The 60,948-nt window shown below is 29.8% G+C and overlaps 6 protein-coding genes across 8 annotated transcripts; 4 read left to right on the top strand and 2 right to left on the bottom strand.

The window, feature by feature from the left end:
• The first annotated feature begins 5,750 nt into the window (after window positions 1-5,750).
• Window positions 5,751-9,017, top strand: LOC114393407 (3-ketoacyl-CoA synthase 11). Its single transcript, XM_028354749.1, has 2 exons — window positions 5,751-6,075; window positions 6,706-9,017. Exon 2 carries the CDS (start codon window positions 6,714-6,716, stop codon window positions 8,244-8,246), a length of 1,533 nt encoding a protein of 510 aa, XP_028210550.1. The 5' UTR covers window positions 5,751-6,075; window positions 6,706-6,713; the 3' UTR covers window positions 8,247-9,017.
• A 2,909-nt stretch (window positions 9,018-11,926) lies between these two features.
• On the bottom strand, window positions 11,927-16,651 carry LOC114393445 (serine-threonine kinase receptor-associated protein-like). Its single transcript, XM_028354805.1, has 7 exons — window positions 15,989-16,651; window positions 15,596-15,731; window positions 14,958-15,039; window positions 13,066-13,241; window positions 12,791-12,928; window positions 12,568-12,707; window positions 11,927-12,492 (listed from the first exon to the last, which is right to left on the bottom strand). Exons 1-7 carry the CDS (start codon window positions 16,104-16,106, stop codon window positions 12,224-12,226), a joined length of 1,059 nt encoding a protein of 352 aa, XP_028210606.1. The 5' UTR covers window positions 16,107-16,651; the 3' UTR covers window positions 11,927-12,223.
• A 6,177-nt stretch (window positions 16,652-22,828) lies between these two features.
• On the top strand, window positions 22,829-23,821 carry LOC114392647 (EG45-like domain containing protein). The gene is made up of 3 exons (XM_028353858.1): window positions 22,829-22,990; window positions 23,112-23,412; window positions 23,501-23,821. Exons 1-3 carry the CDS (start codon window positions 22,864-22,866, stop codon window positions 23,505-23,507), a joined length of 435 nt encoding a protein of 144 aa, XP_028209659.1. The 5' UTR covers window positions 22,829-22,863; the 3' UTR covers window positions 23,508-23,821.
• A 2,249-nt stretch (window positions 23,822-26,070) lies between these two features.
• Window positions 26,071-30,703, top strand: LOC114393143. Of its 3 annotated transcripts, none has more exons than XM_028354406.1 (7): window positions 26,071-26,256; window positions 26,416-26,623; window positions 27,438-27,523; window positions 27,622-27,768; window positions 29,020-29,143; window positions 29,815-30,101; window positions 30,288-30,703. In XM_028354406.1, the coding sequence occupies exons 2-7, from the start codon at window positions 26,425-26,427 to the stop codon at window positions 30,378-30,380; spliced, it is 936 nt and encodes a 311-aa protein (XP_028210207.1). In that variant the 5' UTR covers window positions 26,071-26,256; window positions 26,416-26,424; the 3' UTR covers window positions 30,381-30,703. The 3 variants fall into 3 exon arrangements, with proteins under 3 accessions (XP_028210207.1, XP_028210208.1, XP_028210210.1); XM_028354407.1 differs by having other exon boundaries at window positions 26,355-26,623; XM_028354409.1 differs by having other exon boundaries at window positions 26,333-26,623.
• Window positions 30,704-31,409: 706 nt separating this feature from the next.
• LOC114393142 (potassium channel AKT1-like) lies at window positions 31,410-38,256 on the bottom strand. Its single transcript, XM_028354405.1, has 11 exons — window positions 37,989-38,256; window positions 36,541-36,906; window positions 36,381-36,438; window positions 35,970-36,287; window positions 35,641-35,886; window positions 35,437-35,535; window positions 35,262-35,294; window positions 34,984-35,169; window positions 34,300-34,494; window positions 34,124-34,199; window positions 31,410-32,498 (listed from the first exon to the last, which is right to left on the bottom strand). The coding sequence occupies exons 1-11, from the start codon at window positions 38,138-38,140 to the stop codon at window positions 31,600-31,602; spliced, it is 2,628 nt and encodes an 875-aa protein (XP_028210206.1). The 5' UTR covers window positions 38,141-38,256; the 3' UTR covers window positions 31,410-31,599.
• A 20,749-nt stretch (window positions 38,257-59,005) lies between these two features.
• LOC114392280 lies at window positions 59,006-59,693 on the top strand. The gene has a single exon (XM_028353347.1). The coding sequence runs from the start codon at window positions 59,128-59,130 to the stop codon at window positions 59,497-59,499; it is 372 nt and encodes a 123-aa protein (XP_028209148.1). The 5' UTR covers window positions 59,006-59,127; the 3' UTR covers window positions 59,500-59,693.
• Window positions 59,694-60,948: the final 1,255 nt, after the last annotated feature.

Here is a 60,948-nt window from a genome sequence, read left to right as displayed (position 1 = left end):
TACGACATTTTTTTAGTCAATTTTTCTCCTCCTTCATCTAGGTGAATACTCTCTAGACCGATTGGTAAATCGAGCTCATTGTTAGGGGATACATATAATGTTGGGGATTTTAAAAATTGTCACTCATAGGGGACTTCCCATTGGATGAAGGAGGCTTATAACACATGTTTGGATTTGATTGGAAACGGTGGATACATATAATGTTTGGGATTTTGAGAATTGTCACCGGTAGGGAGTAGTTGATTTTGCAAAAGATTATAGTAATATTGAATATTGAAATCCATTTCAAATATAATAAAGAAAATTGAGACTTAATATGAACAAGAAATAGAAGTATAAGTTGAACAAATTGTGTGTAAAATGATATCAATTGAACCCATATTTATACTGATTTTAAGGTAATGGTAAAAAAATGATGTAATGTTAAAAAATAATAATTAACCGTCATAATACTAATTGTGCAGTTTGCAATGGCTCTTTTTGGTTTCCAATGAAATTATTGTTATAATTAACTTGTATTAATTAACTTATTACAAAGTTTTTTTTTCATTTTTCAATATTTTTTTTGTTTCCCGTGAACCCATATTTCTTTTTCATTTTCCAAAATTTTCGTAGTCATCTTCTTTTGTAGCATCTTCTTCTATAACATCTTCCTTGAGCGTCTCTCCTGCCTCCTCATCTCTTCGTCTTCCTCTGTACCTCTCTTGACTCCCTTCCCTGCCTTTGGGTTTCCTCCTCCGACGCCCACAGTGGTCAAGTTTTGCGAATCCGAGTGGAAATTGTGGTGGCACAAGCAAAGGGAGTTTCGCCTTGACTCAGATTTACAACCCACCCACCACGGCAAGACAGAGTGGTGGTGGCATCATGATGGTTTTAGTGGCTACGACGATGACATAGAGGTGTTGCGATGGAATGAAGGTGGCGTAGGCTTCAGCATGACCGAGATTTGTAGTCACGACCATGACGGGAAGGCGAAGTGGTGGTGGCACCATGGTGGTTTCAGCGTTACGATGGCGACATGGAGGTGTTGTGGTTGTGAATTTTTTTTATCTTCCTATTCATCTTGTAATGTTGTTGTTCATCTTTTTCCCCAATGTTCATTTTGGTTTTTTTCCTTCTTTTTGTTGCGGTTTGGTGCTTATTTCTATTAGATAAATATTATTTTTTATTCATAAGAAATAGTTTCTTTGAAAAAAATATAATTCTTATTTGTAAGATATAGTTTTTTCAATTAAGAAATTCCTGTTGGAGATGCTCTAATTGAATATGGTTATTATAAATATTTAATATTTATGTTTAATTTCTATAAATAAAAAGAAGTATGAGAACTAGGCAGAGAAATTAAAAGGAGGGAAGGATGAATTTTTTACTATTATTTAATAGGAAAGAGAAAAAGAAGAAATAATTTTTAAAATAATCGAATTCACTGTATTGTTTTTTTTACATATTTTACTCTGTTTTTTTATTCATATCTTCAACTAGACATCTTTAATTATTTCCTTAATTTTATGTTTATCTATCCTATATTTTCCTCTCTGCCAAAACAATTTAATATGATTAGGACTAATGGAGAAGCCAATAGCTATAAATGCCCCCTCTTCAAAAGCCGGTGTCACATGTAGACGTCAAGTCAGAATCATAAGGGGACCTAATGGCCTTTGCCACTCTAACACGTGGACCGAAATCTTTAATGAGCTGTATGGTTTTTACTTTTAGAGTAGATGACCTGTGTGTTTTTAAAAATAAATCAAATAATGATAAGCTTAAGACTTAAGACACAAAGAGAAAAACATTAAAACTTGAGATATGTGATACTTATATATACACACAAAAAATATTGTTTTTTTAGGGAACGAAAATATTGTTAGTTACTACAAATAAATATTTTTCATTGAGAAAGCTGAGGAAAAATTTTTGTCGACAAAATCGGCCTATTTAGATGATTTTGGGAGTAGGGAGAGCAATAAATATCCTGCAAAAACCGAAGTGAAAAGTAGTGTCACTGACGACGTCGTATAGTGACGTGTGCTTTTGTTTTATCCGGAAAAAAATGACCGAAACGCAGCCTAACGAAATCAAACGGTGGTGGTGCCAGAAGAGAGGCAACGCAACGGTGCCCGTCACGCAAATGGTCAAAACCCCAACCATATCGGTCCAATAGAATGAAATATGGTTAAAAAGTTTGAAAATTAAATAAAAAAAAAGTATGCACAAAGAATTAATTTTATAGTATTTTTAAAATAAAAAAATTGAGAGAAAGTTTCCAACTGATTTAAAAAATTTATTTTCAAAAGTTATAAAATTAAAAAATGTTTGCTTAAAATAGTATTTTCCTTTTTCGCAAATATCTTGGTGAAAACGGACAAAATGGCCTAATAATTCTAACATCCTACGGCAACTGGGATACTACGTTGAAATTTCCTTTTTGGCATAGATAAGGTCGTAGTATATGTAAAATATAGTTAATACAATGAAATTATTCTTCTGGAAAAAAGGTATTTAATAAAAATAAAATAGTTTTTGTTATTATTTTTTTATGCTATGATATAAATTTAAGCATGCCATGACATTTATCGTTTTAAAGTGACATGTCTAAATACATATTAAGTTCGTAAAAAAATATATTAATTCATTATTTTTTTGAAATAATCAAGTTATTAGTACTTGTAGTTGTGCCACTATAAGGTTACAACTTATCACAATCCCCAAAAAGTTCAGCAAAAAAAATAAAATTACAAGTCCACAAATAAATGAAGAGTACTTGGAGTTGTAGGCTAGGACTAATTTATTAATGAAATATCATCAATTTAATACAATTTTTAAATGTATTTTTTGAAAATTAACTGTTTAATAAATTAAAAATAAGATAAAGATCATTTTCAGAATAAACTTGACTAAAAAAAATACTTAAATCGTAACTTTTTATCTACATAGTTCATCTGTACCATACAAATAATAATATACAGGATAAATATTTACTTTTATAGAATTGTAATTGTAATTCAAAACAAATAAAATTTAGAAATTATAATATAATTAAGATTATAAATAAATAAAAATATTCTAAATATATAAATTGTATTTTAAATTTATAATAAATAATTAAATTGCATTATAATGCTAATGTTAATTTGGGATAGGTAAGAAATTAAGAAAATCGAGTATATAAATTAAATAAAGTAGTTTAAGATAGTTGAGTTGAGAGAAATATTTTTTTAACTAGTTATGTAAAAGATATGTAACATACCTCTTAAAGAAATAATAGAAAGACTAGTGAAAATTTTCTAATTAAAACTGTGAAGAGAGTGCTTCACTCTCTAGATATTTTAATTTTTTTATCAGAAAAATAAATAATATATTATAATCAATAATATGTAACAGATAAAAATCGAATTTAAAGATTAAGAAAGACGAAAACAAATATTGGAAACATAAGTAACTTATTTTCCTCAATAAATCAAGCATTTTGACTTTTGAGAATATATATTTTAAATCACTTTCTATTTGTTTTTAAAATTATAAATTTATAATTGACTGCACGTCCGCACCACACTTGGAATTGGAATTATTTTATATTTTAAAAATCCTTTTGGTGTCTCTCAAAAAAATAAAATCCATTTTGTGTGTGCGTAAGACTGCAAATATAAATATATTTTATGGAATGTGATCTTATTCGAGCCAACATGTATAAACTATAATCTAATAAAGTTAACTCTTTTAGTTTTAGTTGAGATGTTTTTTATATGTATTACTTGAATTCGATAACTAACCACATGTCAGTTTAAATTTTTAAAGTTATAGATGTTTCGAATAAAACAAGATATTTCTTATATAGTTTTTTTTTTATAAATATTTCTTATATAGTTAATTAGCGAATATAAAATATAACTTTAGCTATTTAAAGTAAGAGTAATAATTAAGAAACAAAAGAAATTTATGTAGAATCAGCATCATCATCGTTAATATTAGTAATAGTAAATTTTAATGAATAAATAATACATGTACCGAGAAATTAAATATCTCATTCAATCGCATACTGTTATTTATAATAATTTTTTTACTTTTATAATAATGAATAATAATTACTTCATAAAAGCATAGTTTCTAATTAGATAGCAATTTTTAATTTTTAAACTTAAATTAAAAATACTTGTTTTAAATAAAAGAAAAGTTAAATGAAATTTAGCACAATTTTAAGGCGCTTAAAAAAAGACTTTAATTATAAAGTCTTGAAGTTTTTTCATTCCTATTAACAGTTCCTTCTTTCTTTCTTCATTTTCCATAAATCTTTTTCTTTTCTTACTTTTTTTCTTACTCTCTTGTTTAGTCTTCACTAAAGGTGATAAAAGGAGTTAAGTTGACGGATTTGAAATCTAAATATTTTTAGTTTGATTCATGTTCTATTTTAACTTAATTAGTATAAATTAGGTTTTCATTAAGCTTAAGCATCATTTTAAAAGCTCTAATTGAATTTGTATTGTTTATATTGAGTTGTTATAGCTGGTGACTCACATTAAAGCTTATTCACACCTCAATGTGATTGTTAAATAAAATGAAGGTCTTGTTGTTGGACTTTAAATTTTAACCCTCAACATAAGCTATACAAATTAAGTTTTGAATTGATTTTAGAAGTTTAAATTGAATTTGAGCTTCTAGGTTCGATCCATATTGAGTTTGTGATTGCTCTAGCATAAATCTCGCTTGATGAAATTTTAGACTCATACTTTAAATTTTAAACACAAGTTAAATGTATTTTTTTTAACTTGATTCGGACTTAACATGCAAAAACTTCAACAATTGAGATTTTACTAAATTTGGGTCTCATTTAAAAATTTGGATTATTTTTTTTTCTCAACTAGCAATAGCCTAATATATGCATTGAGCATGCAATTAGTCTTACCTGAACTTTCTTGATGATTGAAAGATAAGACTTGAACTTTAGTTTTGTTGCATGAATTAAATCTTGATTTTTTTAAGCTTAAATTCATCATGATCGATTTGAACTTAGTCCACACAAAGTTTGTAAAGAACAAATTTTATTGGACTTAAATTTGAGTCCCATTTCATGTCTAAATTGATTGTTTTTCTTGACTTGCTATAACTCATGATTCACAACAAACATACAATTAACCCAATTGAAGATTTAAATTTTTAATCATGAACTAAATATAAACTATTTTTTGTCTAATTTGATCATGACCCAATTTAAATTTAGAGAAAAATTATGTACTTATAAAATAAAATAATTTTATATTATTATTTAATTAAAAATTATTATATATTATAAACTTGTAAATTTTCAATACACACTCTTTAAACTCTTAAATTTAACCCAAAAAGTTTGTAAAAACCTGAATCTTTTTGCTTTTATTCTGCGAATGCATTCTTTTTTAAAAAATCATATAAAGTATTTCACATCTTTAGTGAACTTTTAAAAAATTTATAACAATGACAAAAAAAATTAAAATCAGAAAAAAAAACTGCAAACTGATTGCGATTTAAAAGCTTAAAACCAAAAAAACTATAACTGAGGACATGTTTGAAGCAAGAGTAATATTATGGATAGATCAGACTTTTATGTTTATTTGTTAAAGTTATATTAAAATATGTCCTGGAATATTTTTAACTGGAAATCAAAGAAGCGGCGAAATTAATCTCAGCGTTCGTTGATTCGCTAGAGCCAGTGCAAGTGAGTTCTACGGTCAGCCTCTGGCTTGGGTTTTGATTTTTGTTCCTCGTCTCTTGTTGTTCTCGTGCTACTGTTACTGTGGACAGTGAACATGCTATGTCCATGCTTTTGCCGATTCCCTCTCTCGCCCCACCATTATCACTCACATTTATTTATTTCACTTTAAACCCTCAGAATCTCATTCATTCAAAAATTAAATCCCATTAAATCCTAATCCCTCCCTCTATTATCTGTCATCATCTCTCTCTCTCTCTCTCTCTCTACATATTCATACATTTATAATACAATTATTCCTCCTCTCTTTCTTTCGTCTCTCTGGTCTACAATCAACGTCTCTCTCTCTCTTCGGGCTACATTCCTGGGATCTGCTGGCTTTGCTTTTCAAGGTGTGATTTTGGGAACTGGGCATCCTTGCAAATTCTCTTCCGTCACTTATAGTTTTCATGTTTCACTTTCTGTGTGTTTTTTTGGTTTGCTTTGTTTTATGGTTTTTTTTTTTTTTTGCATACTGTTAGAGAAATCGAAATCTTGCTTTTAGTCAATGCCTTTTTATTTTCTTCCGTGTTTAGCATAATCGCATCTGATTATAATTTGCATGAACGTGGATGAATAGATATATGATGTCAAATTCTTAGCAAGGAGTGTCTGGGTTTCTTGTGTAGAAGGAATAAACATAAGGGGTTGTATTTGTACACATGGATCATGGATGTGTTTAAATGAACAATCAAATTGAGGTTTGTCTTCAGTTCATTTTGTGCGGGTTGGCCTTTTCAATTTCTCTAACTTTGTTCTCTACGCACAGACTATTTTCATTTCCAGCTGATTTGTTCTTGAATATTAAAGAAAGCAAGCTTTATATTCGCGATTATTCCCTGTATATTAGTAGAAATTCTTACTAAAAAGGATCTTGTGGTGCCAATTTGTTGCCATTGTACGATGTTCTATGCTGAAAAAAGCCTTTTGGTTAAAGCTAGACAGCTAGTTATCTAACCAAAGTAGATTTAACTTTTGAACAGGGCAAAAAATGACAGATGCAAAGCCAGATAAACCCTTGATGGCATCTTCATCGCGAAACCTTCCTGATTTCAAGAAGTCTGTTAAGTTGAAGTATGTCAAGCTTGGTTATCATTACCTCATCACCCATGGAATGTACCTCTGCCTTTCCCCCCTTGTGGTGCTGATTGCAGCCCAGCTTTCTACCTTCTCCCTCCGAGACTTGTATGATCTTTGGGAGCATCTACAATACAACTTGATATCTGTTATTCTTTGCTTAACTCTCCTTGTTTTCCTGTCCACCCTCTACTTTCTAACTCGTCCTCGACCTGTGTACCTTGTCAATTTCTCCTGTTACAAGCCTGAAGAATCTCGGAAGTGCACGAAAAAAATATTTATAGAGCAGTCCCGGTTGACCAGTTCTTTCACGGAGGAAAATCTTGAATTCCAGCGGAAGATTCTTGAGAGATCTGGCCTTGGGGAGAACACTTACCTTCCTGAGGCCGTCCTCAACATTCCTCCCAACCCTTCAATGAAAGAAGCTAGAAAAGAAGCCGAGACCGTGATGTTTGGTGCCATTGATGAGCTTTTAGCTAAAACCGCTGTAAAGCCTAAATACATTGGAATTCTGATTGTAAATTGTAGTCTGTTCAACCCTACTCCATCACTTTCGGCAATGATTGTCAATCATTACAAGCTTCGGGGAAATATAAAGAGCTACAATCTTGGTGGGATGGGTTGCAGTGCCGGGCTTATCTCAATTGATCTTGCTAAAGATCTTCTCCAAGCCAATCCCAACTCCTATGCATTGGTCATTAGCATGGAGAATATCACGTTGAATTGGTATTTTGGAAACGATCGGTCAAAGCTTGTCTCTAATTGTTTATTTCGTATGGGAGGAGCTGCAGTTCTGCTCTCCAATAAAAGCTCGGATAGAAGAAGATCCAAATACCGATTGGTCACCACGGTTCGCACTCATAAGGGTGCTGATGAAAAGTGCTTTAGCTGTGTAACCCAAGAAGAAGATGCTAATGGCAAGGTTGGTGTTACTTTGTCAAAAGATTTGATGGCGGTTGCTGGTGATGCTTTAAAAACCAATATCACTACACTGGGGCCTCTTGTACTTCCAACATCTGAACAGCTGCTATTCTTTGCCACATTAGTAGGGAAGAAAATTTTCAAGATGAAGATCAAACCTTATATTCCAGATTTCAAACTAGCTTTTGAACACTTTTGCATCCATGCTGGTGGTAGAGCTGTTTTGGATGAACTGGAGAAAAACTTGCAGCTATCTCCTTGGCATATGGAGCCTTCAAGAATGACACTCTATCGATTCGGAAACACCTCCAGCAGTTCACTTTGGTATGAGCTGGCTTACACTGAGGCCAAAGGGAGGATCAAAAAGGGAGACAGAACATGGCAAATTGCATTCGGTTCTGGATTCAAGTGTAACAGTGCAGTGTGGAAGGCTCTCAGGACCATCAACCCTGCTAAAGAGAAAAGTCCTTGGATTGATGAGATCGACCAGTTTCCAGTCGATGTTCCTAGGGTATCTACCATTTAAACAATTATTTTTTAAAAATATTTGTGTATCACTATCAGCATTAGGTGGTAGCTGTTGGACTGGTGAAATTCTCCTGCAAAGTTGTTGTAATACATTGCTAATTTCGGATTACTCTAGGATTTTATTTTAGGACAAAACTTAGATGTGATGCAATTCTTTAGATGTTTTTGATATATTCTAATAAGAATTGAAAGTTTTACCTCGGTAACTTGTGTTGATATTTAATGCAAATCTTTATTATGCAGATTACCGAGATTAAACTTCAATTTTAATTAGAAAGCAATACCAAAAACACTTCAGAAAGTGCATCTCTAAGTTTTATCCTTTTTATTATGGTATCCCGTGTATTAGTGTGTTTAGTTTGTTGGCAGCACGTACTCTGAGACCATTGAACAGAGAAGTATGTGAGAGGCAGCTTTGAAATGAACAGATGTTTGGGGTGGTTGGACGGAGAACCAAACACACACTTAGCAGGTCTAACTTGTGGGTAGTTTTTGTTAAATCCAATCTAGTCAATGGCGGCTGCTTGATCTTTGGTTGCCGTGAGGTGTGTTTCTCATTGGTCTGTGGACTGTGGTAGTAAAATGTGTAGGGCATCTGAAATGAATTTCCAAATTTCTCTAATGAAATTGGAATTGAACAATTCCATTTCAATTCTTTAGTGTGTTGATGCTGAAAATTAAATTCCAAGGTATATTATTGCATTGTAATTTGTATCAGCATCTGTAACAATTCATGATCTATATGAGGTAATTTTTAGCTTCATGGCTATACCAGGTATCTGAAATATATTGCTCTTGCATTAGTGTATTGCATATCTCTCCCTTTCCTCTAGTAATAAGCTTTTATGCGTGAAAAAAAATGATATAAAAGTCCTTCTTGTCTTTCTTTCTCCAACCACTTTTTTTTCTTTCTCAAGCAAAGGAACAATTCCAGTTTTTGTCTCTGTTCCAGGTTGCGTGTTTGTTTAGACACCACGTTGAAAAACGGGTACTCCTGGTTCAGACAATGCCAGTGTTCTAACATCATGTTTAGACCATAAGCACTCTCGTAGGAGAAAAAAATAGGAAACTAAAAGTGAATTGGTTTTTTTCTCATGTTAAAATTAATTTTATCTATTTTAGCTTTTGGAAAAGTTAGATGTAAGCATTTCCACGACTTAAATGTATAGATTTTAGTTTGAGAGAAATTCAATTCATTTTATCTTGTTTTGTTTTTTCTTATAAGAATTTATGAAAGAATTATTCAAAAAGAATCTAAGTAGATGTGATGGAAACCCTTGAAAACTTAGGTTCACAGTTTTTTTAGAAGATCATCACCTCGTTAAAATCAGAAAACCTGAATTAAAGAAAAATGACTAACACTGATTTTTTTAAGTGATATATATATATTGTAAAAAAAAAAGTGATATATTATTAAGCCTAAAGAAAAATCCTCACAAATTTGATTTATTCTTACTTTTACAATTATTTTGAATGGGAGAGTATTTTACATCCCAGTTATATATGAACATATAGGTTAGTCCATATACTAAGAAATCTCATGCGATGAAAATCAAACATAATGGCACTTTCAGATGAGTCATTAGTATCCCCTGTCAATGGTCCATGACTCATGACGGTAAGTCGGTAACATTAAGCAACATATCTGCTGCAGCAATGCAGCTAGTACTACCAGCAACTGCATATCTTGCTTATCAATAAATTAATTAATTAATAAATAACAATATCAATAAAATTAAACTACGGTTGAATTCACTGTCGTTGATCACTTAAATCATCATAACATCAGAATCAATACTGCTGCAGCCATAAAAAAGACAACATGGGTAGTTTTTTTACGTGGTCTTGAATATTATCCATTAATTAAAATTAAAGTTTACTGTAGGAATTAATATCAACATTTAATGTTAATTTTTTATATAAATAATTTAAGTGAAATTTTAAGTTTAACTAAAAAAAACATAACATAAACATCAAAATACATCGTAAAATGAACACCTGCGTTAATCGCCCATCATAACAATCAAAGCAATGTGCCCACAGTAATAAAAATAATGCGATCATGATTATCTTTTTCATTACATTATATTGCCATACGACAACATGTCCTCGGAAGTTAGAATAATACAATCTGAGTCATGACTATCTTTTTCGTTATCATTATGTTGTCATACGACCACTACCAACACCATTGATATACACAATTGCTACACATCTGTACTGTACGGCAAAAGTAGGTTGTAGGTTAATTTTTCATTTTGAAATTTCTAGCACGTTTGCATCAGCATTTCTAATTCACCGTAAACTTCAAATCCATGTCAAAAATAAGAAAATAACATCTAAAAGAGTGTGAATCAGCTAATGTGCGATTGTTTTACTTTAAGTGATAATTTTGAATTTAAGTTCTAAATATGTTGTTTGTTAAATATTAAGATGAAAAAAAATTGTCGTCTACAATCATCATCCCCAATTTAATAATCTCTTGGTAAAGGATATTTCTAGTTTCTAATAAAAAAATAGTAGAAACTTGAAAAACTTATTATATATTTCATTTTTGAATCTTTGACAAGTGTCTCTGCAAAGTAAAAACACTAATTGACATTTGTTTAAAAGCATGCATTTATAGAGTTGATAAACAATACTACCTTTGGGTATTTTTATAAGCACTGAAACTTGTTTCTTATAAAACGAATTGGAGGAAGTACATAATTGATAATTTACACTTGTTGAATGAAAAGGATAGTGAGGAGAAGGAGAAATTTCGATGTTAGACCCCTAAATAAGAATATCCTGGCTGCCCATTGGAGGAAGTGTTTTTTCTTCCTGCAACCATTTGCTCTCAATGAGACAGTGGATCCCACTAAATTTAAAGATGGTCTGACATGTGTGTGAAGAAAAAGCTTATCCCAGATGCAGAAATGTAATAGTCTCAACTACTTCCCACTTTTGAGAAGCACCAAACACGAGCCAACTAGCTTGCCAGGAAAGGAATTCAAGTACAAACAAGATGAGATATGCCAGGAAACGAATCCAATTTTCCAACACATGAAATAGCAATCCCAATATTGAAAAGGAAAATAAAATTATTCTCAATTAAGATTAGTACCTTATTAAGTTGAGTAACATAAGCCACAAGCAACAGAAGCATAACCAGGAATAGCAGGTCCTTGTCCTAGTGTTATAACCTAGCAAATCCACAATTAGTAGAGACAGAAAATTTCCATGAATAAGCTAAAATCCGGTAGTAACGAATCTACTAATCCTTGGAAGTCTCGTTGATGAGAGATTTTAGCTAAAATCCATTAGTAACGAATCCATTAATATATTCACAAATCTCTCATCCATTAGGCAGGGGAAGTTTGTAATAAAAGCGGAATTGAAAATGTTAAACGTTTTACCACTAATGTCTTGGAGGGTAAAATGCTTTAACCTATATGACAGATTTCTATATAATTATTAAGTTTGTAATAAAAGAGGAATTGAAAATGTTTACGTTTAACTACTAATGTCTTGGAGGGTAAAATGCTTTAATCTATATTATAGATTTCTACATAATTATTAAGTTTGTAATAAAAGCGGAATTGAAAATGTTAACGTTTTACCCTTCCTGCCTAAGTCTATTCTCTATTTTTTACTTCAAATACTAGATAGCATTAGAATGTAACCAAGAAAAAGATATACTAGAGCGCAAGTCCCGGCCAAAATTAAACTGGCCAGAATCTATAGATTAAAGCCGTTTTAGTGGCCATGATTCTTGAACAAGTATACCAAGTCATTACCTATATTCCATAAACTCCCATGTCAGAATTGAAATAAAAGCAAACAGAACTTATTTCAGCCAGCTGCAACAAGCTCGTTCAATTCAGTAAAATCTCAAACACAAACTAAAATTTACAAAATTTAGTTTACTAATCACGTACATAAGGCACTTGATCTAGTTAATTCTAACACTCTGCCAGACAAAATGCACGACTATTAGCTTGATTCCTCCACAGCCTCGTCTTTTTCTTTAGATTTCCCTTCATCTGCAATTTGAAAACCCTCAATCTTATGCGAAACCTCATCTGCAGTAACCTTCACCTTATCAACTGAACCATTTGCAGACACAGTCTCCGAGCCATCCAGGGTCAAGGGGCCAGTCTGCCATATTCTGATGGTTCCATCCTCAGATCCTGAGGCATAGGATTCTCCACCAGGAGAAAAACGAACACAGTGGACAGGACCATGGTGCCCCTTGTTGCATGCTGCCACACAGATAGATCATCAAAACATATACAAGCACAGTACAACATCAAAAACTAATGGGCCCAATAGCTTACCAATCTCATTCCCTGTATGGAAATCAAACACGTGAACCCACATATCTTCTCCCCCGGCAACAAACTTGTTCCCATACTTAGGTTCCAGAGAAACTGATTCGATAGTGCAGGGCATATCATAGCTCTTCACCAATCCATAGCTGGAAAACAAAGGTAACGAAGATTGATAAATCATACAAACAAATTTGGGTAAAGAGATAGACCAACACGGCTTGGTACTTACTAATTTGCATCCCAAAACTTTACAGTAGAACCATCAGCAGTTGTTATATAACGGCCATCCTGACTCACTTCAGCACTTGTCACAGATGACTTGGTTTCCAGTGTCTGGACTATTTTACCACTTCTTACATCCCATAACCTGTGAAACATCAACTAGATTCAGTGCAATATATAGTATCCAATGCTATATATATATATATTAAAAACAAGAAAGCTAGCACACGATTTACAACACAGACAAGCTTTCAGTATCAAATGGCTTAATGGAGGATATACCTGACACCTCCCATATCAGTACAAGAACTCAATATTGTCTGGTCACTATGAAGCCAGGCAACAGTTCTGACAGAACCAGGAGATTTATCCACTTCTCTGGGTGGTGCATCAGGCCGATTCATATCATAGATTCGGAGAATTTTCTCAACTCCCCCAGTAAGTAAAAGGTGAGTATCCTGCTCCCAGGTATAAAATATCAGTGAATTTCAAAATGCAAGTATTTGTAGGCAAAACCCAGATAAAGAACAAATATCCATTACTCCCAAAAGAGATGTATAAACAATTTCTATAGCAATGGCTTGGTATGGTAAAGTAAAAATTACATTTAAACAAACAAATGAGATATAAGATAGTGTTTGGATAATGGATTTCAAATTTCAAGAAATTTAAAGTGCATGAGAATTTGATTACTTCGATTATATTCTTTTTATTATAAAAAATACTGTGTTTGAATAAAGCAATTGAAATTTTTTGTAGTTCAATTTTTTTTTTAGATTAAGTAATTTATGTAAATTTAATTTTGTGTTATTTAAAATTCCTTAAATTGCTTCATTTTGCCTGGGGAAAAAATTCCTGTAAAATTCCCATCATTTTATTCTTTGGATTTGATATCCAAACAAGTCATTTTGAATGTATGATAATTTAAATACACTTAAAAATTAAATTCCTTTATCAGTTCCCCATCCAAACACACCAAGTCAATGGAAGAAGAAAATTCGTAGTAAAGGAAAAAATCTAAAATAAAGAGACATGCAAAAACTTTGCTAAAAAAATTAGACATTTTTCAAAGTAAAACCTTAGTATATTAAAAGCGTAAAATTTAAAAACAAAACAGATAGAACCTTACAGCTGGGATAAAAGTCATGAAACCAAGACAGCTATTTGTAATATTAACATTAGGATTTAATAAATTATAGGCAAATGACAGTGTTAATATATCTATAACTCTTATTCCCCTACCCCATTAGTATTTAGCCCACTCATTCCATGCTATCAAATCAGGAATTGAATAGAAAGACCTACTTAATTGTGAATCATTAGATTCATGATCAATTATTAAAATGTACAATATACTTTTAATATTATAAAACTGCAAGACTTTGTATACAAATAGAATAATTTCTTTATTTCCTTATGTACATTTATTATTTGGGATTGTCATATTTTCTCCCTCCCAACATCAATAATTATAACCTTCAAACAGAAACCCTGAAACAAGTGTTGTGTGGAATTAGTGTAGTGTTGTGCCTCCCCTCACTAGCTTAGCAAGATTTGATTAGCACTGAATGTTTGATTAACTACTTGATTGAACACTTAAAAGCTTGATTAAGCTTAATTGTTTGCAAATGTTTTTATCTTATGAACTTTTGATTTGGTCATTTATGTATTATTTTTAATTGCAATATCATACTCTGTAATTAAGGTTTGCTGTACTATGAAGTTGGAATGTTGGATATCTATTATTCTATAGTACTACTGCAGTTAGAAATTTTAATATTGTTTTTGTGTTTAGTAAACTCTTACAAGTTTACAGGTGCAGTTATGGACCCTTCACGAGTTTGCATAAACTCTCGAGTTTGACAACCTTGTGACCAAGGTTTGTGTAGTTGGAACTTGGAAATGCAACAGAATCAAAATTTCTAAAGTTCCAGCATGCATTTCTGGCAACAAAACAAATCTCCATGTCTTCTGTATGGATGGAGCGAGTATTTGCACCAAATCACATGAATTGAATCATGATTCATGAGATTCCAACTACCAGTCTTCCATGGCCCATTTATTTTATGCTTTTATAACTCATATATTGATATATTGATTTTCCTTCTCCAGAAATGGATATCAACAGAAATCATAGTACTCAATCAGTATGAAGTTAACATTGCCAAATCTACCTCAGAAAAAGCACATGCTCGAGCAATGTGCTTATGCTCAAAAGAGTGCAATTCATCTCCAGTCAAAGCATCCCAAACTTTCCTGCACATTAAACCAAAGATAACTAGTAAGCTTGTAATCAATGAATTATAACATTGACAATACAATGCACTACATTAATTGCAGGAGGATCTAAATAGATCACGCTACTTGTATGTTGTAACAAGCAATGCTGAAACAAAGGCAAAGAAAAGAGTGACTCTCATGTACTACTGAAAAAAAAGCTAATGCAAACGTCAAATACGTTGCCAGGAAAATCTATCTGCCAACACTACTGAAAACTGATCAACACAAGAATACTTCAGCAAAACTGCCATAAATTATGGTCATGAGCCAAATGTAAATACTAAGCTACCATGACCGAGGCCAACAAAAAAAGTGTGCGAGAGAGCACAGACAAGCAAGGAAACAAGTTTACAAGTAAAGCCAGTAGTATGAACTCAAATAAATGGGATGAATCCCATTGCCCATTGAATCAACTTCACAGTCTCTTTCAGCAAAGGCAGGCGATAGGTCAGTGTGAGCTAAATTGCCAAGTAGCAAGACCAATTACACATAGGACAGTGAGTAAGCTTAGCATTGAAAAAAAATGACATACGTTGAGAAATCAGCAGAAGCAGTTGCAGCACGTAAGGCACTGGTATCCAAGCAGCAACTCCACACAGCACCTTTGTGCCCTTCAAATGTTCCAATCCAATCTCCAGTCTCTCCATTTCTGAGCATAGGACTAGAATCTGAACACCAAGCAAAAACTCAACATCAAATCTTCCACTACACGCATACATAAAAAAATCAGTGCATAAACACATGATTTAACTGCGTCTCACAGTAGCGGTAATACCCTAAATGTTTATTTTTTTTTTCATTTTTCGATATACATTTAGGAATCGAAATCTGAGGAGCAGGCACCAAAACAAATCCAGAATAATTTCAGATCCATAAAAAGACAATGATTGTTCCGAATTTAAAGCTGAAAAAAAGTAAAAGTTACCCTTGCTGGCACTGATGAGGAAAAACCCATCGGGCGTAACGGGACTGTAGAAGAGATCAACCACGGGGCGAGAGTGTCCGTGGCACACGAGGGGAACTGCTACCTTTTTCTTTTCCATTCTCCGAAACTATTATTATTATTATTCGGATAGCTCAAGCCTAGTTAATTAATCCAAAGAAAAAACGAAATAGTAATAAATATAAAGGAAGATTTATGTGATTTTTTTTTGTGTTACGAAAAGATTATATAAGAGAAACCCTAAAACAAAAATCTACGATTTTCAGAACGAAGGAGAGGATGACTATAGGTATATTGAATGGTAAAATGGGTGTATTGTTATTGGTATGGGAATTGCACACCAGACCAGACAAGGGAGCAAGACCTAACCCTGTGAACTGAAAATGGTAAAAAGGAAAGAAAAGAAGAGAAAATAATGTGATGTATATAATATTATAAAATAAAATGGGTAAAGATGGAGAGGAGGAAAGGGTGAGGGTGAGGGTGGAGGATAGGCACGAAGCGAGGTTACGTTGGGTTTGGATCTGGCCTTTTCTACTGTGTCTATGGTTTCTCGGATGGAATGGATGGAGATGGTGGATTGTGGACCCCACTCCAAACACCTACACGTAGCCAATCTCAGTTTTCTTCTTACGCAGTCATTTGGATCTGGCTGGGTGGCTTTAAGGCCCAACCATTGTCATAGGAAGGCTATACTTTATTTCATAATTCTTTATTGTTCTGCTTATATATTTTTTATTTTTAAATATTCGTTTTAAATTAAAATATCTATCACCTTTTTATTTTTATTTTACATAATTTTCTTAATACAAATTAAGATCATTTTTGGCATAAAAAAATTGTCTTCTAAATACATTAGTAAAGTTCGTTTGTATTATCATTTAATTTAATTTCATGTGATGTTTTTTCCTGTTTTACAAAATGTATTAAACATAAAATCAAATCGTATGCTATGCCTCACTCTAACATTTTTATCACAATACTTGACATTGCATTTGATGTGTAAATAAACTTTAATATGGAAATTGTTTAATTTTATTTAGAAACTTTTTTATCCTTAATTTCACTTTAATATAAACTTTTTCAGATAATGATAGTCTACTTATAACATCATTTGTGAAAAATCAACCATTAATACTCATATAACAATACCTTTCACTATTTCCTTAATAATGAGGGTTTACAATTATTTGGAAAAGTGATCACCATCAAGGAAGATCGGTGGACTACACGAAACATTTCTAGTGATCACTTGTAAAAACTCTAGTAAAAAAACTCAAGACATTCAAAAGAATAAAAGTTTAAAGTGAAGCAATACACATGACATTGTTGGATATACCTAAACTAAACTATGACTTTGAGTTTACTTTCTTTGTTTCATTATTTTTTGCCCCAATATGCCCACAACTTTGACAATCAAAAGAGCTTAAACCTAAAAAAGATTGAATATTTTTTATCTCTCAAATATGAGTAAGTTTGTTTTTGCCCCCAAGTGTTTTTCATGAAATTAAATAAATCTCCCTTTAGACCATGTTTGATTCTAAGCAGAGAAATTGAGAAAATAAAAGTAAAAGAGATAATTTGAGAAGAGAAAAATGTAGAAAAAAAAAGTTGAAAGTTTAGTTGTTGTTTTTTTTAAAGAAATAGATGAAAAATAAGATAAAAAAGTAAAATAATCAGACAAAAATACAACTATGTCCTCGCAATTATTCTTTTTAGTTTTCTTTCCACAAATTTACGAGGATAAAAATGTAAATATATCATTTTCACAACGGTAGCAGGAAAATGATTATGTGTTGTGGGATAACTTAACTTATTTCTCTCCTCAGTGTCATGCTCTAAACGAAGAATCCTGATTTTTGTCATTGGTAAATTAATTTTTCACTTATAACAAATACAACCTTAGTTCCTTGTCATAAACCATATACACGTGATTGACGTGGCTAATAATGTCCATGTATGTATATCACATGCAAATATTGAATATTTTTGTGCAATATCTTCTTATATTTGCTTCTCATTTGTTTACCTTATAGTTTGCAACTTAAATAATTCTTCAACTTATAAAGTTTATGCTCTAAAGTAGCTCAATGTTATAATTATTTTTGAAAAAAAGTTTAAAATTATTTTCTTAGTTTGAAAAAAGTATATAAGACGCTTATAACTATAAAAAAACACCCCAACTTATGATAAACACCAAGAGTTGACATTTTTCAAACTTTCTAAATTAGCTTTTTACTAACACCTATATACATTTTGATGGTTTATGTATTACATTTCATTCAAGTGTGTGTAAGCATTTCCTTAATCTTAACCTTCTTGTGATTCCCAACAAGCATAAATAACCTCAAGATTGAATAGTAAATACGCCATATATTAAGTTACCTTTATTCCTTCGCGCATGCTTTTACTTTATCCATAAAATTGATTAAAAAATACATTAAATGATAAAATTAGAAAATCAGTAAAATAAAATAAATTTATAAATTATAATTTAGTTAAAATAATGTATAACTTATAATTATTTTTTATTTATTACATATATCTTTCTTTTTTGAAGGTAATCTTTTTAAAGTACGGTTAGATAATAAACGTGAACGCTTGGCAAAATGATGTCATGGGGTTCCTTTTACAAACTTATTCTCAAAAGGGGTCCCTTTTTAAACATATTCCTCAAGGGGTACGTGATATCACCGTTTTCATCAGCGTAATCCCACTGTTCATGTCAGCAAAAAAAAATTATGTGTGCCAAGTGTGTTTCGCCATCATTACTGACGAAACACACTGCTTGCATGGCATGCATATCGCCAACTCCAACTGCGTAACACCACTACAGCAGCATTGTTCATGCAGAAAAAACATTCATGTGCCATGTGGGTTTTACTAATGGTAGCAACGAAACACACTATGCATGTCAGCGGCATCCCCATGGCCATGCCATATATCGCGGCACCATCCAGCATAGGTTCCACCAGCAGTATTGGCAAAAACCATCCCCATAGGTTCCGCCATCTGTATTGGCGGAATGCGTGTCACTGTACGCTTATGTTTTCCCATGTTCATTTTCCCTTTTGATGAAGTCTTTGATTTTTACAGATGTTTCTTATGTTTCGCCTTCTCTTACATAAATTTAATTGAAATCTTAGAATGTCATTAAGTGTTAACTTTAACTTTCTCTAGTCTTTTATCATTGACAAAAGTTAATCCAATTGATAAAATATTAACTCGTATTTTTTTAAAAAAAAAAAGTCTAATAATCTTTCATATCTTGAAAGAACGTAGGAAATAAGTATTAAGTCAGTAATTTTATTAAAAAAAATTTTTAAGAGTTTTTCTTTATTGAAAATGAGTTTATATTTTTTTAAATTTCTTATTTTTTTATCTATCATTTTCATTTTTTTTAAACAAAATTTTAATAGAAGTTATTAATAATTAAAACAATCTTATATACAATATATATTCTTTTTATCAATCTAAAATATAATTCATATATCTAAAAAATAAGCTTACAATAAAATAAACATTTGACCTGGATTAAAGCACAAGTATATTTAAAATTACGCATGTTTACATTTTGGGCCTATACATAAAAAAAAAAAAAAAAGTTTGCAGCAATATGTACCAGAAAAAAGTTTGCAGTACTAAAGGAGGAAGGGATATCTCCATTAGTGTAGTTTGTTTCAAAATATTATCGTAGGATGAGGATAGGTAACATATAGCTAGTTACCCAGGATTTACGGTCACTATTATGCTGTTAAAGTGCTATACTTATACATCATGAAAAAAAAAACTTATATTTAAACTACTTCCCTGTTTTTTATTTTGGTACATTATAACTAATTTTTTTGGCTCTCCAAGTTTGGGTTTTTTAGACCCACTATAACACAAATCTTCAATTTGGAGTCTAAAGTTCCTTTGCCTCTCTCTGCTCTATAAGATATCGAACCAGTTCATCTCTTATATAAGCTTAACAAGTATTTTCCTATTTTTGTTAAGTGATTTAATGTTTTATAAAAATATAAAGGAATATGAAATTAATATAAGACGTTTTTTAATTGTATTTTGTGACTTCCTAAAAATAATAAAGGATAAATGTGTTGCATTTGATTAATTGATTTGTCTTTATGTATAATTATAATATACTTTTATATTTTGTATATAATTTCATTTATTAAAAAACACATACAATTTTTTTTATCAATAATTCTTAATTTTTTGAAATTAATAATTGTAATTTCCAAGTACTTCAATATAAAGTTTATAAATCATATAAATAATTTATTAACTATATACTAGTTTATAATTCTTTCAAGTTTTAAAAATGTTGATATATTAATAATAATTTAATTATAATACATTGACACTTGATAATATAAATATTTTTATATTATTATGTAATTATAAATTGTTACTTAAAAAATCTAATTATAAATTATGGTGTAGGGTAAAATTATTGACTTTGTAATGATAACTATAAGAGTTATATATAAAGTTATTTCTAATTTGAATTAATTTTTTTTTTGATTAATTAATAGTTTAAAATACTTGGTAGTTCGTACCTTGGTTAATGAGATATATTGCCGATGTGATTTTGACTTGGCTAACTAAACAATAAATTGTGGGAGGGGCCGCTCGACAGCTCACATTACTGTTGTTATGCCTCCATCAACGCAGAATATCCGGTCCAATTTTATTTTTTTATGAAAAAAAAGGATGAAGAAGAAGAAGATACTAGTATTTGTGAGGTGACAAAAAAAAATGTAAGTAGCCTTAAATAGGGGTGATAATAGGTTAGGTTAGGATAGACTTTCAAAGGCATGAGGCTAGAATCTTTGAGGCATAAGTCTACCTATAGCCTACTAAAGACTTTTATTTTGGTTCGGCTTACTTTTTTAAAAGTCCATCAAAATATTAAAATAATTAGAAATATAAAAAGACACATGACTCACACCTAAATTGTAATTAAAGTCCTTGATTATAGGAATAGAAGTTATGAAGAAGTAATCAAAGTCTGATAGTTTCAAAAAAAAATTAATTGTATCCAAAAAAAATAATATTATATATTAGTACCCAAAAATAATATAAGTATATATATATATATATGCCGGTCTATCAGGCTTATAAGACATTTTATTAAGCCTAAGCCTGATCTATTTAATTTAATAGGCTTTTAAAAAAGATTGAGCCTAAGCTTTTAATTAAATAGACCAGTTCAAATCCGGCTTTATATAGGCCAAGTCGTAGGCCTTTGTAGGTCGACCTAACCTATTCCCATCCCTAACCTCAAAGGAACCGAGCCCCAATTTTTGACAAGGAATGAGCTGATTAAAAATATAAAACATGATAATTAAACTAAATTTAACTAAACTTATATCTTATATTTTAAGTTGTCTGTTGATGTTTTATGATATAAAAATATCATAATGTTAAAGGTTTTGTTTCTGATACAATAATAAATTTCACATTTTTCGAAGTTAAAAGCAATTTATAACCAATTAACTTTATTTACTTTTTATCAATTAGACACCCTTACAAACATGGGAGATCATCAAATTTATTTATTTATTTGAAGAAATGGTAGAATGAAAAGAGTAAATGATACTCTGAATATTATCGGACAACACCCCCAGTGATATTTCTCATTTATTTATTTGAATAATTTTAGTTGAACATTAAAAGTAATTTCTAAAATAATCAATGGGTACACATGAATATTAAAAAATAATATATAAGTATATGCTTAACGAGTACTCACATAGATAATATGCGATTATTATTTGGGTATATCTTATTTCTTTGTCATTTCTACCAAGAATTTGAACTCATACGCATATTAAAAAACCAAAATAGATTGTTTAATGATAAAACTAAAACAAAATATTTAATTAAAATATATGATCCTTTGGTGGATAAATCGAAAATGGTTTTTCAACTTCAATCCAATATGAAAAAAAATAAACAATACCATTTTAATAAACTATTTTAGTCTAATATATATATTGAATCAACTATTTTATGAACGACCTTCTCTAATTTTAGTCTAGCTTCTTCTTCCCTATCCATAGGAACATATTCAAGGGGGACAATCAAGAGCCTTTCCCCCCTTCCTCTCTCTTCATTACTATAATATGTACATATGCTATCATATATTAAAATATCTTCGATAAAAATGTTTATATGAGATATTTAATTTAAAATAATATTGTTTAATATTTTTTTATTAGAGTGGACATTGCTTATATAAACTATCATTGTTCAATAAATTTATACTATAAATAAAATATATTTTTTAGACATTATAGGACCCCAAAATTAAATTAATTTCTTATTTAAAGAATCTTAGTATTGAAATGATTAATTTAATGTAAAATGTTTAAATCTATATGAAGTTATAAGATCTCACAAAATTATAATAAATAATCCATCTAAATAATTATACATGGTAGATGTTGTTACATGTCATTGTTTAATAACAAAAATAGATAAAAAAAAAACTGAATATTTTTCTGTGTCAGTTTAACTTGGATATTTATTAATTTTGGACTATTTTTACCAGTTTAAAAATATGGGGGATTGGTTGGAGAGAGTGATTGAAGTAGACCGGTTTTAAAAAGAGGGTATTGAGTGAACCGTTCTGGTAAATATGTTGATGACATGATAATGATCTATCCAAACTTTTCTGATCGCACAAATATATATGGAATCCTTCAAGTCATTATTCCAATCAAGCGCGTCCTCACCGGTCCACCGGTCCACCGGTCCCACAGGACCATTCTAAATTAAATAAACTTTGACTTCCACCGGAATAAACATTTTTATATAGTATCATTGCCATTGCCGTTGCCATTGCGATCCTCATGTCTAAGATCATGTCAGCACCTACACTTCATCATTTCTCTTCTCTCTTCACCCTTTTCATAGTTTTGCTTCACCACTCCAACGCTGACGTTGGCACCGCTTCTCGTTACTCCCCTCCATATTTACGTAAGTGCCCTAGCTAGCTAGCGCTGCAGTACGTACATATATATAATGTTGTTACATAAGTAAATACGTATATCGATATATGTCTAATTAATTGTTGTATATGTATCCTATATATATACAGCATCCGGGTGCTACGGTACCGAAGCGACGCAGTTTCCGTCGAGCAATCTTTTTGCGGCGGCGGGAGATGGAATATGGGATAACGGAGCTGCGTGTGGGAGGCAATACCTAGTGAGGTGTATAAGTGCGGAGCAACCTAGGACTTGCATTCCAGACCAGAGTATTCAGATTAAAATTGTTGATTACGCTGCCACTGCCGTGTCGCCGGCTTCCGCCGGCGGCACCACCATGGTTCTTTCCGATAAGGCTTTCGGGACTATAGCTAACATGTCTGCCACCTTGATCAACATAGAGCTCCAACAGTAAATTCCAAATCTCTCCCTATTTAATAATTAATTTCTATTTATGTATACATAGTTTGACAAAATGGTGTTATATGTTTGGTTGCAGAGTGTGATAAATCTGGTAATTAATTGCTACATTCCGTCTTCGAGAGTGAAGTTGCCCTATCTTCAGTTTGATTGGTGAATGATTTGTTTTTGTGTCTGGAGTTGGGAAATTCAATTATTGTTGTTATTATTTTGAGAAAGCGTGTGTGTGCAAATTCGTAGTTTTTGCTTTATTTTTTATTTGGGAATTTTCCGAGAGGCTGCAGTGTTTTTGGGTGTTTGTAATCGAAAGGAAATTTCCTGGATGCTCTCTGGCTTTGAATGATTCTTTGCCCGCCCATGATTCTTCTTCACCAATAATACTAGTATCATGTTAATTAAAGTGCGATTGTAAAATTATTAATTAGTCGTAGAAAAAGCATTTTCCTTCCTCTACATCCGTTTAATGAGAAAAAAAAATCTCAATTTTTTTATTCTCAAATATCAATATTATGTTCAAAATATTTTTCATTTTAAGAAGAAATTTGTGTTTAATATTAAATTTAAACGAAGGATAATTTTTTAAAAATAACACAATGAAATAAATTAAATTTCTATACGAAATCTTTAATAGTATATACTAATAGATTCTCTCCGTTCCACACTTCCACTAGTAAAGTATAATACTAACATTTTAGAAACAATATTTTTTTTAAAATTAGTTATGGTTTTAGAAAATTAATAAAGCATTCAATATTTTTTTTTCATGGAATGCTTTTGGTGAGAGTAGTTATTGTTGTGTAGTAAATAAATAAAACATACAGATGGGAGTAAAAAATATATTAGGACGTTACATAAAAATATATTTTTATTAAATCTAATATATTAATTGCATTTTTTAATACAGTTAGATAAAGTAAAACAAGTTGAGTATTTAGTAATCATTTCCCGCATGAAAAAATAGTCATTCTCAGCAATATTATAGTTGATAATGTTATTCTGGCTTATATTTAAAAATGAATTTGATTTATAATTTTTTAATATTCTTCAAAATAGTTTTAATTTTTTTAAAATAAATAAATAAAAATAGAGCTTACAAGTGTCGTAGACATAATTTTTCATATTTTGATGAGAATGTTACTTTTTCATCCCTCTTTATGAGAATAAAATTGTAAGAAGACACAGGACAAATGAAAGTTGCAAGTTACAACTCTCTCAGCCCCAGGAATAATAATATCTATAAATTATCTTTTAAAGTTGATAATAAGTATAGGAATGCTACATTTCCCTGTTTACGTTTTCAAGGAATGTATTATTGGTTATGTTTGAATAAATTAACTGAAAAATTAGCTTAAAATTTAAAAAATTAACTGAAAGTTAGAAAACTTAGTTGACAAGGGAAAGTTTGAAACGAAAAATTTAACAAATTAAATTAAAATTATTCAATAAAATTAGTTATTAAACTAGCTAAAAAATGTAAAATAATAAAAAAATAAAATTATGATTTATTTTTAAAAAGTAATAATAAAAATATATAAATATATCGATGATAAAAATAAAAAAATATAAAAAATTTAAAACTAAATATTAGCGTTTTAAAAAATATTATTTAAGTAACATTTCAAAAAATATTAAAAAATACTAAAAAATTATTAAAAAAACTTATTTATCAAATAAGTAAATGAGCTATTCAATTAATAAAAAAATTTAAAAATTAACTAAAATATTTTGTGAAACCATAGTTAAAGGTAAACAGTTGATTAATGCAAAACTTTTTTTATATATATATATATATTTTGGTGGGTTATGGTTCATAAAGTATTTGGGAAGAAAAATAAATGTATATGGAAATAGAGTAAAAAACTTTAAAAAAATAAGACGATACTTTAGTTGTTTGTAAAGAGTAAAACTATTTTTTTTTTACTTTAGAATTTATATGACATTAGCACGTTATCACTTAACCATAAAAATTAAAAAAGTTGATTTTTTAAACAGGGTTCTGTCCCTTTTTTGAAGATTATCATTTTTTTCTAATAGAGGTTATTAACAAGATTAAATTTATTATGTATAGACAAACGCACCTGTTGCATTTGTTTTAGCATCTTGATATAGTAGAAGACTTTTGATTTTCTTTAACCGCGGGATATGTATGCCCGTTTATTATTGTATCATTTTGAGTTTAATATAATTTACATTTTTTTCCCAAAAAAATGTTAACAAATATAATTTAAAAAGTAAGATCCGCCAAAGTTTTAATGATAAACTAAAAGAAAAGTCCAAAAAAATTAGGATGTAAAAAAATATTAAACCCGAAAAATTATTTACAAGAATTATTGTTTGATCATCGTGAAGAAGAGTGAGAACACTGAACATTTTAACTAATCAAATTAAACACTATCTTTGGTTTTATTTTGTTATTGCTTATCTATACAACACAATCTTTTAAAAAAAATACAGTAAAAAAATATTGTAAAAAAGTAAAATACATAACATAATATTGTAACAAAACTAATCAATATTTATTAGATTATTTTATTTAAGTTTAGCATAAAAAAATAATCAAACCAAGCCATTTTAATTGGTTTAGTTATTTTTCCTTTTAAAATCAACTTTTGATTAGTACAAAGTCAACGCCAAGACAGGAAGTAGGTTTGCGATTACCATCATTCAATTCAGCCTTGTATTTACTTGGTGAAATTGAAGAATCAAGCACAAAAAAAAATCCAAAACAGTACCTTGCCGTTTATTATCACACAAGACAGCATTACCCTTCTATTGTTATCATCGACATTCTTAACTCTTAAGAACTGATTCACCAACGACCCCTCTGAATTTCAGGTACCTTATTCCTAATTAATTCAATTGACCCATTTTCATTCTCAATACTGTATTTCATTGCACCATCAAGGACCAGAATTTTATGATCCCCGTGTTAGGTTCCGCGATATTGTGTTGTTAGGGTTTTCAATTCTTATCAAAACCTGCTTGATCGAACAGAAACTATCAATGAAGGGGGAAGTGCAGCTTCAGCCTCCAGCGGTTATGCAAAACCCTAGTGATTCGGACCCTTTGCTCCATAACCAGGAGGAGGAGGAGGAGGATGAGTCACCGGGAAGCTCTGGTGAGATCAAGAATGAGGAAGAAGACGTTGAGGCTGGATTACTCCCCTGTTGTCGAATTTGCCTCGAAAGCGATTCCGACCCAGGTGAAAACTCCTGCAAAAGATTTCAAATTTATGCCCAATTTTCTCATTTTTTGGGTGGAATTGTTAAATTGCGAAATATGGGCATTTCCCTGTAAAATTATATAAGGACTTTATAAGGTAGTGGTTTTGGAGAGTGCAATTAGAGTCCTTAAAATATGAACCAGTAAACCAGTGTATCTTAGCATCGTAATTGGTGACATTGTCATCAAATACTGTCGTTTTGCTCCCCCCCGCCCTCTTGCGAATCTTATTAGTAGAATTGTAGTGTGCTATCAATGAGATTGGAAAATTTAGTTCTTCTAAGGGTGTATTTTTACAACGTGATTCTTGAAATCATTAACATTTGAGTTGTTTTTGGTTAATGAAAGGGAACATTTGGTGTTCAATAAAATAAACTGGGCTAAGGAAAGAAGGAAACTATTGTCATTTATTTAAAATGCTTTCTGTTGAGTGCGTTCATGGTGCACTTACCTCCCATTCCAATATGCTATATTTTTTCAACATCTTGTTGATTAAACTTAATAGACAACTCAACATTTTATATGTTGAAGTTTCTCATTTTCAGCACTAAATCAATAATGTGATTAGAAGAAGACCGATGATCTTATTCGTCAAGCAAAAAATTGGTAAAAGATAAACTGATGATTAAGTTTTTTATCATCATGACTTGGGCTTATCCTGTACCCATTACACTTAACCCATTAACTCATCAGATAAATGCTACATGATGTTAGCAAACAACAATATGGATGTTATTCTTTGGGCTGTGGAAGTCTTTAATCTTCATAAAGCTAATTGGTGTTTAATTTTGTAGAGGATGAATTGATATCTCCGTGCATGTGCAAAGGGACCCAACAGTTTGTCCATCGTTCATGTCTTGATCATTGGCGCTCAGTAAAGGTGTATACTTTGATGTTGGTCTTGACGCATAATTTCAACTGATAGTATAACTTGTTGAGATCAAATGATAATTTGGTGAACTTTTTGGTGCTTCATAGGAAGGATTTGCCTTCTCACACTGCACAACCTGCAAAGCCCAATTTCATCTTAGAGTTGAATCGATTGAGGACAACACTTGGCGTAAAATAAAGTTCAGACTTTTTGTGGCAAGGGATGTTTTCCTTGTTTTTCTTGCAGTACAAACTGTGAGCATTCTTAATATTCCTTATCCTTCATATTTAATGATTATGTTTTCATTGTTTATATTAAGCCATCCCAAAGAGATTTTAATTTTGTTTAGAAGCTCCTCAGCTCCAAGTCAGTCCTACATCTGTTATCATGACGAGTTGTTATTTGTTATAAGTACTCTTCTTTCAGAAAGATGGTGCTTATCCTGTGGGATTAACAAATTGAGCTTTAATATTGGTATTTGGTCAGAATAGTATCCATAAATGTTTATTTTGCATTGGCCTAGGAACAATTAGATATATACGTTATGATTGTGATGGAATGAGTCTGGTAAGGAGACACCAATTGATATAAGATGAGAGCATTTCAATTTCATTAGTCCTTGAATTATTAGGAATTTTTCTGTGGTGATATTGAAATGCTTTGCCATTGTTGTCAAACTCTTGAGTAAACTTGTAGACACTTGTGAGTTTATGATTCTAGGTAAAAAGAACAAGTTAACTCGCCGAGTCACTGTCAAACTTTTTTTTCTAGGACAAACTCATGTAAACTTGCATAAACTCAAGTCAAAATGCGAGCCAACAAGTTTGAAATCAAATGTAGTTTTTGCCCCCCATTGACTCCACAGGGACAGTGTTTTATGCTTCTTATGTATTGTTTTGAAGCCAATGTAAATGTAATATATTACTAGGGCTCAGATGATTTGAAGAAATCAACTCTTTTTCAAAATGTTTCCGTTCTTGGAACTTATGTTTTTATGAAATTAGGTTGTTTTGGTAATTTATGTAGTTTGAACTTGTTTATTATTAATGTACTATTACACTTTATTTTTGTGGTTTACTACTTTGTTTTATCATGCAGTTGAAATGTTGAATTATTGTTGTATTAAGTATTATGTTATGCATGTATGCCATTAACAGTGTTTTTTAATATTAGGTAAACTCTTACAAGTCTACGAGTCGAGTGTATAGAAGCCGCACAAGTTTATTTTAACTTTCGGTTTGACAACCTTGTGCATAGCTAATAAGGGGATTGGTTGTCAGTCTTCTATATTCACATTCTTGCATATTTTCCCTTGCTTGTGTCAATATTAATAATTTAGGCCTTGTAAAATATTTTTTTATTCGCACTTTTAGTTTTGTTTTGATTTGAAATGTTTTAAAAACTGATTTTGTGATGTATCTGTCTATTTGTTTGGCATATATTGTCATATTGTGTAATGTTCATTTAGGACTTTATCTAATCTATGTTCTATTGAATTTTTCCAGGTGATTGCAGCTATTGGTGGCTTTGCATACATCATGGACAAAGATGGTTCCTTCAGGAACTCGTTTGATGATGGTTGGGATAGGATACTGTCAAGGCATCCTATTCCATTTTATTATTGCATTGGTAAGCTTTTATGGTTATGGAAGTTATTTGCTTTTAGCCAATGGCCAAATTTCTCCTGTATATTTGTCTGGGACCAGATCGTCCAAGATACATGTAATCTGCTTTGATATTTGCCTCATCCTTAATATTTAATGTTAACCTTGAAGAATATTGCAAAGAGATTATTGTTCATCATATATCTGAGCGGAATTTGGATCCACTCATGTTAGACGTCATGTTGGAGAGAAAAAAGACACAAAACCAGACAAGTTAAGTTTGATTTGAATTAGACTAAAAAATAAGTAACAAGAGAGAATCCAAATCTATTAGTTAAAAATCATTAATATGAAAAAGTAGAAATCCATCCGTGTTTATTGATTTAGAAGGGGGGAAAAGGAAGCACACACTGTTAAAAAGTTACTTTTACCGCGAGTAACTTATTCTCTCTTGAGTTATTTTGTTTGCATGTTTCTTAAACAGTTGATTGTAATATCTAATCAAATTTCATTCATTGGATCTATTTTAAAATTTAGTTAATTAATCATTGGTGTTAATTTTTCTTTGAAAAGGAAAAATAAATTTCATTAACATAATAAATGTCAAGGCAACAAACTGTAACCAAGACATTTAAGGCTCTAGCTCTTGCTTCCTGTTCATCTCTCTCTCTCTGATGGTTTATATTTGTATGTCAGGAGTGCTGGCCTTCTTTGTATTGATTGGGTTTTTTGGCCTCATACTGCATTGCTCCTCCCTCAATAGCAATGACCCCAGAATGGCTGGCTGTCAAAACTGTTGTTATGGATGGGGCATCTTGGATTGCTTTCCTGCATCAATGGAGGCGTGCTTTGCCCTTGTGGTTGTTTTCGTTGTCATCTTTGCAATTCTTGGTATAGCTTATGGTTTTCTTGCTGCCACCATGGCCATTCAAAGAATTTGGCAGAGGCATTACCATATCCTCACCAAGAGGGAGCTTACAAAGGTAGTAATTTTTTTATTTTTTTTTTGCTGAGTTTTACAAAGGTAGTAATACCGTAGTGCTATATTGAATGTCCGTGTTGTTTTATCTTTCTACTAAATAAAATCATCTGCCTGAAATGGTTTTCATATTTCCTATATTTGATACTTTCTATTTCACACACATTCATTGTTATAAATATTTTTACAGGAATATATAGTAGAGGATCTTGGTGGCTGTTATTTCCCACCAAAGTTGGACCCAGAACATGAAGGTCGCTTGAAAATGCTCAAGCTCTTGTAATTACGGAGCACACACCTGTAAAAATGTTTTTGAATGATTTATAAGTATCAAGTTGATGCTTTATTTGACCGTTACAGTCTCATGATTAGCAACCTTGTTTGCTAGTGCTTGGAAATGGTTTATATCATTGTTTTTTTTTTAAACAAAGAATCTGGATCCTTGCCAGATTCTGTATACTGGAAAATGATGAAAATATATGCTAATATTTGTCCATACACCAGGATATACCTATAATGTATCCATCGCAATTGTCATATGAGTAATGAAAAGTGGATACCTCTTCACTCCAAACAGCTTATTAATACATATAATTTCTGTCTATCTTTTTTTGTATCACACCATATGACCTTTATTTTTTTTATCGACAAATATTAATGGATAGTTTGTTAGTTTTGCTAATAGAAAGGATTAAACTCTCTCTTTTCCTTTTATCTTAATTGCCAAACCAACTTTATATCGCCCATCATATCATATCAGTTCTTATATTCACATTTTTTTTCTCCTTTGCTCAATAGATGTCAAAAAGCTTTTTGGTATCTGCCTATCACTTTGGGGTGGAGGGCCAATGCAATTGTACATGCATACCCATTAATGTTATCGGCAAATAATGGGGAAACGAAAAACTTAATATCTACAAGTCTTGTGTAGTTTTAGTATGTTGTGAATTGTTATGATTTGCTTTTTTCCGTTTTTATTTTGTGGTCGGGGAGAGCACATGGCTAGTGGCTTAAAGAGTTGTACTGAATTGAATTACTGATGTACTTCTCTTGCTTTTTAACCCATTTGATAATAGTGCTCAGTGCTGTATCTTTTGTGGCCTGGTGTACTTGCATCAATTTAGAAACCTGCCTAATCTATCATTTCTATGACTGGAACACTCCCTTGCGTCACACTTACCTCTTGGCAGTAATTGCTAGCTTCCAAGTCAGTAATTAGAAGACAGTTTCGAGCCGAAAAGAAATGGAAGGGAAAGTTAAGTAGTAGAGTTAGAGACAAAGAGATAGGGGGGAGGCAAGTCACGCAACCATGAGACGTAGGCAGAAATATATTATTTCACATTAACCATGAGAAGAAGGCTAAAGATTTACAATTGAGAATGAGAACACAGATGAGACAGGAAAAATAAAACAATTACAATAACAGTAAAGACGTTCCTTATATGCATTTTATATATGCACGCCATTGGTTAGTGGTGTTGCTGGAGCTGCACGATTGGATTCTAGCACCCTCCACTTGCACCAAGAAAAACAAGATGGTCACCATCCCTAATTATCTCTATATCTTCAATTTCACCTCCATCTTTGCATACAACCTTATTAGGATAGAAACCAAATTTCTTGGCTCCAATCTCAACTAGCTCTTGAAAGCTTCCAGGCAGTAAAACAAGCTTCCCAACAACCTCACCCTTCTCAGGACAACTAATTATAACTCTAGTTGGACCAACTGCACTACTACTCTTCATACCATTCCTTGCATTGTTATTCATGTCAACAGCTGAAAGCAGGTACTTTTCCCCATTGTGTGCTGCTGACAATATCCCGAACAGAGAGTTATGGTAGTTGTTGCTCCGACGCCTCGGCCGGCTCTGGTTTTGGCTCTGGTTCTGGCTCCAAGAGCCATCAGTTCCATGAAACGATCCATCAAGAGGCAATGTCATGGTTGGCTCACTTGTGAACCTACCAAGGTACTTGATCTTGCTATTCCTCACCGGAATAGCGACGGAAGAATGGACCTTAGGCTCCCCAATGGAATCAAAAAGGGCTTTGATTTCTGTATGTGCCTGCTGATCTGCAAGATCTCTTGGGGTCCAGCCATGCTTGTCTGGCATGTCAATACTCGCCCCGTGATCCAAAAGGAATTTGACAGTCTCAACGTTGCCTTCAGAGACTGCAACGTGCAAAGCTGTGGTCCCTGTGTTGCTGCTGTTTGGAAGCGTGATATCTCCTCCGTAGCGCATTATTTCCTTCAGCAAGTTGAGGCTGTTTTGTTCAGCGGCAGTACATGCAAATTGGCCCACATCCCCGCATTGCAAATTTGCTCCATTCTCTGATAACAGCTTGCTCATTGATTCATGTCCTCCCACTATAGCCTCCCATAGTGGCACATTACCTTCCAAATCTGCACGTAGAATAAACGTACTAAGTTTTTTTCTTCTTTTCTAGATGAGTATGAGTATTTGGATTAAGAGAACAGAAAGCAACTTCTTCGTTTATTAATATTTTATTCACGTAGCAAACCACGCCATGCATATGCATGTGACAATAATATTTAGTTATTTTATTTTTAGGGGGGGGGGGGGGAGAGGTTGTCAGGGACATGAGTGTTAGAAAGTCAACGCAGATTCGTTTGATTTACATCAATAATAATTAATTTCTCATATAATGACTTGATTATTATTCTAATATAATATTTGAGGCAGAATTTAAACATATTTTAATTAGTTTAAAATTATTTGACCAAAATCTATAATAAAAGGAGATATAATCGTGGGATGAGCTGTGTGGATTTTGGACAACTAGACAAGATTGGTCTCCACTCTGTTTTTAAGTTATGGAACACCCCCTTCCCCAAAAAAAGTTATTTAAATAATTTGAAGACACTTTTTATTCAATATTCATAACACTAACATAATATTTCACTTAAATGATGAATATTAGAAAGAGAATGTGAACTAGTATACTACTAATATTAATAAGAATTTTTTTTTATGTTCTCAACTTCTATCATATATATCCAGGAACTTGGTCCAACTAAGACGGAGACTTCTATATACTTTTATTTGTATAAAAAAAGAAAAAACATGTACACGTACATGAACACCAAAAAATAGTTATAATTTTAATTAAATTTTTTATAAGGCAAAAGAGGCATGGTTAAGTCTTCATTGGTGACCATATGGCTCTCCGACTTCCTATTATAGAATGTTTATTTATAATTAGTTAGTTGCTGACCCTTAGAGACTTCAGTTTTCAACTAGGAGACTTGTGCATAATGGAGACACTGCCCTATTTTTAACAAATGAATAACATCATCTTCTATTATTAGTTATTACATGGCCATGACTTTTTTCCCTTTCTAATTCCATGTGTCTTGCTAAGGGCTACTATGTTAACAAAAATATTAATAAACAAATCCAAAGAATTGCACATGGCTGTTGAAAATCCAATGATATTAAATTTAGAGTATCGCGGCCTCATCAGGCACTACACTTTGGGGAAATCCTAATACAGGAAAGTTATGTTACTTCTACAAGAAAAGGAATCACACACACTAACGTCCTCATCAGATATAAGCCATCGTCTATTTATTTAAATTGATTTGATAACATCAGGATGATGCTAAATATATGGAAGTTTTGGAAAACAAGAAATAAACGACTTTTATATTTTTAATTTAATAAATGTTTCCTTTTTCGATGAAAACTTTCCATTTATATCTCTTCAATACAATACTATCATCTAATGTTTTAAAAAAAAACTTATTTAAATAAACATTTCATACCGAGTCTAGAGCAGTGGGACTAATGTCTAAATGTGGCAGACTTAAAATAGTAGAGAAGAATACAAATACTTATTAATTAACTTTGAAATCCTGTCTTACTAGTAATTGTCATGCCTAGAAGTCTTCATCTTCCATCATTCTTCAAATTGGTTGTATATATTCGTATCTAATCTTATACTAATTTTTAACGTTTGTCTAATAGTGTAACCAATGGAAATTAAGAGGTAAGAAATATTATCTACCTCTAATGTTGGGATCCGCCCCATAGTCTAACAGAAGCAAAACACAGTTCTGTTTTCCTTGAGATGCCGCTATATGCTGATTTTGTAAAAATAAAAAATCAGCACTATGAATTAGAAGGTGCAAAAAATAGTATCCAAAGAGAAGGTCAAAATGAAAATTATAATTATTCACCCACCAAAGCTGTCCTTCGATTGTTGTCGGATTCATTTGGATCCATGCCTCGTTTGAGTAATTGATGCAACAACAAGTCATCTCCTCTTGCTGCCGCAAAGCACACACTCACTGGTAGGTCCATCCTACCACGAGCTAACATGTTCTCAATATCCACCAAAACTCCCTCCATGATTGGATCGTTGATCTCTTTCAAATGCTGCACATCATAATAAGTCCACATACATGAAAATTACTGAGTGCTCTGTTGAATCTGTTGAATGTACTTTTTAACATTAAAAAAAAAATCACATTCTATTATGTTTGAATAAATCTTGTATATATATGTATGAGCTAAACCACTTGGCCAAATTTATTTTACTTGTGAACAAAGGTCTTTTTTATATACCATGGAAAGGTTGTTAAAAATTAATTTAAAAACATACAAATGTCTTCTCAGATATTACCTCTAAACATTTAAATTTTGAAAAGATCTGAACCCAGGGGATTGTCTTACGACAATTCCCATACGCACCAAGAATGCCGGTTTTGAAAAAGATCTTTTAGAAGAATAACATTAAATATATTTTTGTAAAACATGTACAAGGCTTAGGATATGTACTATAATTTTGTAAGGCTATCTAGATCAGAAAAATGTGCAATTAATTCATTATCAACATTCAATGAGTGGTAATGATGTTATGCTGACCTGAAGGAGATTATTCATTATTATGGTTCCATCTCCCACGTTGGCCTGAACAATATTCAAGAACGTAGTACGGTTTAGCCTGAGCAACTGACTTAGTCGCTTCGTTCGAACTGTGAAAAGCTGTGGCTTATAACAAAGCACACCAATCTCACCACAAAGATCACCAGTTTTGGCCTCTCCAACAACCTGAAATCAGTTATTACCAACATCAATAAGATTTAGTTTCATATTTTATATTTCATCACTCTTTCTTATAATGTATTGATAAATGAACTTGCCTGTTCAGCCCCATTTTTAAGAACTAGTAGTTCCTGTCAAACAATTAAGACATTAGAAACCACAGTTTGTAAACAATGTTTCAGAAGAAGAAAACCTTCATGATCTGTCACAATCAAATATTGTCAAAATTTGAAAAGCAGCTATATAATTTACATAAATAAGTTGGACAATTACCACGGCACCAGTGACCAGTATATAAAAGTCAGTGGGGGCTTCGTTTTGCAAGATAACATCTTCTTTGGGTGGAAAATATTCTGCTTTCATCTCTGACACCTTTTATAGTTAGTCAAAAAATTAAGGGCCCTCAGTGCAAGTTGAAGATTAAAATAGATATTTAACTAACAATTACAAGCTGGGACAAAAAAGTTTTGCAATTACCAATTGAAAGAGCAAGTCATTTGAAACCCCATGAAACAAGTAGACCTTGTCAATCAGAGAATAAAAAAGATAATGTGAAATGCTCGATCTGATGGCTTTAGGAAGAGAATCAAGTGTCTCTTGCTGTTGCAACCCTTCTGAGTCTGTTCTATACTTCAAACACAAGTGTGCAAGCATTTGGTCTTGCAACCGATGTGGCAATTGGTTCCTTTGGGCAAAATTTGAGGCAGCTTGTATGGTATCCCTCTGAGCATTGAGTAAAGTCATATATAAGTTTTACAAGTTCCTGAACTTAAAATCACTAACTGGGACTACATCCTAGTACTTACAAATTTTCTGGTTCGACTTGTGCCATGGACAACCAAGTTGGTCATATTACCAATCAAATATGCTGTTAAACCCAGATTAAAGAGCATATAAAAGACGTCAAAGATCATCTCCCTTGAATTCACAGGATGCAAATCTCCATAACCAACAGTTGTTAAGGTAGTAATGGACCAGTAAATAGATGTCACGTATCTTGACCACAAGCTGTGTTCAAGGAAATTATCCATCGTTGCACCAATCCATGTCTTTTTGGGATCATGATAACGAGCAGCAATAAGATAATAGAAACATGCAGCACAATGGACAGCGAAGAGGGTAACCTATACAAAACATCACTCACGCAATCAGTCTATTGTTCAACTTGTCAAATTCATTTTCCTTATTAAAAGATTAATAAAATTTTGGATACTTACAGCAATGAGCTTAGCGCATCGAACCCAAAAATAGTTATAATTTTTGTCCTTCTCAAGCCTATAAAAAAATATAGTATTATTCACAGTTACAAGCCACATAAATGAGAAGCAAAAATAAAATATCCAAAACATCATTTTATTGGAAAGCTATCAATATTACCGAGAAAACAATGCACCAACTCTTCGAAGACGCCAAAGCCTAAGCATGTTGAATAGGCCATAAGATTGAAGAGGAGAAGGTGATATCTTTTGTACAAGCTCAGAAGGAATGATGGAGATAACATCAAAGGACAACCAAGTCCTTGCATATTTCCAAGCAATTTGTTTTCGGTCATCCACGATCAAATAGCTGCTTTTGTCAATGTAAGCCACGAAGAAGGTCAGAACTATATCCACGAAAAAAAATCCATTGACAATGTTATCGGTTATGGAAAGGGGTGCTTGTGGTTTCTTCAGGAATCCGAATTCAAAGGGAGAAACCCAAGCAGTGTAAACCACCAGAATAACAAGGAAAGTTTCCCATATCCTGCAAAATCCAACAAATTTTAATTACTTATTAATACTCATCTGGGTTATAGAAAACAGAGAAAAGAAAGTAATTTTTTTTACACGAAATGTAAGTTGTAGTTACAGAGTCAATAACAAAACATTTATTTGGAATTACTATGTATTATCCTTTTGACATGTACACTTCTTTTCATTGGAGTCCAATCCAAACTCTTCCATTGCATGCACAGTCTCCACCAAACCGTGGACGTTTCAAATCCAAGGAAACAAAGTCAAACTTCATAGTTTGACTTCTGCCAAGTGGAAGATTGTGGCCCTTCCTTTGAAAACTCAATTTCAACAAAGTAAACAAAAACCAAATATGTAACTATACGTGTTTTTTAATGGATTAACTCCGTGTGTCAGACCGTGTGAAATTATGTAACCGACCTCCAATGAGATAAGGTTATTGTTGTTGGTGTATGATGATTTTTATTGAAATGGATAGATCTCAATGGAAGAGCATTTTGCAATGAAACTATTATTAAAAAAGATAAAACGTAGAAGAGAATGAAAGTGGGGGTGATTTTGCTCTTTTAGGATCACAAGAAAGAGAAGAGATCCAGTGCTGTTCAATCTGGTTTGTGAGCAATGGAGAGAAACCGACAAGGAATAAAAAACACGGAAACTCGTCAAAACAAAAAACAGAAAAACATTAGCATTTAGCAAAATTCTTGAACAGTGGGGAAGACACGGAATCGAAAAAGGAAAAAGAATTTTATTTTATTTTATGAATCCTCATACCTCGGCATTGAGAAAGGAATGAACGGCTAAAATACTTTCAAAAAGAAGGATACGATAATAGAATAAAATTAAAATAACAGCATCTAATGAAAAAAAGTGTAACACAACAACAAACAACAACGAGGTTCCTTCAGGGAGAAACAAAGAAATAGCAGCAAATAACACTAAAAGAAAAAAGCGAAATAATGAAGCTCTGAAAGTAATTAAGATGATTACAGGAGATATAAAATGGGTTTGGTGGAGAAAGGTAGAAGACTAATAACAAGTAAGATTTGACGATGAAATTTAAAAGAGAGAGAAGAGAAGAAAGAAAGAAACCTGTAACGGCGGTCATAGGGAGAAACAATGAAGGGCTTGAGCTTAAGTCTGCGGTTACTTTTGGCTCCAAGGGAAGGTAGTATCCCAGTAGAGAGACTGTAGTGGCTGCCATCTCTAGACAAGTCAATCTCGTCTTGGCCGCACACCAACATTTTGATGCAAAAAATGTCCTGTTACTACCGAGTTTCGGTCGGCATGTTATTGATGAAGCGGTTCTGAACGTGTTTTTTTCTCTTCTTGGTTGGAGAATGGCAACGAATCAAAGAGGTCCCGTGTCCTTTATATATACACCAGTCCCCGCTTCATGCTTTTCTTATTACTATTATTTTTTTGAGGTCACTGAATACAAAATTAAAACAATCAAACACTTATCATACAAATTAACTTTTATGTTCTTTCATCAAATAACGATTAATATTTATTAACAATACTAATCATTAAAACTAACTTCAGGAAAGTACTGAACTGTGCAGTACATTCTGTTTTTTGTTTTTTATACGTAGAAAAGATAAAGAAATAATTATAAGAGAGCTATTCTGTTAGAATTTTTAAAATATCTTTCTATAAAATTTTTAATAATGAAGACTTTTAACATTATTTTTTATGACAATAAAACTGTTTACAACTTTAAAATAAGTATTCTAATATTAAAAATCATAATCATAATATTTCAATAAATTATTTTTTAGAATAAATTTTGATGAATTTATACCCTCTTTAGTAAAAAATATAAATATTAAATTTATCAAACAATCTTATTCAAATCATTTAAGATTTTTTTCATACTTTTTTTTTCTATCAGGTGTTAGAATTGTTTCTATTAACTAATAATTTTAAATTTTAAAAAACCTACTGAATCTTTTTAAATTTTATAAATGTATAAAGTCTTTTCAATTTTTTTAAACTCTTAGATATAAATCCATTTTCTATTAAAAAATATAAATTTATTAAAAATCAAACTAAAAAACCTTAATCATAAAATCTTTTAATAAGTTATACCATTCCACAAAGTTTTTTAAAATTCATAAAAAAATTATACCAAAACACTCTTTTAAAATCATAATCAAATATACCCCTTAAATGCCATAAATGTTATGAAAGAGAGAAATGGGTGAGTGGATGATGACAATCCTTTAAATAACGACATCAGGGATTTTATTAAATAATGATAAAGGGTGAGGAAAGTAACGGTTATAGAATTTTTATGTATTTAATGTAATAATTTTTTTAAAATTAGCTTTAAAATATACAGTTAAATAGTTTCCTTTTTGTAAAAAAAAATATAAACATTGGTATTTATCAATTTCTTTTAAAATTATATTGTTTGTTCAAATAGTTATATTAACCCAATATTTAATAATTTAACTGTGGTTAAATCAATATTATTAAAATAAAAAATATTAAAAAATATAATATAATAATTTTATAACACTAAAAAATAAAATACAAGCAAAAATATATTTTAAGTATATTATAATTTTTATGAAATATTTATTTTTCATTAATTATCTTTATTAAATATTATAAGTATTTGTGTTTTTTTATTAATAGTGATGTATTTTTTATATCAGCATATACTTTTATATATAATTGAAACATAATGGTACCAGAGATACCCAATTAACAAACATCAAAGCTTATTTCCAGCCGCTCGATTAGCCTATAACTATATTAACATCACAACCAGTATAAATATAAGCTGAGACATTAGGCATCACAAAACAAAGGTTTTGTAATCACCAATACCCACACGGAAAATTAATAATAATGGTATATAATATTCTTAGACTTTAATATGTATAATTATGTCCTAAATATTTTATATTAAAGACGAAATGAAATATCAATGAATAATTAAGAGAGAGAAACGTTATCCCGAGTCGATCTGGGGCTGATATTATTTTCTTACTAGTAAGTATCTGTATATTTATATTTATTAAACCGCGTTTTCTTTCATTATGACACTTTATGGTACGGAGTTATTTAGGATTTACTTTTCATCTGTCTATTTATACATTTTTTCTGTGTTATATTTGTTAAATTCTTCTTTACCAAATGCATTGTCTAGTTAATTAAATTTCCAATTGTGAATAAAAAATTCCCAAGACTGACATCAATTTATTTTCTTGTTTTGAAAGTAATATTAAAAATTTAAAAATGTTTGTGTATCAAAAAAAATATTAATGTTTGATCTTTGGTTTAACAAGCTTGCCTCAAATAGAAGTTATTTTGCCGGTATTGTTGAAGATTGCTGGTTCTTAACAAGAGTTAAAGATCTCCTCATATGACTTTCACATAAATTAGAAAACTCATTTTTTTTTTCATAATATTTAGCTCGATTTAAATAAATTTTTAATTCCTTAAATTTGAGATAAGTTTATTTTTTATTCCTCAAATTTAAAATTAATCTCTTTGGTCTTTTAATTAAAAAGAAGAAATTTATTTAAGTCATTCTACCCAAATGTCATTACACGTTTTATTTAGAGCATCTCTAACATTGGTTTGTTTAATGGATTGTTTATTTTTTTAGACACCGTTACTTATTTTTTTTTTTTATCATTGGAGATGATCGATCTACTTGTCATATTAGATCGTGTAAAATTAAGTTTTGATTATTTCTATAACCAACGGTTGCTTATATGAGTAAAAAAATAATTTTCTTGCAATTTAAAGATTATTTAAGGGATTCATCTGTTACTTAAAAATATATCATTAAAATAAAATATATGTGAATTGATTAAATATGTTATTAGGTGACTAACGGATTACAAATTACTTACAATAATAACTTTGTTTTTTTAATTTTGTATTCTTATATTCAAACATCCAACCATATTTTGGTGTTTTCTTTACAAAGTATACTAAAATAGTTTTTTTCTCTCTCTAAATTATAGGATTAAAAAAATTAATTTTAAATTTAGAGAACTATAATTAAAAGCTTTATTCTAAATTTAAGATATTATCATGAGTCATGCATGACTTTTAAGAAATTTTATTACTTCTGAAAAATATTACAGCCCGGGAGTACTAGTGGTAGGAATTTTATTTTGAATACTTTCTACAGGATCCAACCAACTTATGAGATTCGACTGAGTTTTGACAAAAATACAATCCATAATTTACTCTTGGATATCTGTATCAATGCTATATACATATGAAAATATTATATAATATGAAACTATTTTTCAAAAAGAATATTTACACGTGGCATCTTCAAAAGTTCTAAGCAATAAATTTATTTGAATTTTTTTAAAGAAAATTCGTTTGAAATTAAAAAACATGAAAGTTGTATATAATAATTAATTGCAAACAGAATTTTTATAATTACAATTATAATAATAAAAATGATTGGCAGTTAATTATAATAATTATACATGTACGATAAATTTTTTACTGCATACTTATTATTAACGTTAATATTATTAATAAATCAATTGTTTAATTAACATATACAATTAATAAAAAACTAATTGCACACATAATAATTTATGCGTAACTATTTGCATATAAAATAATTTTAAGTTATGACGTTCAAAAATAAAATAAAAATAATCTTTATATAATTTCATAATCACTCTTATGCATAATCATATCAATTATTTCATCCATTTTTAATTCAAACAAGCCAGAGGATAAAAGACGACTATGGAAAGAAAAAAATGATAAAGGGATGAATCTTCAAAAATAATATTGATTTGATTGATTTATATGTTAAAATATATAATTATATTTTTTATTGAAAAATACATAATTATATCACAAATTCTGTTATTATAAATTGTCATATGAACTAAAGGTAGTTATAACTAGTTTATATATCATGCCTATCTCTCAATTCATTGTAATCCGGTAAGTAAATAAAATATATTTAAAACATTTAACATGAAATACTCAGTCATTCATTTTTTAGAAAATTTAATTAGTTTAAAATAATTAGGAGTAATATATATTTTAATTTGGATTAATTAATAACATAAATATATTTTTATTCAAAATTATAATGTATTCAAATTAAGATAAAATATAAATAATTATTAATTAAACATAAATTAAATTCTTATTTTTATTATTACCATATCTTTTAAGATATAATAATTAATTGAACTTCAACTTACTGTTTGTATAATACATTCATAATTAATAACTTAAAATTTTTATATTTATGATACATTATTGATATTAAACTCAAAAATATTATTTTTAGTTTATAATTCCTAATTTAAAATTTTAAAAATTCTTATATTTAAATTTTTTTAAAAAATTTATATCATTTTTCAGAAACCAACATATATGTTGTGAATCACACGCATCCTTGAATTAAAGTTTAAATTTAAAAATATATAATTAAAAAATTTATTTTACAAATATTTTATTTTGATTTTTTTATTATAACTTACAAGTCACAGTTTAGATTATTTGCAATATTATTTTTCAATAATTATTTAAATTACCAATCCAGTTAACATATAATTAATTATTATTTCTCTCATTTATTTTTTCTTAAAGTCTACTAGATACACAATCAACTATTAATAATAAACAACAATAACTAATAACTAAATGATTAAAATAGATAAATAAAAATTACAAATAATTTTTAATAGAAAAGTTTTAAAAATATATTCTTAAAATGTATGTTATAAAAATATTTAGAGACAACACGGGTCACCACATTCTAGTTTCAAAATATTAAAAAAGCTAACAAATTAAAAAGGTAATAAAGTAAAATTAATTTCAAGACACTGAAAAGAATATGAAATAAACGATAACATACTATTATTGGATATTTCAAAACCTTAGAAAAGCTAACAACTAAAATATGTAATGAAAATAGAGGTAATCGTACAAGACACTCTAACAACTTAAGATTGTGTGAAAGGGAATAGTGCGTACAAGGCATTGAAAAAACTATCGTATCTTGAAATGGAAATAGAATAAAACTAACGGAGTTCAATCGTCAACTTTACTTTACTGGCCAATCTTAAGATATATCTAAGGAATTGTAAAAAGTTATAGTTTAAGAAAATTTGTAACTGCTCCACAAACTATAAAGAAAAAAAAAACCTAAGCAATGAAGGGGATCGAGAAAAAAAAACCTAAAGTGAACACTAAGGAATGCAGTCTTGCTGTACAACTTGTTAGCCAAAGATGATGTTGATATATTTTAGGGTTTGAAAAAACTATATTGAGTACCTAATGAGTGAATTGACTTTCCAACACACATATTAATCACAATACTAATTAATCAAGAATTATAAGATATTGACTTGATAATTAAAAATAAAGATTAAGGATTGAAGGAAGAATATAAGAGGAGAGATCATAATTCAAATATCTTCACTAATAATCTAACAAAAATTAACTACTAACATTGGCTCATAAAAAAGTTAATCAAGTCCTTATTTACTTTTAGGTAATCATTTCTATTATGAAATAAGAGGATTTTATAAAATTATGATGATGAGGTTATTATCAGAAAAGTTATTTGGAATAAAAGATAAAAAAATGAAGTCACAAACATATACATTCATAAAAATTTAACTCGTGTAGATAAATCATTTTAAATTCAGTAAAGACAAGTCAACATCTAATGAAGGAAATACTTAGTTGGTAAAGTTGTATGTTACGTTGTATCAGTCTACTAATTAATAATGTTTCCCAGAGCCGATCCTTAACGACTACCCTTTCTATATTTTAATGCACCCTAGTCTTATAAGATGCATAGCATAATAGTAATTTACCTATTTTCATATTGTTTTGTGTTAGTCGCTAGTACTGTTGCCTAAGCTAAAGACAAATGTATAATTATAGTCAATTTGTTAAATTTTGAAATAATCACAATAGAAATAGATTATGAAGGGTACTGAATAATTATAAACAATGACATTTTGCCAGAGTCAATAACCATTAGATTATGAGTGATACACACGTCACACATCTTGCAACAAACCTTACTTTACATGCAAAGATTATTACTAAAAAACAATCTTGTGGCTCCTTATCTCGTATATATTACAAAGAAAATTTTTTGTGGCATAAAGCAACATGCACGTGATATGGGCTCTTTAAGCTTTAATACATGATTCCCTTAAAAAAAAAAAAAAAAGAAGCTTTGAATACATGATAAAGGGATCAACCCACTTCTTGTTATTCACAAAAAAAAAAAAAAAAAAAATCCACTTCTTGTTTATATGTTGTAGAAAACATCAGGCAATATTAGTCAGACTAATGGATTTTAATTTCAAAGGGTTACCATTCACTTGCATTGGGAGTAATGTACATGAAGTTAAAGAGAGGTTGGATAGAGTGATTTACAATAGCAAATGGATTTTATGTTTCATTAAGGCTTTAGTCTTTCGCTTCTTTCTCTTTAAAGTGTAATCACAAATATTTACTTGTTAAGCTAAAAAATGAAGGTTCAAGGGAGATGAAATATTATTCTACCATTAAATAAGCCCCTTAAATCCCTACAATTAATTGGGACTTTGAGAGAGATGAAATAAAAAGTCTAATAGTAAAGTTTCAATGCCAACAATATGATTAAGTCTTAAAAAATGACATCTAATAGATTCAGTAAATAAATGATACAATGTTTTAAATTAGTTATTGCGACCTTAAAAGTTGAAAAGTAAAATTGATGCTTATAAATATGTAAAAGAAACTAAAAATACAGCATACTCCTTCCGATCCTTTATATATATATATATATACATATATAAGAAACAACGTTCGTTGTTTTGCAGTTTTAAGATGAATTATTTGTTAAATTTTTCTAATACTCTTAATTTATCATATGAAAGATGTTAATTCATTATTTATACAAGTAGATGTACTTATTGATCTATTATCAATATAAATACATTTATAGATAAAATAATGTCATTTTTTGAATTATGTGTAGTGTCATTAAATATTATTATTATTTTTTATGAATATTTTTGGAATAAAATTTAAATTTATGATATTATTAATTATATTAATTAACTTACTTTTTTGGTAATCCGGATAAATTAGTTATTTATTTCTTATATAAAAGATCCGAAAGATTATATATTATTCTCTCAAGAAATTATTATAATTTTAAATGAAAAATATAATTTAAACATCTCTTAAAGAATGAAATATATTTTAACTCGCTCAAAGTAAAAATTATGATTGCCTAACTATATCTACTAAGCACAAGGCAGGGAAATTAAATCCATAAGTTCATTTATTTTTGTCTTATTTGTTTTTTTTCTTGTTTTTCTATTTAAACTCTTAAATATTTGTTGTTACATGTTACTTTAAAGTATCACAAGGCAAGGAAATTGACTTCGTAATTAAGTAAATTTATTTTAGCCGTACTTGTTTATTTAAACTTTTCAAAGTATTTTATGCTAAATAATACTACGAATATTTGTTGTTATTTTTTTTAGTTTAATATGTATGAATTATTTGAGAATTTTTTATAATGTTAACTATTCAAACATCATCCTTAGTATAATTTCTTAAATAATTATTATAAAAGTTAATTAACTTATAATATATACCAATTTGTTATTGGATAATTATAAAACCATTTTATATTATGGATGCATATATTATTTTATTCTATTTGCATCTTTGACGTGTTATTTTAGATCATTAACTAAAATATACTTTTGGAAATGAATCTTAATATCTTAATAAATTAGTCCTTAATTAGCTTTAGATTGAACTGCACTCGAATTAAAAAAAAATGAAATATAATTAATGTATAAAAAAGTGAAATCCCAAATTTTAGACAATAAATACATCCGGTAAACGTTTTAACATAACAATGTAATCAAAGACGGAATCCAGAAGAGGAGTTCAAAGAAAAATAGTGCTAAAATTTTATTTCTTTCCATTTACAAATTAAAATATTGACTTGTTTAATTATGTATATAAAATATCATTAATTGTGTGAATTAATTAATATAAAATTATTTCAACTTAATATATCGAGTTTGATTTGAGTGCATTTTTTTGAAAGGAGTTCAAGTGTTAAATATGCAGAATTATTTTATGTATATAAAAATAAATGTTAAAGGAGATCTTACATTTTAACTAACTGGTTTCTAGAAATCTGAATAAATTTGATTCATAATATGAGAAAAGAAACACGAAATCTACAATTCCCACTAACTTCCAACTTACCCCAAACTCAATGCATGGTTCCATTCCCTGCGAGTTCAGTCAACTCTCTTGAGCCTCAGGCACTTGATGATGGTTTCTATCCAAAAGAAAAGAAAAAATGGGATATACAATTAATAACTTTATCTACTATTGTCAGAATAGTTGGCCTATTTATTATACCATTATTTTAATTAAGCCTCTACAGTTGACTTTAGTTATTATTATTTTATTTTCACTGAGGTTTTGCTTCCCACGCCTCATCGGTAATGAATGCCAGTTATTTTCAAAACAATCCGAATAGAGTCGTTCTTCTTGAAAAGTCAGCCTAATTTTATTTTATTTTTTTCACTAAAGTCAGTGTAAATCAAGTATTTAGTAATTTTTTATTAAAAAATATGTCGAGATATTATCAAAGCATATTAAAAATATTTTATTCTTTAATAAAATTAATTAGTATAAAGTTAAAAGTTATTAAAAATATTGCTATTGTGATTTTTAATATCCTTATTTTAATATATATATATATATATATATATATATATATATATATATACACATAAAAGAGCACAAGAAGTGTTATGTTATAGGCATGACTACAATCAAAAGACATTGAAGGTGAAAAAGCCTACTAACATCGATTTTGAATTGATGTTGTATCTAGTAATATTGAAAATCAATATCAATTTTAAAAATTAATGTTAACATATACCTTATAACATTAGTTATCTTAAAATTGATGTTATTTGTTTTTCATGATAATATTTCGAATCGATGTATTTTTTATCAGTTTTATTTCGAACCGATGTAGAAAATAATTATTTAACATTAATTTTGATCAAATTAATGTTAAATATTAGATTTTTACATTGATTCTAGCTACAATTGATGTTGAATAATTATTTTCTACATCAGTTTAGTCAAAAATTAATATAAATTATTCAACTTTTTTTAATTTTTTTATTTTTATAATAGACCCAACTTATAATTCAAAATAAATAAGACGTAGGCAATTTCAATAATACAATATATATTTATATTTAAATTACTAATACATTTACAAACAGATATATATTAACAGTTGAAACAGATAATATTTACAATTTCAGTCCGAATCAAAACTTTGCTAAAATGTAAGTTATATTATTCTAAGCATTCAATGTTTTATTTTTAAGACTTAGAAAATATTTTGCCTATTGTTTGCAAATTGCTTCAACTTCATTCAACTCCAATATTTTGCCTATTGTTTGCGAATTGCTTCAACTTCATTCCATCCCAATGATGTTCGATCCCAAAGTCTCTACAACATATATACAATAATCATAAGTTATTTTAGATTATATAATGAAAAGTATAATACTTCCTCCATTGCTAATTATAAGAACTTTTTAACTAATTCACGTCTACAAAAATAGTTACTGTCAATTATTTGTATTATAATTTTAAAATTATTCTTTTATTTTCTTTCTATTACTTCCTTATTTTTTATTAATGTTTGGAGGAAAAATAATTAAGAGTATAGAAAAAAAATTAATACATCTAAAAATTATAAGAATTTTATAAAAAAGGACAAATATTTTTTTTTTAAAATCTTATAATTAGAGACAAAATGAATATATTAGAGTAAATAATTATTCTTTGTGATTTCATTTCATACTAGTCCATGTCCCTTGATCTGTGATATTTTAGTTTCATATATATTACTTTGACAATCATATATATCCCTCGATATGTAGCAATTCTTCATCCTATAGTAGGATGAGTCTTTAATTGGATAAATGGAGAAAATCATTAAATAAAAAAAGTGAGACACATAAAAAATTGGTGATTTTCGGTGAATTTTAACCCATAATAATGAGAGTATTTAAAAGAAAGTGTAAAGTAACGTTAACATTCTCAGTGGAGTTGATTATAGTGTACAATTGTATTTGATGGGGTTAAATGGACAAAATTGAGAAAAAAATGTGGACACCAAAATTACTTATGTTGTTATAGGTTATAATTAAATTAGGAGGTAGCCATGTAGAGATATTCAATAAAAAGTGACTCAAACAGTTTTAAACCGTTAAAACTAAATGAATCAAACAAATATTATGAATAAAAAACCGTTAAAACTAAAAAAAATGAAAATTTAACAAATAAACGGTAATCTCAAATTACCATCTTACTTATATAATTGAATTTCAATATATTTTAAAGAAATTCTCAATAATTCAAAATGAGAAGGAAAAAAATGCATTAGAAGTGTAAAAATGATAAATTATCAACTAATTATAAATTATCATACACGAAAAGTTGACCGACTTTAACAATTATTACTTATTAGTAATCAATCTAAAAATCCCATTAAAGTTTATTTTTAATTAGTTCACAATATAAACTCTTTTATATTAAAAGTGTATATCTATTATACACATCTTTAATTTAATTTAGTTCAATGTTAATTTTGACATATTTGAGTTTATAAATTAGATTTGATATATTTTAAAGACCGGAGGTTTAGATTATATTTTTTTTTTTGTTATCCGGTCTAATGTTTCATGTCTTATAAAAAATATGATCGTTTAAGATAAAAAAAATTATATATTAATAATGTAAAATAATTTTAAATTGTCATGTGATCATAAATAATTATTTGTATGATTTTTAAAGTAAATATCATACAAATTAATAAATTTATCACAAATAACTTATACTTAGATGATATTATTTCTGTTTTTATATGTAAGAAATAAATGAGAACTTCTTTTGTTCCTAAATATAAGAAATATATGATCACCTTTAAAAATATTAATTGTTAATTTTCTTTTATATCTTTATTTATTGTAAAGACTATTAATAAGAGATAAATCGTACTCATTGGGGAGGGATTTTGGAGTTTTAGAGACGTTACATGTTTATGATGAGTTATGGAGATATCAAGTGCCCTCGAATGTTGCTTTTCTAATGTGGAGAATCATACATGGCATCTTGCCAACTAGATCAAACTTGAGGAGAAGGAATATTAGGCTTGGCAACATGGACTTCTGATGTCCATTATGCCATCACCAAGAAGAAACGTTAGAACACTTGTTTGTCTTGTGCCCGATAGCGTCAAGTATATGGAGCAGGTGCTGGAATTGGTTAGGTGTATAGATGGTTCTATACTACAAACCACTGGAACACTTTTAGCAACACTTTTTAAGTTCTCCAAGAAAAGAATTAAATGATAGACCGATGGTCTTATGGTTTGCAACAGTTTGAGACATTTGGTTATTGCGGAACAATGTTGTTTCTAATAATCAAGAGGTGGATGTAGAATCTTTATGAGACTGAATTGTGGTACGTGCTTGGTTATGAATATCATGCAAAACAAAACTAAACCATCCCTCTTTTTATGATTGGAGCACAAACCCGTTGGAGTGCTTAAACCGATATGCCAAATAGCAAAATTTGCAGGTTTTTGTTTATTTGTGTAGGTAACTATAGAAATACTAGTAAGGAACAAGACTGATATTAATTACATGGTCTTTTCTCATTGTTTCTATTTAGCTATTTGATGTTTTTAAAAATTGGAATTGTTGTTCAGGTTAATCTGATTTATACGGGAGTATTACTTATACTCACCTCAATATAATTATATTTGCCTACCAAAAAAATTGAAGTAAAAAAATTATTCCTTAAAAAATGAGTAGTATCATTAAAAACAATTATCACTTAAATCATTTGATTCAATGTTAATTAGTACCTTTAAGATATTAATTAAGAAGTTAATATGAAAACCTTTTTTATTGGGATGCGAAAAATTATATTATCATAATTTTTTAATATTTTCCTATATGATTTTCATAATAATATTTAAAATTTGAATTCTTTGACTAATATCTTAGGAAAGCAAGCCAGTAATTAGCGAGAGCGGTAATTAAAGTGGTTAAGTCTTGCACACCCCTACTTCCGATCCAATCACCATCAAGCAAAGGCCTAATTTTTAAAATAACTTGAGTATATTGGTGTGTTGGTAGGAAGCGTGCACATTAGTATTATTATTTAAAAGCTGACTTCCTCACAATTAATTTCACAAACAAGTTGTGACCTATTTAATGCCTAAGCATGCATTAGTCCCTGATATAAGGTCATTAATTCCGCACTAAAAATGTCATCGACATGGACATGGACACCGCCCATAATTCACAAAAGTCCCCGCAATTATGTCCCGGAGTAACCCTCTAGACCAGCCTTTTTTATTTAATGGACAGCAACTTCCATCATCAATTTTTTTTGGTATTTAAATTTAAATATTTCCACCCGACCTAAATATAACTAAATTTAGTCACATAGATCAAGGAATTCAGTTAATAGCATTTAATTCAATTTTTTTCTTCCTAAAATACCCTTCATAGTAATGCTTGGTGAAGAGGAATAAATGATTAACGGAAAACAAGATTTTATTAAGCCAAACACATAATAGGAATACTATTATTAAATAGGATAAAAGTTAATTATTATTTGCTTGTATTTAGGTCCAAATTTTTGCTTATATTTAGGTCTAGTTGTATTGTAATTTAACAATTTTTTCATTTTTGTCCTTGTAATTTTTTTTCTTTGTTTTAATCTTTGCAAAATATGTTTTTTTTTTCTTAGAGAGTGTTTTGAACAGAAAAAAAATATTTTCAATATTGGAAAAAAATTATTTAAAAATGATGAAAAATAAAACAAGCACATTTTAGATTAAAATGAAAAAAAAATGCAGGGACAAAAAAAACTAAATTATTGGAAAAAAATATATTTAAACCTACTATTTAACTTAAAGACTCCATAAACACACATTATTATTTTTTAATTTTTTATAATAGTCAATATTAGGCTAAAATATAATTTATGTTCCTCTATTTTTCAAATTTGTAATTTTGGTTTCCTATTTTTTAATTGAGATATTTTATCTTTCACTTTTAAAAAATTCATAATTTTAATCTTCTTATTTTTTAATTGAGACATTTCATTTCCTACTTTTAATAAATTTGTAATTTTAATCTCATTTTTCAATTTCAGACTTGACTATATACTTTTTAATTTTTTTTTAATAAATTAAGTTTGTTGGTAATTAAATAATTAAAAAAATATTTATCACGCGGATAATAAGTATACATGTGCATGTTGGTCAACATTTACATAAAAGATATATTAACATTTGAAATTAGTCACAAAGACTAAAATTATAGATTTTTTAAAAGTGGGGATAGTCACAAAGACTAAAATTTAAATTTTTTAAAAGTGGGGACGAAATGTCTCGATTTAAAAATAAGGAACTAAAATCGTAAACTTTTTAAAAATAGGAGATGAAATGTCCCAACTATAAAATAGGGGGACTAAAATAAAAAATTTGAGAAAATATGGAGATAAAAATTACATTTTAGCCTTAATATTAAATCACTTTTTATCTTTCAATAAATACTTTTAATTTTAATTAGTGTCTTTGGATTATTTATTAATATGTAATAAAAAAATATTTGTTAATATTCATTAAACTTTATTTATTTTAATAATAATCATGATATACATATACTGTTTATATTTATTTTGAGTTCCTACTGAATGTTAATATTAATCATATTTTAGGAGTGAGAGAAGAAGGAGGTGGTGACAAATATTTGGGTTTCCCTTTAGTTGTGTGCATGAAAAAAAATTCAATTTCATAAAAAAATAGAGTGCGACAAAGAACTAATTCTTTGAGTGGTAAGGTGTTATGCATTTTAAGCAACGACGATCATAACCCTTAAAACAAATTATTAGACATTTCTTGGTAGGAAATATTGTTTGATGTTAAGAATAAGGTTATAATTAACACTAATCATATCATTAATTGAATTACTTACGTCTTGATTAAATAAATTACAGATGATCATAAATTAACAATATTTTTTGAACTGATATTGACTGAAATGAATTTTTAAATTGTGAATATTGATTATTGATATTATAATCATTTTGAAATTATTATAAAGATAGATCAATTGAATTTGTAAATAATAATTGTAATTATATATTTTTATGAATTAAAAATGAAAACCTATGCTTGGAGTATACATAATGCATAATTGCTTATTGAGTTGCATAAAAAACTTTTTTGGTGAGTCATATACTCCACTGTAGACTTAAGAGCTTTTATTTATTTATTTATCTATTAATAAATATTAAATGAATTATTTAAATGGGTTTAAAAAATATTTTTATTATTATTTTAAATTAATTAAATAATATTACTTTATAACCAACATCATATCATCCATTTCAATAAAATTTAGTAATATTACTTAGTTTGAAGCAACTCTGGTATGCAATAGCATTGGAAATGATGACCTTACCCAAAAACTCTCCCCTCCCCCCTCTCTCTATATTTAATAGTTAATAGATCTCATACAATTAAATGTTGTGCTGGCACTCATAAAATGATGACAGCACAAATACTTGAAATGATTACTAGGGTCCGATAAAAAGCTCAATGGTTAAATCGTGATTTTGGAAAGTAATCAATTTAAGTCGGCTAATGATTTTTTTAAGATTAAATGTCCGCTAATGAATGAAATGAAATGAGACTTTTAATTTTTTTTGACGTGAAATGAAATGATACTTAAAAAACATGATGAATGAAATGACTTAGAGCAAAAAGGAAGGGGGAGGGAAAGTTGAAAGTTATGGGCCCCAACTTGATTTCATGGGTCCATGTACATTGAAAGCGTTTGAAAAGAGATATCTTTCCTTTTAGGTATACAGATATTTATCGTCCGAAATAATAATCATTTTTTGTTTGGAACCCTGACAGCATATTGGAAAACATTTTTTTTTTCTCTCAATATAATCTATTCCATATATGCAAGATCAAGATTCGAATTCTTAACTCTTTGAACGTAGTTGAGCAAATGAAGGATTTTTATTACAAAGCTCCCATAATTTGAATCGCGACCAAAGAATTCATGCATGGGAGACAAAATTGACAATGAATTATAAAAGCCATAATTTGAATCGTTCTTTGGTTTGTGCCGTGTTCTTTATTCTTTCGGCTTTCTTTTCAGTGGAATAAAGTAGTATATATCTATTTTTACCCCCCAAAAAAACGAAGACCGTCGCTGAGAATTTCTTGGAACCACTTGAGGTGGGGTTGGAATTAGAGTTATGATGTGTAAAAATGATGAACATTTAGTGGTGTGGAAGGGACATGACATTTGGGGCCCCAATGCAAAGAGAGAACGATGCACCTTTGCCATACAAGTCAGGATTCTAGTCCTAGACTAGAGGTTAGAGCAAGGGGTGACCAACAGAGAAGTGAGTAGTAAGTAACGAATCAAATAAAGTTTTGCTTAGTTATTACTTGACTGTTTTTAAAACAAATTGCTACTATTTAAGGGGTTGGTTGATTCATTAGACTAATACAGCATCTTGCATCTTTGAGCTGAAATGAATGCAAATATTTCTTTAAGCACTCTTCCAGTTTGGAAATTTTTTCTGTCTTAGACTCTTATTTTTTGGTACAGAAGAATAATAAAAAATGACAGGAATAATATTCCACTGAAATATTTTAAAATGAAAGGATCTTTTAAATTACTATAACTTGGGAATAGTTAATTAATACAATGCAGAATCTTTCGGTCAACAAGCTAACATTTAATGTTAGTCCAATTAATAAAGATGAAACTCATATTTTACAATATATATATATATATATATATATATTCTGTCCAGAGAATGTTGAATTTAAACCAGGAAATAAAAGTTCAAAACTAACTCCGCATGGGCAGCAAAACTAGCATTATTGAAGGAATTATTTGGACAAACTGTATCTAACAAATTCAGTGTTAACTGTAACTAACAAGACCATGTGACATGCACTAACGATTACTTTAACATGAAAGGTCCATGTGAACTGGACTAGGCACTTTTTGCCAATCTTGGACTGTAATTAGGTGGAGAAAGACAAAAGCCTATAGAAATTAGGTACCAAAGTGCATTCATTAGACAGGATGAAACCTACGGGTAATTTTTAATGTTCTGTTTGTTACGCATGGGATAGCCAGCGAAAAATGAATGGAAGAGAAGTAGAAAAATAAATCTATCACCTCTGCTCGTTTGATACACAAAACATAGAGATAAATTTTTACTTTACTTTAATAATAGATTATGTTTGAACATAATCAATTATGTATACATGTATAATCGATATATATGCTGTCGTATAGTTTATTATACAGTTCAATATGATCAATTATTTGGGTTATGATACCAAAAAAAATAACTAAGGTTAAAATGGTATTTTTTAATGTACTGATTTATTTTCTTATTTTTTCTTTCAAACTAAAAAATCTCAAAACTTTATTTTTACTCTATTTATTTTAAATCAAATGACTCATATCTTCTTCCACTATTTTCTTTCTTTCTACCGAACAAAGCATAAGTGTTTTGTGTTTTTATAATATTTTTAATTAAAATGAAAGAAATATTTAAAACTGATTTGAAATGTCAAGATTTTTTATGTGAACATAGTTAAATTGAAAAATAACACAAAAGCTACATAAGGAACAACATCTAGTTATTATCCTCGGACAAGACCCAGTGACAAAGCAAATAATAATGTTATGTCTTCTTATAATACTTTTCTAGTAATCTTTAAAAGAAAGTATTAGATTAAAAATATATACATTTAATATCTTAAATATAAAGAAATATTTAACCTTTTCTTTATCTAATAAATAAGAAGAATTTAATTTTCATAAATTGTCTATATAAAAAAATCATATTGTGTCAATTAATTAAAAATTATTTAATATAATTTTCAATGTAGTTATTTCAAAAACAAATAATCTTATGATAAGTGAATTTTTTTATTAATTTTTTTCTTTGGACAAGAAACTATAGGCATTTTTTAATTTATTGGGTCGATATTAATTGTGACTAATTCAAAAAAATCTCACATGCAATTTTTTTTTTCTTAATAAATAAATCATTCTTACACAAAGGAAACAAAATTTTACACTATTACCAACTCCATATTTATTAGATGTTAGTTTACTTTAATTCATAAGAAAATTGGTGAAAGTACTGTAAGAAAATATATTATAAATTAGACACAAGAAGTGCCGCCGTTAAGTAAAACCTACACGCGGAGGCAAGTTAATGGCGACTCTGAACCAACAAAATGATTGAAGGCTTAATGAATCATAAAGGCATGAAATGCGCCTTGTGTTACAAAAAGACATGCCTTATTGTTCCTCACCTACGTAGCATGCATGTGCCAGGAGATCCAAACATACCATGTACACTGAGTCTCAGCTCAGCTAGCTAGGCATAATGTTCAAATATAAATTATTTGAGTCCTTTACAAATCCATTTAAATTCAACTAATTAAACGATCGACTAATTTTTTTTTGTTTTATTAAATTAATATTTTTAAGTTAACCTTCATGTTTGATTGTATAAATATTGTTCAAATCTAAATTTACAAGCGTGATTTTTATTTAATGCTCATAAACAAGTTGTGTGTGAATTTACACGGCATTATTCAACAAAAAAGGATTTGTTTCCAAGAAATAGATATTTTTAAAATGCTAGCTTCCAATGCAAAACATTTTCTTGATAATTACTATTGAATTGGACGTATATCGTTTTAATTATGTGAAATGTTACTATCTTATATTTTAACTGACTTTTAATAATATTATAGAGCAAGAAAAAGTCTTATTTCAGATCACGTGTCCAAAACTAAAGAAAGAGAGACTGGTGCAAATGCCAAAACCTGAAAGGATAAGGGGACCATAGAAATGCTGATTTTTAAATCTTAACGATTGTTATACATGATGTGTATTTCTAATAGAAAAAAATCTATTTATACTTAAACTTTAGTACATTAAATTAAATTGTAATAATTAAAAATGAAATTAAAATTTATATATCCTAATTAAGTTTAGAGCAGTCTCTTTCTTCATTTTGGTTGAATTTGACAAGTGATGCCAAAGATTCAGTCACGTTGGGCCAAGGATGTACCGCGAATTGACCAACGAAAGTAATATATGAGAGAGACAGAGAGAGATGGGATCCATTGTCTCATTTTTTGCATGTGGAGTGGATGGTGGTAAAAAATTCTTGACGGACACTCCATGTGACAAATGCAATTTCAGCTATGCCTATGACTACCATTACGAATAACTAAAACCAGTTTCCAAAATCTGCCTGCATCAAGTGGGTGTTCCACTAATTCATGTTAATAATGTTACACTACTATTCAGTAAAAGGTTTATTTTTAATTCATAAATGAAAGCTGTTTTTGGTAATTAGTTTTAACATGTCTAGGTGCATGTAAGTGAATCTTATTTATAAACCATTGATTATTTATTTCTTAAGTTCCAAGTATTTTTGAAGTCGTATTTTTCATTTACATAACTTGAACTCAATTTTTTTTTTTTAAAAAATCTTTATCCCTTAAACTAGTAAATATAGACATATATTTTTCCTATTGAAAGAAAACAAGTTCAAGGTGTGGTTTGAACCCATTCAAAAAGACATGCATAAGAATAACTAAGAATATTAACTTATTTCATATATATATATATATATAAACTTAAATGCGTGGATAAAAAAAATGCACATATATTTACTACTAGCAAATAGAAAAATATAATATTATGAATTTTTTTTTGATAGAATAATACTACGAAACTAAACAAATAAAGACAAAAAGTAGAATTGTACCTTAAAAAAATAATAGATTGGAGATGACAGAGGGAGCCTACAGCAGGTTGGTGATGGTTCAAGATTTCTTATTTTTCTATTAGTGAGACAAGAAATGGAACAGTTTCGGAAAAAGATGATTTCAATCCACCACTTGCTCCTCTATTTCATTATCTATATTTATATAAAAACTGTTTAACCGTTCGTCACTGTTAACACTTTGACGGTTCTATTTTTTATTTTTTTTAACTTTTTAAACATTTTATTCTCTTTTTTCTTTCACATTTTTTTTCTTTTTTTCTTTTTCCTTTTTTGTCTCTTAAAAGTTCGTGCATTTGCAGGGGATCCACTCCTAGTTTCATTTATTTACCGCCACTTACATTTATTTTTTCTTTTCTCAATGACACTTCCAACTTTGTTGCTTACCTTATCTCTGTCCTTTTAGACAAATTGTTGATAAGAAAACGGAGAATGAAAGCACAAATTAAAACACGTTGGGTTGAATTTTAAACCCATAGGATAGGAGGACTTTGCAATTGAATGAGGCCTTACGTTGGGTTGAAAATTTTGGACTAAGAGAAATGCCCCAACAGTCAATGGGCTAACATTACAAAAGCATGAACAGTGACATTGAATAGAATTTTTTATTTACAGTAGTTTTCCGCAATAAAACTGTAATTTTCCACAAACAGAGTTAAAATTTGAAGATGTGAAACAATTCTACGAAAAGTAAAGATAAAATAGCCAGCTGAATTTTATTCAACAGTTTTCGTTAGTTACAATCAAATTTGCAATTGTTTTTTAAATTATGCAAGAGTATCTTAAAAAGTTACTAATAGAAAAAACAAAACAAATCATCTACTCTATTGTTGCACTATGGCGACATGGTAAATTTATGCTTTGGTGTGTAAGTATTGAACTTTTTTTTTCCTTAACAGCATGGAAGAGATAACATTTCAACCGATACCGATTACCTGTCTAGTTAGCCCAAAATATTTCGCCCTTAATAGGGAGGAGAAATATTACATAATTTGGAATTTTATGGTCCTGATTAGTTTTTATATGACATATTATTAACTTTTTGTAAAATTAAAAAGAAAAGATAATTAATTGCGTATCTTGTGGAGGCTGAGACGTGTTCCCACAACACCATGTAGTGTGGTTGTGACTTGTGGAAACTTTACTACTGCAAGGAAAAGCCTCATTAGAGATTATAGCGATTTCAACTTTCATCAAAATTATAGTGTGTTTAGGGGAACGAAAGTCAATTTCAATTTCCCCAGTGAATGTGAAGTAACAGACAGTTATAAATTTACGGGGTTTTAGGGTAACTAGTATAGTTTTTATCGAAGGTATCCAAACACACTAGTACTGTTCTACTACCAATAGCAATCACCCGCTGAGCACAGTCATTATTAATATTACATATTACAAATTACAAATGGAAAAAGTGTGCGCAATAAGGTTGGAACCTAACCCAGCAACACAGTGGTCCTAACAAGGGTAGCTAGCTTTTAGTTTTGGAAAATAGCTAAAGCTTCACGGGAGACACAAGCTTTTTGCATAAAGAACATGATGTCCTATTTTGATTAAATGGAAATATCAAATAAGAACACAAATACGAATGAAAGTCCAAGTACTGGGGATTACTTTGACTGTTTGATGTATTCCAATTTCCTGACACGGGAATTGGCATCATGCAATAATAATGCAACCATGGTCATAAGAGGTTGCGTGTTGAAGGCAATATTGGCAGTTTTTCGAGTTTCAACAGAAGACAATTGGTTTGGGTTGGGGTTCAAAGATAAGGTTGCACGTGTCATTTAGAAAGAAAGGAAATCACTAATCAGCTTCCTTTCATGCCCTGGTTTGATAAATATACCTTAATTATTCCTTATGTAGGCAACAATAGTTCTCGCCATCTCGCCATGAAGTAAGAAAAACTTGTCAATTTACATTCCAAGTTGAGACATGTGTACATTTGAATAGACTAGCAATCTTAATTTTTGAAGTTTGTTCCAACTTCCAAGTTGCATCATCCTTTGATATAACGTTTTTCATTAACAAAAAAGCCCAAAAGCCCAAGGCCCAAATGAAACGCGTTCCACGTCATTGACACGCAACGTCACTATCGTAGGAAACGTAATTAAAAAAGCATGTAAGGAGACAACACCACCGGCCACCATCTCACAGCACCACGTGTTCGATCTTATCCTTTTCTTCTTCCCACACGCTATAAAAATACTCTGCCTTTAACCCCTTGGAACCCTAACCGTTACCCAATCAGAGAAAGAAAGATAAAATTCTCAAAATGGCAGCCAGTTCGATCCCCATCCGAGTCGCCGGAATCCAACCGTGCGCCACCTCCGGCCACCGCAGGACCGATCCCGATCGCCGGAGAGCCTCCTCCACCAGCTGGTGGACCCCGCTGTTCGGCTGGTCCTCCGAACCGGACTACATTGACTCAAACAACAGAGCATCGAGTCTTCAACGGACCAAGCCGGAACCGGTTACGGCGGCGACGGAGTCGAAAGCGCCGAGACCGCGCTTCGCCGGTTGCTTCACGGAGGAGAAGGCGAAGCAGCTCCGGATGATGACCAGCAAGTCTTTTCACGACACCATGTATCACTCCGCGATCGCTTCTCGACTGGCCTCAGACTTCAAGGCTCGCTCCGATCCGTAACACTTGAACAGTTTACTAATTCTTCTTTGGTGTATTTTGCGGATTGTTTGTAGCCTAATTTTTAGGGTTTCAAATGTAACCGTTGACGTATAATGGATTAGAATTTTAGAATTTAGGTTATCAACATGGTGTATATAAGAAGGATTTAAGAGTAAAAATATAAATATAATTGACGATTGTTGTTTGGAATTCAATTTGAATTGTTCCTTTTTATTTTCCGTGGAGTGTGAGGAAGTAGGGTAAATGTGTGATGCATCAGCAGCATTATTTATTCAAATGTAGCCTCTAAGCAGACAATAAGTGGGTGAAGGAGCGTTAATTTCTTTAAAATAAAGTAATTAATTGCCTTTGAGAACATAAAAAATTACAGATATTTTAAAAGTTTACAAAAATGTGTTGCCTTAAGGATTCGATGGGGAATATTCCGAGGCTCTGCCTCTGGGAGTCTGGGTGTCCCTATCAGCTAAGAATATTGTCACGCTGATGGTGTATAAAAACAAATTAATCTTGTCTCGCAGTTTACTGTACTTACAAATTGCTCTACGAATCTTAAAAAAATATTTGTGGATAATTATTTAAGACAAATAACATAATATTGATTAAAAAAATAGAGAAATATACATAAGTTATTTGATTAAAAAAATAGAGAAACATACATAAGTTATTTTGTGTAAAATATATCACATTAAAAATTTCAAAATAATAAATAAATTATACTTACTAATTAATATTATATTTATTATTTAGTTTATTTTTTTTAAAGTGTTTATTATAATGTTATACTTATAACAATAAAAAAATATAAAAATTAAATTATATTTTACCCATAAAATTTAATTTGAAATTTAACAAATTAGTCTAATCGATACTTACTGACATTAGTTTATCTCCTTGATAGTCATATTGAAAATCCTTTTTGTGTTAATTTCATTCCTCCTTATTCAGTAGGCTCTTTCATTCATTAAAATGTAGATGAATTTATGACACATTTTTTATAGCACTCTATATATTTAAAGAAAAAAATATTATTTATTCAATATTTGCATTGGCTTTTGACATAGCCATCTATTGTATGACAAACATTGAGGACACAATGTGTTCGTTCTATAGCCACAAACAAGGGTTCCTCGAGTATTTTTTTTAGTTTTGTACCGGTAGCCACTCGATAATCAAATAAAAAACTATTCACATACGCTTGTATTTTGTAGAAAACTTGCATTATTGTTGTTTTTGGTTACAATGATAAACAACGCTGTAACATTACAGTTGCAAGCCAATATTTTGAGATATTGAAATCACGTTTTTTTGGGAGTATTTAGAGAATTTCAACTCACGTCTAGTGGGGCGGGGGCCAAGCAAAATTGTTGAATACAAAAGAGAAAAAAACAAACATAACTACAAAAGATATAAGTGATGAAAACTATAAACGAGCAAAATGTCACGATATTA

The sequence above is a fragment of the Glycine soja genome, chromosome 17, assembly GCF_004193775.1.
Source record: "Glycine soja cultivar W05 chromosome 17, ASM419377v2, whole genome shotgun sequence".
NCBI classification, from domain to species: Eukaryota; Viridiplantae; Streptophyta; class Magnoliopsida; order Fabales; family Fabaceae; genus Glycine; species Glycine soja.
Note: the sequence above shows the minus strand (reverse complement) of the source record. Positions and strands in the feature narration are given on the sequence as shown.

Coding starts and splice junctions, on each gene's coding strand:
- LOC114392280 (XM_028353347.1), top strand. CDS start 59,128: ATGGCAGCCAGTTCGATCCCCATCCGAGTCGCCGGAATCCAACCGTGC.
- LOC114393143 (XM_028354406.1), top strand. CDS start 26,425: ATGAAGGGGGAAGTGCAGCTTCAGCCTCCAGCGGTTATGCAAAACCCT. Junction 26,624..27,437: donor CGAAAGCGATTCCGACCCAG/GTGAAAACTCCT, acceptor TTAATTTTGTAG/AGGATGAATTGATATCTCCG. Junction 27,524..27,621: donor ATCATTGGCGCTCAGTAAAG/GTGTATACTTTG, acceptor GGTGCTTCATAG/GAAGGATTTGCCTTCTCACA.
- LOC114393142 (XM_028354405.1), bottom strand. CDS start 38,140: ATGTTGGTGTGCGGCCAAGACGAGATTGACTTGTCTAGAGATGGCAGC. Junction 36,907..37,988: donor CCCTATGACCGCCGTTACAG/GTTTCTTTCTTT, acceptor TGGATTTTGCAG/GATATGGGAAACTTTCCTTG. Junction 34,495..34,983: donor TAATGAATAATCTCCTTCAG/GTCAGCATAACA, acceptor TATGATGTGCAG/CATTTGAAAGAGATCAACGA.
- LOC114392647 (XM_028353858.1), top strand. CDS start 22,864: ATGTCTAAGATCATGTCAGCACCTACACTTCATCATTTCTCTTCTCTC. Junction 22,991..23,111: donor TTACTCCCCTCCATATTTAC/GTAAGTGCCCTA, acceptor ATATATATACAG/CATCCGGGTGCTACGGTACC.
- LOC114393445 (XM_028354805.1), bottom strand. CDS start 16,106: ATGGAAAAGAAAAAGGTAGCAGTTCCCCTCGTGTGCCACGGACACTCT. Junction 15,040..15,595: donor GCTTCTGCTGATTTCTCAAC/GTATGTCATTTT, acceptor TTTAATGTGCAG/GAAAGTTTGGGATGCTTTGA. Junction 12,929..13,065: donor ACTGATATGGGAGGTGTCAG/GTATATCCTCCA, acceptor GATGTTTCACAG/GTTATGGGATGTAAGAAGTG.
- LOC114393407 (XM_028354749.1), top strand. CDS start 6,714: ATGACAGATGCAAAGCCAGATAAACCCTTGATGGCATCTTCATCGCGA.